The sequence below is a fragment of the Benincasa hispida genome, chromosome 9 (genome assembly GCF_009727055.1).
Source record: "Benincasa hispida cultivar B227 chromosome 9, ASM972705v1, whole genome shotgun sequence".
In the NCBI taxonomy this organism is placed as follows: Eukaryota; Viridiplantae; Streptophyta; class Magnoliopsida; order Cucurbitales; family Cucurbitaceae; genus Benincasa; species Benincasa hispida.
In genome coordinates this window covers 31,543,378-31,615,466 of record NC_052357.1, presented here as the reverse complement: position 1 = coordinate 31,615,466, position 72,089 = coordinate 31,543,378, and the positions used below count along the sequence as shown (strand labels likewise).

Below are 72,089 nucleotides of genomic sequence, written 5' to 3'. Positions count from 1 at the left end.
CGACAGTTGCACTCTTCACACTACAGATGTATTTCTGTGTCCATTGGATATAATCAATCAACAATACGATGACCCTTCACAAATTGCTCATAAGTACAGTTGGGCCAAAATTATCGTTTTGCCCCTGTAGTTATATCTAACTCCTTAAGTACCACTGATCCCTCTAATGAACAATAGATCATAGTCCAACTATGACTAAACCCCTCTCAAGCCAGGAGAAGGTATGGTGCCACATTATTCACGCCCCGGAATCAGCCCTTAAGGGAGCAATTTATCTATTTACCCCGACCTCGGGGAAGGAGTGAATTCCTTCTTGTATAGTTATGTTCCCAACTCCCCAATCAGACGAATCCCTAAAATGATAAGATTATTGAGTCGGCAATCTGGCCACTCTCACCCATACAAATCGAAGGGCCGCCCTCATAGGCAGAAGTTCACAACTCACTCAGGATTCAGGTTATGTTACCTATGGTCATCCTGGTGAAATGTAAGTCTCTGTTAGACTAAACATTTCGTGGTCCGGTCTTATACAAACTCCTTTGTATAGAATATCCCCGTTCACATGTCTATACATGAATGATCAAGATCAGATCATTTGTAACACTTTACAACAATTGTAACACCTACAAAGCAGGTCATACTCGTAGTGTCACTGGGATAAAGTACCCAGCCTTATCCATCTACTATAGACTATTTAGGTTATCACTTAAATATAATCCACCCGTATATCTCTACATACATGTTTAAGCTACAAGTTAACCTTAGATGTTAGTTTATTTGTTTGTGGTTAATGCAACTAAAAAAATGGAACAAATATCGTATATTTTATTAAATAAACAATAAGTTTATACAAAACATTTACAAACTATAGGACACTACGAGATTTAGGACATCAACCCCAACACTTTTATAGTAGCATTTCAACAAGTTTCACCGTCAATTATGCGACACCCAAGAGTTAACACTCGATCAGAAGTAGGAGCTTTGTTATGAATTGAGGATTGTAATACCCACATTTTATCTTCCTGAGTTAAGGACACTTACACTGATAATTCAAGTGGGGTCGTGTCGTTGTCTAAATCAGGCCATACATTTGCAAAGGGACCAACTAATGGCTCCTCCACAGGTAGGCCAAGTCCATTGGCTATAGGTTGATTCTTGCCTTCAAGGATTATAAGGCATTTCTTCCTAGACGAGACATGTTCTGTGAAGTGAACCATTGCTCTACAAAAAAAATGTGTCACCGAGGAGAAATAAGTTTCAGTTGTGCAGTTTTAAAAAAACTAGGAAGCGAAATATGGCAAGGTCTATGAAGCTTGGACATATGCTGAAACCACATGGACAAAGAGGATCGAAGGAGCCTTCTAATGTCACTATCCGTAAATGAGGCAAGCATGTTAAATGATCTGACCCTCTCCAGAAGAAGATGACCCCACCCTCTTTAGGGAAGGATGACCCAGATGATATGCAGAAATGCACGTCATCTTAGGCCTTTTATTTAGAATTATGAGGGTTGTTAAACAGAATATGCAGCGATTATGTTAGGAATTCATGAGAAAATGAGTTTGCGTCCCTCGGCATTAAAAATCTTGACTAACCCACTATTATGTGTTATTACGCGTTCAAATGTTTATTTTTATAGCAACCGTAGAAATCGATCACATACGCAGAAGCTAGGCTATCGCGGCGACGATCGCATGCGCGATCACATATGCTCGATGAATGAATATTTTGTCCATTAATCGCATGTGGTGATCACATACGACAGTCGTATGGGTGTTGCGGCTGTCAAACGAATGCGTCCATCGCATGGGAGTTGCGGTTATCAAGCGAATATGGTCATCACATAGAAGTTGCAGTCATAGGAGCTTGCGTCTACAGAATAATAACCATAATAGAGGGATGATCACAAGGTTGGTGAAATGGAACATGAACGCATATCTCGGGAGTATCAAAAGATGATGTTGACATTTCACCTACCACGCCGTTAGCAGCAGAGATTCAGAAAAGGACCATCGCGCCGCGAGTGTCAGATTCAGAGCAGGTCTATTAATGTTATCGGCGATTAAGCTCTATAAATTGAAGCCGCTGAGCAGAATTTTAGATAATCCAAGTTTCTACCTTCGGGTGGATCCTTGTGATCCAGACCAAAGCGTTAGAAGAAAGCTTGAGAGTTCTTCATCTCCTTCATCCATTCTGAGTGACGACTGGAGCCTTCGTTGGAGTTAGATCTCGGGAGAGTCAGCTCCATCGCCCTTCCATGGCACCATCGGCAGACTTGACACACATCTGCTAGAAGCAAGACATTACTTCCAGCTAGTCCTTTCATTTTCTCTTCTTTCCTTATATTGTATTGTATTACATTATGCCTTAAGAAATTAATACATTTTGTGATCAATGCATTTTTATAATTTCCTTCGACTCCATCTCCATCTTCATTACTTAGCATCTTTAACCTTCATTACATCACTTAGTGAGATTGCTAGAGTATCACATACTTAATCATGCAGCATAGGAATATGAAGCATGTAGCAAACCATCGGGAGGTGTGCGTTGTGTGAGTGTTGTGAGAAAACCTTATTTGCTTAGTGTGAAGCTGTAGCAACGCCTGTCTATAGGTGGACACAATGCTTGTCTATGAGTAAAGTCAGCAACAACTAACTGCCCGAGAGGGTAAGTGGTTGGTCGCATTAAGCAATGTAAGCAAGTATTTACTAGAGATAGGAATAATCTTAAGTCGGCCAAGTTTGTGCGGTTATCTTGTCTTATGAGCGCATCATTCATCATTTAGGCATACTTGGGAGAGTAGTCTAAAAACCAAATCTAAAACTCGAGAGAGCAGATTGGAACGCATAAGCAAGAATGGGGAACTTAGAGATAAGCTCCGTTTGCTATTACACAGTGTATGCACCCTACGAAGAGAATATTGCATGCGTTCAAGAAGTAGGATCGGTGGTATGCGGTCATCTTGTTTATGTGTGGAAGCACATGAGTAGGAATAGAGACTTAGAAATAAGGCCTCTCGACACATCACATATACATCGCATGCATCCTAGAATTAGGCTCAAGTGTGTGTAGCATGATCGCATAGCTTGCGTTGGCTGAGGTTGCCCTTGCAGTCAAGCCTAGGGTTGCGATGAAGACATCCTCACATTTTATCTATTTTTCATGCATTTTACTACGCGTCAACAGTTGTCGTGTCTCTACCTCTCATTCATACTTCCAATGCTTTGTTTGTTAGTTAGGAGTAGGAGTAATTTGTAGCTTAAAACCCTTCCATCATTCTTTTATTCATCTATCACAAACACATCACTGCATACATTTAGTTACAAGTCCCTGAGTTCGACCTCGGATCACCCGAGAAACTTGCATTCACGTTATACTTGGCGTGAGCGTAAGAAAACTTGTGACAGGAACACATGGTCATCACATATAAGAGTAACGCATTTCATTCCAACGCATGATCACCGACGCATAAGTATCAATGCATACCTTAAGACATGCATCGCATATTGCGTCCCACATGATTTTAGCCATCAAGTTTTTGGCGACTAATTTCACGTCACTAGCCCTCACTAAGGGCAAGATGATTCGACCCTCTCCAAGAATGAAATTTGTGACAGGAACACATGGTCATCGCATATAAGAGTAACGCATTTCATTCCAACACATGACCACCGACGCATGAGTATCAACGCATACCTTAAGACATGCATCGCATATTGCGTCCCACATGATTTTAGTCATCAAGTTTTTGGCGGCTAATTTCACGTCACTAGCCCTCACTAAGGGCAAGATGATTCGACCCTCTCCAAGAATGAGAAGACTCGGTAGGGTCAGATCACAAGATGATCCAACCCTCTCAAGAAGAAGATGACTCGACCCTCTTCAAGAGAGGATGACCTGGTCCTCTTCAGGAGAAGATGACCCAACCCTCTCTAAGGGTGAGACGACTCAGCAAGGTCAAATAATTCAACCCTCACTAAAGGCAAGATGATTTGACCCTCTTCAAAAGAAGACGACTCGGCCCCTACTAAGGGTAAGATGGCCTGGCTCTCTCTAAGGGTCGGATGATCCACCCTCACTAAGGACAAGATGATCCGACCCTTTCTAGAAGAAGATGACCCGACCTTCTTCAGGAGAGGATGACATAGCCCTCACTTAGGGCAAGATGATCTGGTCCTCTCTAAGGTTGAGACAATTCAGCAGGGTCAGATGATCCAGCCTCCACTAAGGGCAAAATGATCTGACCCTCTCTAGAAGAAGACATCTCGGACCCCTCTAAGGTTAAGATGGTCTGGCCCATATGAACCAGTCTTCCCTAAGATCAATAAAAGGTAGTGGTTGCATATTAAAGACGCTGCAAAAAAAAAAAAAAAAAAAAAAAAAAAAAAAAACCCACCCTTTGCAGAGATATACGAAAGTTGGCAAAGCAAAAAAAAGAAGAATACCTCTGAGTACAAGTCACAATAGCTTAAATTTTGTAGATAAGAGTGGAGGTGAGTAAAAAAAATAAAAAAGAAATCAAATTGAAAAAAAATAATAAATTAGTTTTTAAGAAATTAGTTCTAAAAAAAAGAAAAGAAGAAAATTTGAAATCAAAGTAGTTTTAAAATAGAAGGAAAAAAAGATTGGAATTAATTTAGTTAAATTAAAGAAAGAGAGAGAGAGAATTTGAAATCAAATTAGTTTTAGAAAAAAAAAACAAAGAAAGAAAGGAAAGGAAAGAAACAGAAAAGAAAAATTTTTGGAAAATTAAATTGGTTTAAAAAATATATTTGGAAAATCAAATTAGTTTTTAAAAAGGGAAAAAAAAACATGTGAAAAAAGAGGAAAAAAACAAAAAAGAAAAAAAGAAAAACGGAAAAAAGTAGAAGAAGAAGAAGAATGGATGAAATTGAATTAGTTAAAAGAAAAGAAAAAGAAAAAAACAAATCCGGGAAAAAATCAAAGAGATATAGAAAAGAAATTTTTTTGGAAAATTAAATTAGTTTTAAAAAATATATTGGAAAACTAAATTAGTGTTTTAAAAAAGAAAAAAAAGCATGTGAAAAAAAGAGGAAAAGAAAAAAAACAAAGAAAAGAAAAAAGAAAAGAAAAAAGAGGGAAAAAAACCAAAGAAGAAAAAGAATGGATGAAATTGAATTAGTTAAAAAAAAAAAAAAGAAAAAAAAACAAATACGGAAAAAATGAAGAAAAGAAGAAAAGAAACAGAAAAGAAAAAAAATTTGGAAAATTAAAGTTTAAAAAGAAAAAGAAAAAAACATGTGAAGAAAAGAAAAAAAACATAAAAGAAAAAAATCAAATTAAATTAGTTAAAAAAAAAAAGAGAAAAGGGGGAAAAAAGTTTAAACTAACTTAAATTAAAGAAAATAAATGAAGGAAAAAAGAAAAAAAAAATTGGAAATTAAGTTAAAAAAAAAAAAAGGAGAGAGAAGAGGAAAAAAAAGAAGAAGAAAGTGGTGGAGAGAAAGGAAAAGAAAAAGAAGGAAAGAAAGAAAAAAAGAAATTAAAAAAATCTAAAAAAAACCCTCTAAGGTGTTTATTTCAAGGATTGGGATTGAATGGGTTAGGCGTCATAAGCCCAACCCTTATTCAGAGGGTAGACTTAAAGTTTTGACTTCCTAAGTACTTTTCCCATGAGTTTGAATAGTATGGATTACCCCTCTTTTTTATTATTTTTTTTTAATTTAATCTATGAAGTAAGTCGGCCAACCTCCGGACACCACCTTCGGTGACCACCATGGCCACCTCCCTCCGACGATCGCCGCCGGCCAACTCCGACTACCTCCCTCAGGTAATCGTCGCGTGCCAACTCCGGTGAACACCGCCGGCCAACTTCGGCACCAACTCCGACGACCGTCGCTGACCAACTACTGTCGCCACCTCCAGCGATCGCTATCGGACTTCAATCGCCACCTCCTGCAACCGTCATTGGCCAACCACCTCGGCAACTGCCACCGACCAACTCTAAGTGCCACCTTGGTGATTGTCCGTTAGCCAACTTCCAGTCGCCACTGGCCAACTCCAACCACCGTTGATCACCCTCTTGGCAACTAGAGAATATCCACGGGGCGGGGCGGGGATGGGGAAGGCTTCCCTGTCCTCATCCCTGCCCCCTATTTCATTCCCCGTCCCTACGAAATTCCCGCAAGAAATTCGTGGGGATCGAGTTCCTCGTAGAAAAAAATTTTCTCATTTTTTTAATATATTCATTTCTAGCAATTTTGTTTATTCCCAACCAAATAAAATTATATATATTAAATGAGTAATTTCCAATAAATTTTTCATTTAAAGAAAATAGTATAAAAATTCATTAAAAATAATATTATTATATATGTAAAAATATAATTTAATCATGTAATTTCGAAAAGTTAAAATTTAAATATTACAATATCATAGTCAAATTTTCCATTTAAATACTACAATATTTATGGTAGAAAGTCTTAAATGTTAAAACAATTTAAAAATATATTAAAGTACGAAAAAGTTGAAATGAAAATTAAAAAATAACTAACTTTGCCTATCACAATTTTTTTAAAAAATATATAGATAAAATAATAATTATTATTATAACTATTATAAAAATTATTATAAACTCATATTCTGTTTGTGTAAATAGAATAGGGACGAGTGTAAGGGACAGGGATTAATCCTTGTCCCCATCTCCGTCCCCGTTTAGCCAATGGGAAAAAACTTGTCCCCTCCCCGTTTAGCCAATGGAAAAAAATTATCCCCACTCCCTCCCCCATTCCCCGACGAGGCGGGGGCCCCGCGAGGTAAATGGACATCCCTACTGGCAAACCATTCCCCGTTCGAGGCAGGGCCCACGGGTAAATGGACATCCCTACTAGTAAACCCTTCCCGTAAAATTTCGACCACCAACTCCGTTGGCTACCTCCGGCGGCCACCGCCAACCAACCTTGAAAAACATTAAAAAAAAATACTCTTAGAATATAACAACTAGACAAATTTGTATATAAAAAAATTTTTAAAAAAGAATTGCAATACATGTATATTTTTTTTATTTTATTTTAATGAGTTTTTATGAAAAGTGTTTAATTAAAAATGAATTTTTGAAAGATATTTTTTTCTAAGTCATTCCAAACAACAATTGTATAGTTATATTTATTTAGGTTATATGTGTAGATATGTATGTTTGAAAGCTCTAATTTAATTTAATAACATTTTAATTTTGTTTGTTGGTCAATTTAACTAGCTCAAACACTTAGAATCGTTTTCTAAACATAGATTCAAAATGTTTAAAACAAACCAAAGAAAAACTAAAATTTAAAGTTTATGATTTTTTATTTCACGAATGTAATTTAATAAGAAAAAAAGTTTAGTTCTTCCATCATTGAATTTAATATTAAAATATTAGTTTATTTCAATTTTAAGTCAGCGTGTTATAATAAAAAATTGAACATTTTCAAATTAGTTAAGAGTGATAAAAGTCTATGAAATTTTATTTCAAAATCTAATAAGATTAAAATATCAAATTATTAAAATAATAGATTAAATAAAATTATAATTTTAGTAAAAATCTCTCTTTCAAATTTTTTTCAAAAAAAATATAGTTATAAATTTTTTAGTTTATTTTAAAATTAACTAAAATAATTAAAAAATAAATTTAAACTAATCTAAAATATAATTGGTGATTAAATACAAAATATTTCACAAACTAAATATTTATAAATGTGCATTGGCATGCACTCCAAGTTTTTTTAAACTGACTTCTAAAACCTATGCTACCGAAACATCCCAAAACCAGTTTACATGGCAAAAACCACCTATTTTTTTCATTTCCTCCTTCTTGGAGCCGCCACCCCTCATTCTCTCTCCCATCCGGCGAAATTCCTCAGCGGCGACGACGACTACGAATGCTGGGTTGGTACCTCTGACGGTGACTAGATCTGCACGATGCGACCAAATCCGTATCCCCAGACATGGGTAGGGTGGCTGCCACCGTGCGTGATGGCTACCGGCGCAAACGTATTCGTTTCTCTAGGCATGTGCGTGGTGGCTGTCTTCGTGCGACTAGATCTATTCGAGCGCTCAAGCGGAGATTTCGGTGGCAGGGCAGAGGGGGGAGATTTCGGTGGCAAGGCAAAGGGGGGTGACAGCAGTATAAAAAACAAAAACTTTCTTTATGATGACTTGTTTCAACCGTGATTAGTCACAAATTCATTTGGAGTTTTCTTCAGACTGGTTCTTCAAATTTAAAAATAAAAAATCAATTGAAACGAAAAAAAAAAAATTGTGGGACATTTGTTGTTTACCTCAAATTGAGGTACCAAATTAATTAGGTTGAGCCAATTTATAGAATCTTTGAATTTTTGAATCCTAATTGGTTTAGATCTTCAACGAAAATCTTTTCGATTTGGGAAATTGATTTATATTTGTCAAATGCAATTGTTTCAAATTAGGAAATATGATTACATTTAATTTTTTTTTTAATTATTATTATTATATTTAAATTTCATTTTAAATTCAAAGTTTTAAGTTTTTATCTCCAAATCAAATTAAATTGGAGATAAAATCTTGAAAATTTTCCTTCAATTAAAATTTTGGTCATATTCCAAATTTCATACTAAATTCCAAATTTCTAAGTTTTTATTTCCAAATCAAATAAAATTGGGGTAAAATATGAAATCTTTATTTAAATTAAAAATTTTGGTCATATTCCAAATTTCATACTAAATTCAAATTTTTATGCTTGTTATCTCCAAATCAAATTAAATTGGGGATAAAATTAAAGCTTTTCTTAAATTAAAGTTTGGCCATGTCTCAAACTTTATCACAAATTTTAAGTACTATATTCATGGTTTGATTAATTCGACATATTGAAGTCAAGAATAAATTACTTATATCTCGATTCTAACTTCATTTTTCTCTGAGATTTATCCACCCATATTTGTGCATAAATCTCGAGAAGGGGCCTTTGTTGAAGAAGAAATTTTGGATTAATAACAGATTGTCACATCATTTACTAAATTAATGACGAATTTCCAAATCGACCAATTAGGAGTTGACATGTATCCAAAATGAGGTTGAAGACAAATTTCCAGTTAAGCCCAAAAATGGACTTAATTTGGCTCAAATGCACAAGTCTAGTTAATTGGGCCCAAGGGTCAAGCCCATGGACCAACCAAGCCCAAGCCTACAAGGTCCACCAGAGGAACTCTTTTTATTTAAAGGGTTAGCAAGCTAGAGAGAATTCTTTACAATCAGAAGACTCCTTGACTCCTGAAGCTGCACATCCTTTGAAGACACAAGTCTCGCCTGAAGATTCAAAGTTTCTTCCAAAACTTCGAATTCAAGAACATCACGCTCCGTTTCCATAATTCAAGTGTCCACATTCCACTAAGAGAGAATCAAAGGATCAAGTATTAGAGATTAAACCATATCGCATCAAATCAACATCGACATCAACACAAACACAAGTTCAACTCCACGAAATAAGTTTCTCCGAAAACCTCGAGCAAACAGTGACTTACCTATGATTTCAATGAGTAATGTATGATGTTTATAAATAAACTGTGGTTTTGGAGTAAAAGGGTTTCCAACCACTGATTAAGGTACCCTAGATTGCTAGCATACGACAGAGACGTTTGATGAGAATTGTCAATGTACACTGATGAGAAATGTCAACGAACTCTAGTATGTCTAGCTGGGAATTGTCAACCTATACACATGGGGATGAGATAAGATGGGTACAGGTCAAGTATGTTTTCTAGTTTTTATACGAAAGTATAATAAGTTTAGTTTTCATCAGTCAAGGAAAGGAATTTGATGATAGACAGATTATTGCAAGATCAAAGTAAGTTTGTTGGTTTCAAAGGATCTAAATAAGTTTAATCTCTAGTTTGACTGAAATATTACATTATGTTATTTTCATGATCCAATTTGAATGTTTTATGAGTTAGTCTTCATTAGTCAAGAAGAGGAAGCTGATGATTGACAGTTTTTCATACAAATTAAACATGTGTTCCCGGATTTATTGGAAACTATGAAAAGTATGCCAAGTTTTAAATGCGAAAGGTTTATGAATGAAATCTCTGATATTATATGAGATTTTTTACAATGATGTATTTCTTGGTAGTATTGAAATCCATTGTTTAAAAATATTATATGGTTTAACTGAGAAAGTTTATAAGCATGTAAATGTATTTATGTTTCAAGATTTAATAGATTAATTCCTGGTTCAACTGGAATTTCTATGTAAAACTAATATGCGGCTTCAATGAAATGAGTTATGATTATACAGTTTTATGACGAATGTAAGTCTTCAAGGTTTCTTAAGAATGAATTACTAAGTATGATGACAGACTTATGTTAAAGTTCTTGTTCCAAATGATCTTAATTTACTTAAATAATTTCAAAAAGAAATTTCTAAAGTAAAGCTATGTTCATATAAAATATGTCACTCACTAGACTTCCCAGCTCATGCTTTTCAATGTTTTGTCCCCTCTTACACCCCAGTAGGAGAGTTCTAGAGTTCTAGGTTGCTGGTTGCTAGTCTACTAAAGGTTCAGTCTGGAGTTAGGGCTTGGGTTGTAAATAGATTATTTACAACGTTGTATTATTATAATAAAGGTTATGGTTGTGTATTAAATTATGATAGGAGACTGTGTTGGTTATGTATTACATAGGTTCCAGATATTAAAATTTAAAGCTAAATAGGTCCAAGTTCTAAGGTTAATTAGGTTTAGTTGACATCTGCTATCTTCACATCTTCTTTTGTGTGAAAGAGGTAAGCTCAGGAGGGGGTGTGACAAATACTCATTCCACAAGAATTAGGAATCCAAACGACAGTAAGTATCTTCAGTTGAGAGAAATGATCAAGAGCGAATACGTGCACCTTGGCTTGAATTTGTCTAAAAAAGAAGGGGAAGACGAGAGCGATGTGCCAAATCAACTAAAGAGTGAAGTAATGGAAATATATTTAAGTCTATAATTAATAATTCAAAAAGTAAGGTTGATAAAGAGCACCAAGTATCGAGAGACGAACATCGAGCATGAAGAGTAAGCATCGATCGTGTAGCCATACAGGTGGTACAACGAGCATTAATTACCAAGAAGAAGGAAACGTGGTGCAAACAAGGATTGAGAGTGTCGAGTAGCGAGAATTTGTAGCACAAATGAAGTATAATATAAAAAGTCAAGATGATAGCAAGCATCAAGTATTAAGAGCGTGAATTGAGAGTCAAGCATCAAGCATTGAGAGTGAGCATCAATCACCAGGCGTGTGGGTCTCTCATAGGGTCGAAGTAGTAATTTTACGATATGCTGACACAAGCATAAGTTCATTCTAACTCCATAGGTTTAAATTCTAATTTAAATATTAAAACCTTTATTTCCTATAATTACTTTGAGGGATCCTTCATTTAGTTCTTTAAAGAAAAAATGCAAAACAAGAGAGAAGAAGAAAGTTATATTGTCAAAGGTTGCATTAGATGGTGGTGGTTCCTCCGTATGAAAGAAGGAAGAAAATGAAGGGATGAGAGAAAGAAAGGATATAATTTTTTTTAATGCTTTTTTAAGTTTAATAATAAAATATTTTTGTAATAAAAAGTAGGTTGTTGATTTTAACATTAGTCATTAACAAATATATATATATATATATATTGACCATAGACGAAGAATGTTATTAGATACAGACCTTAGGAGTAAAATCGTTGTGTAGGAAATCTCAACATCAAACGCAACCTAAACCAAATTTGTGACATCAAACATGTAAAGATTTGTTTGTTGATAATTCAATTTTGTTTTATGTTTTCAAATTTACTAACTGAACAAATATGTATTTGACAAATAATCTAGTTTTTATTTTTGAAAAATGTTATCGAATTTTATTATTCAAACAGTAAAATTCTGAAAAAAAAATAATATTATATTTTAAATGTAATCGAGTTTTAAATTTTAAAATGTAGAATTATATTAAATAAATACAAACGTTTAAAAATACATTATATTAGGTTATAAACCCAATTCATTTTTTAAAATTAAAATATGTATTATGTAATGTATTATAAATTATATAATATTACAAAATAGTAATTATAAAAATTTATTTTAACATAAAACACATTCATAAATTAATCCACCAACATATTATAGTCAACCTAATATTTGAGTTGATTGCTATAACTAATTTGATGATTTATAAATATAATAACAAACACATTTAAAATAATTATTTAAATTAAAATCAAATTTTTGAATATACTACCAAATACATAATTTTAGAGAAGTAGAAAGCAGAAAATAATTGAAAGCTTTGATAATAGGGAGATTCAAATACATACCTCGTGACTACTCATACTTAAATACGAATTGAACCATATTCGGTTTGCCAACATGATGATTATTAATGGTTAGTTTTGTGCATCAATTAAGCTTTGATTTTATGGGGAAACAAAACTTGATTGACATTGGAAATTCTAAGTTTGAAAATAGATACACATTGCAAGACTCGAGTAAAAATTGAAACTTTACAAAAATGAGCATACAATGGAAGTACAACATAATAGTAATGAGGTGAGTGAGAAAAGACAGATGCGATACTCTCTTGTAAGGGGAAATTGGGAAGAAAAATGGAAGCGTGGAGGATTGGAGGGAAGACAAAGCATCAGATTATCCAATCCAACGCTTACAATGGCGCAAAGGAGCGCGTGAAGAATCGTAAGGTCTATTTTCGAATCTCGCAATCGCACATGCTCTGCCCTCTTTTCTCCTACATTCATCCATCAAAACCAAGAAAATTTTCACATTTCACTTTCCCATTACGAAGAAACAACCAACTGTAAAAGGAAAAAAGGGAAAATACCGAGTGTGTTTATAATTTCCCACTCTCTTCCTTGCTATTTCTAGCGCAGCTTCCATTTCTGCTGCAATTTCTTCCATTTTCTTATCTGGGTTTTGCTTAGCTAGATGAAATACTGATTCCCATTGATCGAAAAAGAGAATTAGAGATCTGGGTGGTGTGATTTTGTTTATTTTTTTTTCTTGATTTCTGGGTTTCTGTATGTCTCGAACACCGAATTATGAGTTCCAAGAATGGTGGAACAAGCAGAGAGAGAGGAACCATGATGAACACTTACTGGAAAAGTCCGACAACTTATCGACCTCACCTGCATTTCTCTCTGTTGAGATCCGGAGTTCTGGGAGTCCTGAAGATCGGATGGTCGATAAGGACCGAGCGAGGACCAGGAGTGCTCGCCAGATTTCTTGGGTTTGGCTGTTGAAATTCCAGCAGATTGCTGGTTCATTGGCTTCAATCACCAATGGCGTCGTTTATCTAATTCGTACTGCTAATCGTCGGATCTCATCGCCGGATTCTCCAGCTGATTCGGCCTCGTCTCGGCTGTACAGGATTATCAAAGTGTTCTTGATTGTAGTGCTTCTATTACTCGTTTTTGAGCTTGTGGCGTACTTCAATGGCTGGCATTTCAGCCCTCCTTCTGTGAGTTCCGCTTCTGCGGAAGTGCTTGGAATGATAGGGTTTCTATATGCTAATTGGCTTCAGATTCGGGCAAATTACCTGGCTCCACCGCTGCAGTACTTGACCAACCTCTGCATTGTGTTGTTCCTGATCCAGTCAGTGGATCGTTTGCTTTTAATGTTTGGGTGTTTTTGGATCAAGTTCAGGCGATTGAAGCCTGTTGCGGCATTTGAGTACTCTTCCACAGACGAAAATGCTGCTACTCCTGAGGATTATCCAATGGTATTGGTGCAGATTCCCATGTGCAATGAAAGGGAGGTAAGAAGATGTAGGTGTTCCTTGACCCCTCTTTAACTCCTTTTTCTATTTTTTTTTTTTTGTTGCATTGCATGTGTTGTTAATATTTGACAATGTTGATTGTGTTTTGTGATAATTCACGGTTATAGTTATATGAATCCATTATTTAGTGCCAAGCAGTGTTTAAATGATTCATGCATTACTTCCACTCGAATGAATAGTTCCGTCTGTCCACGAGGTTATTTCTTGAATGTACTATTTCATAATGATCGTTACTGCTATGTTGCTTTCCAGTGAAGAGTAATGCTGGAGAAAAAGGCAAGAATCAAATGGATCTGTGATTGGGGATTGTACTTCTAATTTCTGTGGAATGGAAAACACCTATTGGATAGGATTCTTTTTTTTCTTGTAATTTCATTCTATCAATGGAATGATTCAATTTCTATCCAAGAAAAGAATACTTGGAGGAGGATAATTTTGGTTTTATAATTTTTTTGGAGGAAAAATTCTTAATGATGAGGATGTAAAAAAGTGGTATTCATTACTCATTGTCCTCCACTTTCCTCCAGGATAGGTAGCACCGTAGTGGTTGAGGGATATTTCGAATTGCAGGTAGTTATAGGGGTAATTTTTGTTTGCTGGGTTCGACCCCCTGGTCTTTCCTAGTTTCCCTCCAATTTTCTTTCTAAGATACTAATTTGTCAAGGACGACGAAGGTGCTTCAAAAGTTTCATGGCAGAGGGATTATTAACTCTAGGATCAAGTCTTTTCGAGTATATGTTCTCTTTTTCAAGGAACTTTTGTTTGGATGGGTTGGGTAGATCTTCAATGGTATTTTTTTGCCCAATGTGAAAATCATGGGGTATCAAAAAAGGAGAGTATTGATTTTCATTTTTTTTATATATAAAACCTAGAATAATGTAGATAGGGCATTACTTAACAGGGTATCTGGAAGAAAGGTTTTTGGAGTAGATGGACAGTTGGGTGAGTAACTAACTGTCTTAAAGTTTGCTGAATTCTGAGTGTTCTTATGAGAAGCTGTAGACTATTTTACCGAAAAATTTAACATTTCTTTCCCCCATTTTCTTTATTTTTTTGGTGGTGGATATCTTAGCAGTGTCTACCACATAGGGGCAATAAGGCTTTTGGTAATATAGGAAAAGGGTCCATCTTACTTGTTTATAGTTTGGGGGTGCCACTTATCTTTTTCTCAGGTAGTGAAGAGTCTTTCTAGTAATTTGAATAGGTTCCTTTTGTCATTTGGAGAGGTGTCAGGTCTCTAAAAGGATAAGCCAAGTGTTCTACCTGGGATAAAATGTGGTTTTGAAGTTGGTTTGGTTGGCTGAGTAACTCGTTGAATTGTTTAGTCTCCCGACATTTTACTCACAACTCCACAATCGATCAGATTCAAAACGACTTCAACTTAATCCATTTTAACGACTATCATCAAAAAAATAATTTCTGAACTTGTCATAAATAAAATCCAGTAAGAAAGCTCATCTTTAGATTCTTTTGCTGGATTGAATAGAAGGGGTTTCTAGAATGTTTATAAAAAGGCCAATGAGATATCAGATTCTATTGTTTTTGCTATTTTCATTGCCGTTCTACATCTAGTCTGAAAGTCTTATTATTGCTTATTTCATTTTTTTTCTATGAAATATCTGTCACTATGATAAATATATAAGATATAACTAAATGCCACTTTGGTTTGTCTGCTAGTAGACTTATCGCTTGTACATTTTACTTACTGTATATTCCATTATGACGTTTTTAGGTTTACTTTCCTTTAAGTTTCTTATGTTCTTTCATGTGACCTCTTTACAAGTTTAATACTTACGCTCACTGGTGGGTGGACAGGTTTATCAACAATCTATTGCAGCTGTTTGTATCCAGGATTGGCCAAAGGATAAAATGCTTGTACAGGTTTTAGATGATTCTGATGAGCTAGATGTTCAACAACTTATCAAGGCTGAAGTACAAAAATGGCAACAGAGAGGTGTCCGCATATTGTATAGACACCGCCTCATACGTACAGGCTACAAGGCAGGGAATCTCAAATCTGCAATGGGGTGCGATTATGTAAAAGATTATGAGTTTGTGGCAATCTTTGATGCAGATTTTCAGCCAGGACCAGACTTTTTGAAGAAAACAATTCCACATTTTAAGGTAATTGAATTGAATATCATGTATAAGCTGCAAGATGGATATCTTTGTCGCATTTACTCTCTTTGATGTAGAGAGAAGTCTCGGAATCATTTATAAATCTTTACAGCTCATATGTGTTAAGCTATTGTGTTTGATATAGTCCCTTGGAATCATTGCATGTCTCAGCATTTTTTTTTTTTTTTTTTTTGTGGCTGAAGACTGACTGGCTCATATTTTTTCCACTCTGCTTAATGAACACTGTCATTTGATTCTGAAGAAGAAATCCTACTTTTTTTCATGCTCAAGGAAGATGTGGCATTTTTTGTTTTCCAATCACTCAAGTCAAAATCATTGCAATTCAACTTCTGTAATGATCTCTGTAAAATCACTCAATCACTCAACTAGAGAAGAAATCTCTTGCCGATAACTCAACTCTGGGCTTTCTCTAATAAAATAAATAAATAAAAATGATAAAAATCCGTAATTCTTTGGTTTTCTTTACTTCTGACTACCACAGTACAACAGGTGAATGTCAAACTTCTGTTTGTTAAATAAAATGCCCTCACAGGCAGTTTCCTGTCTGTCTTACCACAACCACACCATCAAAATAACAGGGTATGTATATAGAATCCATGTCCTAGTGATCCAAAACCTTGCATGTAATGTATTGTCCTTTGAGCATTCAAGTATGTGTACTCCAGGCAGCTAGTACATCGTGTCCTGAAATTATTTGTCCCTGAGTTTATCCTGTTTTTCAGTTTTATTGCACCTCCTCGAGCCTTTCATAGAAGTTCAAGCTAGAGATTGTTTTTAGGTCTTCTAGATAAAGTTGATTTAGTTCCTACTTAATCAGGATTCTGAAACCTACTGGGGGCTAGGCATTAGTCCTAGACAAATTAGGTCTGGATACCAAGTTATTCAATTTTGGGTGGAAGTCCCTGTTATTCCTCTACCCTTCCCTCCGTCCCTATTATTTAAATTCCCTTTGTTTAATTTTATTCTGCCAAATGGTGACTTCAGATCTTATACACTTAATTTGTTTTTTCCTTTTCTAACCACATGATTTCCATCAAGGAATCTATGGCATTAAACTTTTTTTTTTTTAATTTTGATTTTATTCGATATTTTTCACAAGTCTGGGAGAAGCCTCAGATACAGTAATAAAATGTGTACATTTTTCTCCATTAGGGGAATGATGAACTTGCATTGGTCCAAACAAGGTGGTCATTTGTGAACAAGGACGAAAACTTGCTCACAAGATTGCAGAACATAAATTTGTCCTTCCATTTTGAAGTTGAGCAGCAAGTAAATGGCATGTTTATCAACTTTTTTGGTTTCAATGGTACTGCTGGAGTTTGGAGAATTAAAGCTTTGGAAGAATGTGGGGGCTGGTTAGAAAGAACAACTGTTGAGGACATGGATGTTGCAGTTCGTGCCCATCTTTGTGGCTGGAAGTTCATATATCTAAATGATGTGAAGGTTTGTCATCGCTCTTATGCATTGGAATTTTGCTGCAAAGTTGTCTGTGACGATATTTTCTAACTGTTAAAATTTTCAGTGCCTATGTGAACTTCCAGAATCATATGAAGCATACAAGAAACAACAGCACCGCTGGCATTCAGGCCCTATGCAGTTATTTCGTTTGTGCTTCTCTGACATACTCAAATCAAAGGTATGAACTTCCTTCTTGCTAATTTTGCGTGCAAAGTATCTTTTTCCCTTAAAGGTTTTATGTGAGCCGACATACTAAATAGAACTTGAAATTGGAATATTGATCTTGAAATTTTTAAACGTTAAATCAGTTTTTAAAGGAAAACTTTTGTTTATTATTTGGTTATTTATTATTATTATATTTGGAATAAGAAACAACTCATATAATGAAAAGGAAAAAAAAAAGTTCAGGGATACAATCTTCTAAAGGGAGTGAAAAAGAAAAAATGCATCTAAATAAATGACTGATTCAATCCTTTCATCCTTAAGAGTTGAGACTTCTTCAGGAAACTAATCTTTGTAGATCTATTTCAAACATTTAAGAAGAGCAGGTTTTTAAAAAGCATACAAATGCCTAGTTATGCTTGAATGTAAAATCTATATCAATTCAAATTTGTTGTATTGCTAATGAGAGGTGGACAACATGATGAGCTTTTCTGGCACCCAAACCATGCAAAATATCCGTCCATGATATTTTGTGAGACTATGACAGCAGTACCAAATAGAGCTTAAGGATATATTTGAGCAGTCATGCTCAAAAAAATTTCCTCTCTCCAGTGTTATATGTTGAACAATAAGAAGAGAAAGACAAGGATGAAGTTTCAAATCTTGTGTTCTAAAACAATATTTTTTTTCTTTTTTTTTTTTTTTTTTATAAGAAACAAACAAATATATATTCCATCAGAACACAAAAGAACAGCCTAAGGGCAAGGGCTTTCTTTATCCTACAATATATTCCGTTAAAAAAACAATATTCTTCATTAACAACGTTATGGGCCCAGTCACACATCGACCAATCTCACGGGTTTTCTTTCTGGCGTGACATTTAAAACACACTGGATACTTCTATATTGAGTACTGAGTATCTTGAACTCATAACCTCGTATCTGGATGTATAGCTGGATTTATAGTTTATCTTTAGGCAAATGAGCCAACCCACGGTGCTTTTGCCCTTCTAAAATATTATTAAAAAGCATTTAAACAGATGTTACTACTTCGTCCTAGAAGATTAGTTTCCTGTTTTGCAGGAGTTCAATATCTGTGGACTGTTGGAAGTATGCCAAATATATTGGACAACTTTCTCCTTTTTTCTTCTTTTCCTTCTATGGTGGTGGGGGTGGGGCAAGGGGAATGGTGAGCAGTGTTTCTTTTCTTTCAATGATGTTATAGGGAGGTCATTTAATTTTTTGCTTTCGCAGTGATGACCATAAATATATAACATTTTTTCACATGCCTCTTTTCTGCTGCATTAGATGATACCTCTATGGGGATTGCTCCTTTCATTAAAATATCAATGATCCTGAGGAAAAATGAAAGTGGTCATCTTCTTGCCACTTTCATTTCGCAATGTTTTTTAGGACTAAACTTTCTTGTCCAGTGTCAAAATAAGACCAATTAAATAATGCCAAAATCTTGCCTTTTTGTCTTCATTTGGAGGGGGGTTTGACAGATCTTTGAATGAGGTGTGGTCCCTTGTCAGACGTCAACCCCCTCTTTAGGTCTCCATCGGATAGGTCTTATTTTGCTTAACTGAAAGCTCCTTAGGTTAATTGCTCAATTCTAAGTGTGTTTTTTTCTTTTTTTCTTTTTTTTATTCTCCTCGTATTATTTCTCCATTCTGCCTATTTATATTATAGGAAGGTATGCCGTTAGGCATCTTTGGATAGCTGGTCATTCTTGATGCCCACATCTAGGAGCATCTAATGAGTTCTTTCTTCTCTCAACCTAAGTTTCTGAGATTATTTTACCCAAAAAAAGGTTTCTAAGATTTTATGTAACATTGTCCTATTAGTCATCATTCTTCTTTATTTACTTTCATTCAACAGTTCTCTCTCTCATTTTGAATTTTATGTATTAAAAGGTCCTATCAAATTCAATGCATTTGCTAGTACATTTGTTCATTAACATTTTGTTTGTAAGTTTCAAATACTTAGTTTGATGCTTGCTACTTGCTAAAACTTGATTTCATTTTCCAGGTGAGTTGGAAGAAGAAAGCTAATTTGATTTTTCTTTTCTTCCTCTTGCGAAAGCTCGTCCTTCCCTTCTATTCCTTTACCTTGTTCTGCATAATTCTCCCCCTTACCATGTTCCTTCCTGAAGCTCATCTACCAGCTTGGGTCGTTTGCTATGTTCCCGGGATCATGTCCATCTTAAATATTCTTCCCGCACCGCGATCATTTCCGTTTTTAGTCCCCTATCTTCTATTTGAAAACACGATGTCTGTTACCAAATTCAATGCCATGATATCAGGGTTATTCCGCTTTGGTAGTTCATATGAATGGATAGTAACGAAAAAACTAGGAAGATCATCTGAAAACAATCTTGTTGCTTTTGAGAAAGAACTAGAACCTCTAGTTGAGGGTACAAGTCTTCATCGATCTTCCTCAGAATCAGGTCTTCAGGAACTGACCAAGCTCGAGATATCGAAAAAAGCAGGGAAACACAAAAGAAATCGTCTGTATAGGAAGGAATTGGCTCTTGCATTCATTTTGTTAACCGCCTCGGCTAGAAGTCTGTTATCTGCTCAAGGAATTCACTTCTACTTCCTATTATTTCAGGGTATCACTTTTCTAGTAGTCGGTCTCGATTTAATCGGAGAGCAGGTCAGTTAAATTATGTTGTTACGATTTTGGAGTTAGTTCTAAACGAAATAACCCGAGAAGCAGATGGGTTACTTACTGGTCATCTGTGACCTACCTACAAATCAAAATCTTTTGCAATGTGATGATATTAGAGCTGAACCATAATAGTTCAGTTAGTGTTCATAATCTCGTTCGCTCTCAATTGAAGCTGCAGATCACTTCTTGCTCGTGTATTTGAGATGAATTACTTCTGATTGTGGAACTGTTATGTTGTAGTTTTGATCAATTCAAGTAGAGCAAAGGATGTGAGATGTTAAAATTATAGAAAGATAAAAAAAAAAGACCATGAAATTGTTGGGGAAAGATTGTGATAAATTAGAGCATTGTATACTTGCAGGTGCCAAGAGCAGGAAATTCTGAGATTATTGGAACCTTGATTCTTTATTTTTGTCAAACTGATAATTTCTGTACCATGAACATATATTTCATTGTATGTGTTGAAATTCATTGATGTTCTGAAACTTGAATTATTTAAAGACAAATAGCAAGGTTGTCATTTCTCCCAACTTCTTATTGGTTATGCATCTATTTGCTTCTTATGGACTTCTCCAAGGATATTTGAGTGGATTATCCTATCATTTAGGCTTATCGTTTTTAGTTGCTGATTTTGAAATCTATGCTTATTTTCTTCTATTTTCTTTACCATGGTTTTACTGGTTAAGAAACATTTGAATTCTTAGTCAAAATCTAAAAACAAAAATAACTTTTTAAATTTTGGTTTAATTTATAAAAGCATTGGTAGAAAGTAAACAACACAATATAGAAATTCAATGATAAAACCAAAAGCAAAAAAAGGCGCTTCCGTTTGATAGTCATTTTATTTGTGGGCATTTTCGCGCATGTGAATAGAAATCATATTATTTTACTTCATCCACTATTAAATGATTTCTTGTATGTTCATTTTATTTTAGATTTATTATAGATTGATAAAGGAAACTACCTCAATTTTGTTTGAGAACTCTTAGTTTAGGTAAATTCTCACAATGACAATAATAGTAATCCTTATTAATAAAATTAAAAAAACCTTGAGAGAGCTAAACAAATTTGCTTGAAAATGTGTTTCCTATCTTCAAGATTTGAAATTCTATATTCTAATTGATCAAATTAGATTGAAAGTTCTAAACGTGCAATCTAAACACAAGAATACAAATGAGACACAAAGCTTGAGAGATATTAAATTCTACAAGAAATTTTCAATCAACGTGTTCAAATGTGAAAAATACCGTCATATTTATACTAAATGAAAATACACAATGATACATTATCTTTCATCCATGTAGTCTAAATTCAGCCAACTTTATACATGAATTTTTATAAATGCAAATTCATTAAACAAATAGGTAAATGGTAAATTAAATGGGAAGGAATCTGGATTTTCAATGTGTCTTCTTGGATGGAAAGGTGTCTTGAAACTTGAAGGGATACAATTCTTCACAATGGATTGGAACCAAACATTCAATGCTTCTCGTAATCTTTTAGTTCTAGTTCTTGTCCTTACCAATTATTTCCTTATTCTCACTCCCTTCAAGAAGATTCATCCTCAAATCTAAGTGATTGTTTAATAAAGAAACTTTGTAGTCATTATCTCGAGTTTGTTCAAACACTTGGATGGTAACATCTTCTCTTGTATTAAATATGAACTTCATGTGTAGACCGATCGCCTCCTTTTCCTATGTGTTTGTAATGAACCATAAAAAACACAAGAAAAATAATAGGAAAGAATATTAGATGGGGAACAAACCCCACTCTTGTGATTTTCCTAACCTAAATACTTTTGTTACTCTATTTCACTTTTTTCTTCCCTCCTTCAACATCATCTCCTAAAAAAAGTAGTTTTCAAAAAGTTGTTTTTGTTTTTAGAATTTGGCTAAGAATTCAACCATTGTACTTAAGAAAAAATGCAAATCATTATAAGAAATGTGGATGAAATAGGCTTAATTTTCAAAAACAAAAATAAAAATAAAATAATTACCAAATAATAACTAAATTATCTCGAAAAGCCTCTTCCAAAAGTTAACATCACTAAGGACTCATGATGATTTCTTTCTTGGTGAAACATAATGTATCTCGAACTTCTGCAAATCTTATAGTATTCTTATGAGAATCATGAAGAAACATTCCAATATTGCCTATGAATATTCACATAGTCTCGAAGTTCAAAAAGAAGTGTCGAAAAATGCAAAAGACAATTTTTTATTTATCAGCAAGTACACTGAAATATGATGGAAATAAAAGAATATGAAAAGCCACAAGAAAAATGGACAGATTGAAATGTATAAGAAAGAAAATTAAGATAGAACAAAATTAAGAAAGGATATAATTTGTTTAGAATCAGAGCTTTGATACCAAATGTTAAAGGAAACTACCTCAATTATGTTTGAAAACTTCCCTTAGTATAGGTGATCCCCACAACGATAATAAGAACAACCTCCCTTAACAATCTTTGACTTAGTTCCCAAAAGTAATCCATCAACAACCTCAAGAAATTTAAATAGATTTGCTTGGAAATGTGATAGATGATCAATCTTCAAGATTTTGAATCCTGCATAATTTAATTATTCAAACTAGATCAAAGGTTCAAAACATGCATTTTAAATAAAAATAAAAAAATACAAAAAAAAAAACAAACAAACAAACAAAAACAAAAATAACATAAAGTTCGAATGAGATTTAAAGTATATGAGAAATTTTCATTCAATTCATGTTCAAATTTGAAAAATACGATTATATTTATACTAAATGAAAAGACTACAGAAAAAGATAGAACCTTTTTAACTTGTAGTCTAAATTTAGCCCCAATCCTTTAAGTTCATACATAAACCTTTATAAATCTAGATTTTCAAATTCAATGTCTCTAGAATGAAAATGTGCATTTTGAATTTTGAAACGATGCAACTCTTCACAATGGATTGAAACCTTAGCATGGGAAGTAAGCAATTCAATCCTTTCTTTATAAAAAAAAATATTTAACATTTGTTTTTTTATATCTTTGATTATCTACATATTTATTAGTTATTAAATCTAACAATAGAATTAAGAATGATATAATAATAATATTGTGAATTGCTTTCTATTTATGATTGTTTGATGTTCTTGTATTATGAGATCTATCATTGATTTGTCAAATCTTTTAACTCCAATAATTATAGGGTGGAGAATTGAACCTCTGACTTTTAAGAATAGAGGCTATGTCAATGTTACTGGGCTAAGCTCACTTTGGGCTAAGCTCACTTTAGGATAATTGATTTGTCAAATCAATAAATTAAAAGTGATATTTAACTTATTTTTCTAATAGTAATTGTTTAGGTTTATTATTGTTGATCTATCATACGGATAAATACAATAGATGTATATTAATAATATTTATATTTGATATTTATAAAAAATTATTTACATGATCCTTTACGGTTAGTAAATCATTATTAACTACCAATGAATAAAAATTTATATAAGTAATATATCAGTTTTCTACCAATTATTTTTGTATGCTTATTTACTATTAGATATATTGCTTACATTCCTCATCAATAGGAGAAAAGAAATGTTGGCGACATCTAAGTTTCGTTTTCTATATGTAATAAGGGTATATATAAAATATATATATATATATATACTGATATATTATGTTTTTTATAAGGAAAAAACTAAAAGAGGACATTAGTGTGGAGCCAGAAATTTTGTATAAGGGGACACTATATGCAAAATATCTATAAATGAATGTAAAAAAGTATTCATAACTTCATAAATTAACTAATTTAGTACATTACAATTGCCCTCTACAAGTTTTCTTATTTTGAAATTGATCCATGATAACTTCAATATCTAACTTATCAAATAAATCCTTTTCAATATTGGCTATAAGACAATCATTCATCCATTGATCTCCCATTTGATTATGTAATCGAGTCTTCACAATATGCATAGCAGAAAATGTTCTATCTACAGTAATTGTGGCGATAGGTAAAATCAACGGTAAGGTGAGTAATCTTAAACTAATGGATAGATCTTGTCTTTATTCGTCAGGACCATTTTTACTGCAAGATTACATATGTTGTTTAGCTCAACAAACTCAATATTTGAATGCATATCAATGATGTAATTTTGAAGTTGATCCTCAAGTATAGAGAGTTCAATAGTTGAAAAGTCTCTTGGATAAAATTGAGCAAGTTGCTCAATGACAACATAGAAAACTTCAACATGATAATGATGTATATTTGTAACTTGTTGAAATTTTTGCCTTTGTCGTCCTCGAATTAGAAATAGGTTATCCATTTTAAGTACTCAATATCATGACTACGACAGAAATAAAAAATCATACCCAACAACGAATCCCAACCAGGCTCTCTTGTTTTCTGTAGTCTTTCTTTACAAATGTTGAATAAATTCATTGCATTCACAATATCTTGATCTTTTCTTTGTAATGCTTGACATAAGTCATTTGTGATTCCCAAGATAATTTTTATAAAATGTATATGAAAAACAAAGTCAAAAGATACAATTGAACTTATTAGAGTCTTTGCTTAATATTTTTGTTCTAAATTTGATCCACCTTGCACAATTGTCTCAGGTACATCAACTACTAAAGAGAACATTTAATAAAACTCTTTAAAGTGTAGTAATGTGATCTTCATCGAGTATCTCCTGGTCAAGTACACCTACTTAATGGTCCATCTTTAGTGTATATATTAATTTCAACAACCAACCAGGTGTTATCTTTTGCGGTTGATAACTTGTAGAAATATAAGTTATTTTTGCTCTTAAATTGGAACAACTAAGGTTTTTAATGATAAATTCTCCTCATTTTTAGAAGAAATATATGGATTTATTCAAACATTAGCAAACTCATACAAAATAAGTTTTATTACTAAATATCGCGGAACTAACGCATTGTATTGCAGGATTTCAACGCGAGAATTAATGCTAACGCATTAGACAAGTGCCGCAGGAAAAGCCCTAACGCATGGGCCATGCGTTGGAGGGAGTTCAACGTAGAGAAGATACATTGATCCAAACTGATTGTGTCACATCACCACTTGCAAGTATGAGCACCTGCAGCAGGCGGTGTCTGAAAAGCTTCCGAGAGTCAGGCGGCTAATCAGGGCATGGACTTTAATACTGACCAGGACATAAACTTTAATGCTGCCCATTCACCAAGTGGATGTGACCAACACTTATAAATAGATGAAGTCCCTCCAGAGTTAAAAAGTTCAGAAATTATCAAGATCCTTACTCTCTGTATATTGTAGTCATAGTTTTAGTTCTTAGAAGCTGTGCTGTGGTGCCAGACGATCAGAAGGGTTGAGAACCACCACCACCGTCGATCAGGGAGCGGAGGAATCCACTCTTGAGAAAGACACTTCTTCCAATTCCTATACAATTGATTGTACACAACGAGATTGAGCCAAAGAAATACAAGAGATTGTATTCTTTGGCTTGACTCAGTTTCCTTCATCTCATTTATCGCTTTCACTTCATTTGATTAAATATTGCTTTTGTAAAGACTCTATGTTTCTTTATAAAATTCATATATTTGATCCATCATACTTTCCATTGTTTATTTCTTGTTTATGTTGAACGCATTAATACTTTCTGCCAAACTCCATTCCAATGCTCAAACCAACTTGACAAATTGGTAAAGGGCATATTTAACTTAGATTGTTCGAAAGAATAACCAAGCTGCATCAAGTAGGATGCCTAATATAGCTAGAGATAGACTTACTGGTGTCTATTGCATTCTGTGTTAGACGCATGCATCGTAGAGATAGGTTTTGTATGTTATTCGCATTAAGAATTGTTGAATGAAGTCTAACGCATTGAATAAAATATAAGCAAATCACTCCATCTCATCCATATCACATCCTAGTTTATATACATTCATCTTAGACCGATGCGTCCATTTACATTAAACTCCATTCTCACATGATCCATCACTAACTACTCAACTCTTTTGCATCTCTTGCACAGGCACATCAATTTAGTGTAAATAACACATTTCTCACATTTATTTAGGAAAACCCCTACAGTAGATACAACGCGAGGTCTGCGTTTGGTTAACTGAATCCCTGAGTTCGACCCTGAACTTACCAGGAACCTAAATTAGATTTATACTTGGGTCTGGTCTAGGAAAACTTGAACGTCATTAGAAAGAGTTGTGTGCGTTCTGTGCATACTGCTATCTTGATTTTCTCTAAGAGTGTATTGTGTAAAATAAATTGGAGAAATAAGTTCTAAGTATAAATGATGCGTTTATGCTTCGATGCGTTTAAAAATTGTAACGCGTTGGGCGTTAGATATATGCACAGAACGCACACAACTCCTTCTAATGACGTTCAAGTTTTCCTAGACCAGACCCAAGTATAAATCTAATTTAGGTTCCTGGTAAGTTCAGGGTCAAACTCAGGGATTCAGTTAACCAAACGCAGACCTCGCGTTGTATCTACTGTAGGGGTTTTCCTAAATAAATGTGAGAAATATGTTATTTACACTAAATTGTTGTGCTTGTGCAAGAGATGCAAAAGAGTTGAGTAGTTAGTGATGATCATGTGAGAATGGAGTTTAATGTAAGTGGACGCGTCGGTCTAAGATGAATATACACAAACTAGGATGTGATATGGATGAGATGGAGTGATTTGCTTATCTTTTGTTCAATGCGTTAGACTTCATTCAATAATTCTTAATGTGAATAACATACAAAACTTATCTCTAGGATGCATGCGTCTAACACAGAATGCAATAGACACCAGTAAGTCTATCTCTAGCTGTACTAGGCGTCCTACTTGATGCAGCTTAGTTATTTTTTCAAACAATCTAAGTTAAAGATGCTTTTTACCAATTTGTCAAGTTGGTTTGAGCATTGGAATGAAGTTTGGTAGCGGTATATTCTCACTTCAATTCTGTCTTTTATTTGGATGCTAATCATTTATACTAGGGGTAGTGGCATATTAAGTTATTGGGGTTGATGCCCTAAATCTCGTGGGTCCTGTAATTTGTAATTGTAAAGTATAAAAAATTTATTTATTTAATAAAATATGGGATATTTTATTCTCCATTTTGTAGCATTAACCCATAAAACCAATAAACTAACATCCAAGGTTATCTTATGTAGCTTAAACATGTATGTGGAGACATACAAATGGATCATGTTTAAGTGATAACCTAAATGATATATAGTAGATTGATAAGGTTAGATACCTTATCCTGGTGACACTACGAATACGGCCTGCTTTGTAGATGTTACAATTGTTGTAAAGTGCTATAGATGATCCGATCTTGATCATTCATGTAGAGACATGTGAGTAAAGGTGTTCTATATAAAAGATATGTGACCTGAATCCTAAGTGAGTTATGAACTCCTGCCTATGAAGGCGGTCTTTTGATTTGTATGGGTAAGAGTGTCCAAATCGCCAACTTAATAAACTTATCATTTTAGGGATTCGTCTGATTGGGAAGCTGAAAACACAGCTACACAAGACGAAATTCACTCCTTCCCTAATGTTGGGGTAAGTAGATAAATTACTTTTTTAAGGACTGATTCCGGGGCTTGAACAATGTGGCACTCGAAAGGGGTTTGGTCATAGTTGGACTATGACTTATTGATCATTAGAAGGATCAATGGTACTTAAAGGAATTAGATGTAACTATAGGAGCAAAACGGTAATTTTGGCCCAAATGTACTTACGAGCAATTTGTGAAGGGTCATCGCCCTGTTAACTGACCATATCCAATGGGTATAGAAATATATATGTAGTGCAAAAAGTGTAATTGTCAGTCTTCAGTGGAGTGACCGACAGTTAATGGATGTTGAGTAATTTAATTAAAAAATTTTAATTAATTATTCATGTACCGTTGAAGTTTTAATCTACAGATCCATAAGATCCCCTCTGTAGCTCAACTAAGATTATTGAAAATTAATTTTGGATTAATTTGAATTATTCAAATTAATTTAGGGAATTAATTATATATGATATAATTAATTTAAATTAAATATATGTAATATAATTCATATAATATATTTGATACATTATAATATAAAGTTTATTTTGAGATACATTAAATATTTGAATATGATTCAAATATTAATTATATGGATTGGATTCATATAATTAAATTTAGTATAAATGTGATTTATATTAAATATCACAAATGATGGAGAGAATTCAAACTATAGGTTATATTGTATTTGATACAATATAAAAACTATAGTTTATATATTATATTTGATTAGGTAGTTATTATATATATATATATATATAATTTGTTAAATTATTTATTAAAATATTTTTTGAATTTTAATTAAGGAGGGAGTTGTAACTCTCTCCCCTCAATTCACTCCTCAATCAATCGTGTGGGTTTTTTTTTCTTCAATTTTTTATTATCTTCATTCATCTTCTTCACAGAAGATTAGAGAGTCTTCACCCAACTTTGTTGTATTTTCAGATGAATTTTTTCCTCTAAAAAATCCTCTCTCCCTCTTCCCAATAGTAGAGCCCACACATTTTCTGCTAATTCTCAACCGCTACAAAGAATACAGAAGGTTCTATTGTGGTGGTGGTCATTTGTTTTTTTTTTTTTTTAATTCTGTTTGGGATTCCAGTACGAGGAGAGTTCGTGATCTGTTCGAGGGATTTCTTGAAGATCTTGTTCTTCAAGGGTAAGTTGTTTCTCTTCCCTAATTCCTCTTTAAAGCATGTTGTTACTTTTATTAAAATGCACAATTTATGTTCTTTAAATTTTAATTCTATGAAACATTGATAATTGGGAACGATCCCACTTCCACAATGGAACTCATAAGTAACTTCACAACATTACTTAATGAAAACCCCAGCATATGTCATTCTCTTGCAATATGTCTTTATGTATCCTTTTGTTGATACATTCCACCCTTCGAAAAAAAACCTCTCATGGCAGGAGTTAGTATAAACCTAATTGCACTCATAAACATAAAGGAGTAGTTCCACTGTATATAATCGCATATCATATCATGTTCCTAGGTAAATTACCTAAAATCTCATATTTTAGTCCCAAGAGAAAACTTTACTGCAAAAAAGCTTCGACGAAGAAGAAACAACATCAATTCTTAAAAGAGAAGGTGTATCAAACAATGCATCGTTGTCTACTAGTTATAGAAGTCCAAGTCCAATTACTAGTATTGTACATAATACAGCGGCATATTTGTTTCAACAACCAATTTGTGAGAAACCCAAGACTCTTCACATGGTGATTGAACATTCATACCATAAGTATATAAAAGGCCTAGAATTTCATTATCGATTACCAGATCTGGGTCATTATTTGACTCATAGTTTTGATTTATCTCTTTTAGATTTGGCTAGGTTAGATTCTTTAAGTAACAAACTGCTTACCGTCATGGATTATCAATCAATTATGTTCTTTGGAACTTCTGTGTTTGATGTTGTTAATCACCTTGATCAAAGTCGAGTTATTGATGTAATAAACCATTATAATGGATATTTTTTTTTGTATCTTTATTGCGTCAATTTTAGGTCTTGCCTATGCTGTCTGGTATAGCTTTATATCGGGCTTAATGAATCAACTACCAATTGATTGCTCAATGTTCACCATGAAACCTTATGATCTTATACATATCTTGTACTTTCGGGTTTTTCATTAAGTACACCTAAAGATGTTTCGGTATTGGTACTCTCTACCTTTGAACATCAGTTTTCTTTTACTAAGATAACTATGAATGCTAGGGGAATCAAGCATAATGTTCTGAGTTTAGGTCTAATGGTATCATTGTTTATCACAACTGATAATCTACCATGTCTCCTGATTTAATCCTCGACCACTTAATATCCATCATTATTTAAAGCCTCAGAAATTTCCATTCTATGTTTCTCTCATAAAATATCTCGACGTTTTGCTAACGCCCCAATTACATTCACCACATTTGTAATAATAAAAAATAGATCAGCAATTTCCACATGATTTTTAGTAGTAGCTAAAAGAGCTAATTGAAGCTGATGAGAAAATTTTCTTTTAAAATAAGTGCTTTTGATCTATTGAACTGATCTTGCATATTACTTGTTCCATCATATCCTTGTCCTTGTAAAACTAGTGATGCTTAACTCATGTTGAGGAAAAATATCATCTATGACTTTCTTAAGTGATAGAGAACTTGTATCATTGTCATGTATGATTCCAATAAATCGTTCAATCACATGACCTTTATCCACATATTGCAATACAGTCCTCTTTTGAAGATACATCTTTTGACTCGTCTATCAAGATAGAAAACTGTTTGTCACTCATATCTTTTATAACCATATTAACAACTTCTACTACAATGGAATGCACTATATCTTTTAATATGGGGTGAAGTCAATTTCAAATTATCTGAGGCATTTTTCAAAGTCACAACTTCAATATCCTTATTATTGTTGCACAACTATTGTAAGAGTTCAAGAAAATTATCTTGATTCTTCGAATCATCTACCGTATCATGTCCATGGAATGCAAGTCCTTGTTGTAATAAAAATCAAATACAATCAATCGATGCACCTAATTGAGTTGGATACTCAACTCGTGCTTGGTAAGACATCCTAATTAAAAAAATCTCAATATATTGTTTTTATTTCAAAAGAGCCTCACATTTACCCAAAGTCGTACTGTATGTACTATTAGGACCACCATGAATATGTAATTTCTCTTTTTTCTTCCAATTAGAAAATCCTTCCTTAACAAAACAGTCACCTCCTAACTCTTCACTTACTTCTGGTTTGAACAGATAGTAACATAAACAAAATGTGGCATCTTTTGAAGTGTTATATTCTAGCCAATTAGAATATTCACTAAACCAAGTTGGGTTAAATCGTCTTGACTTTGTACCAAATTTCTTAAGTGAAAAAAATATGATTTTGAGGCTGACAAAGACCTTTTAGCAAATATGCTCTACGAACTTGATCTCGAATATTATAATTATAATAATAAATTTTGGTTCTTAGACCTGAATATGTGGGTAGTTCTTCTAGATCGAATTCTGTATAAGATCGATCAGAACCAAAAATATTTTTCTTCTTTGAAGATGATGCCTCTATTATCTCTATTGTTGTTTTTCTTTTATAATATATCTTCATATTAATTTTGAATTAACTCTACAAAAGTATTCATAATAAGAATATTATATTTTCTTATGTAGATTTAACAGCATAAAAACTAAAAGTCTAAGAAGATTTTAAAACTTACTTGTCAAGTTCGTATATCCAAACAAGTGACCACAAATAATCTTCTAACTTGAACTTTGAAATTAATTTTAAGAACCTATACGAGTTATGTGAATGTAAAAATAACATGGAAACAAACAAAAATATATAGGGAGTAATGCGAATATAAAAATTATGTACGAAAAATTAATGGCATAATAAAAATATCTATTCGTATTAAATTAGAGCTAATTCTACAAAAACATTCACAATAAAAATATTAAAAACTATTATGTAGATTTAAAAATATAAGAACTAAAAAGTCAAAAAAAAATCAAACTTACATATCAATGATATGATACGCATAGCCTAATGAGTAACAAAGAAATTATCTCGTACAACTCTAAAATTGATATATATAACGAAAATTACATAGGAAAAAAAAAGTAAACGTTATCTATTCAAGAGAACCTTGTTGAGAAATGAGATTAAACATTATCTATTCAAGAGAACCTTGTTGAGAAATGAGATTAAAAATTTTCCTAAATTTTGAAAGAAAAAAATTTCCACGGAAGATAAAGGAATTACACTGATTTTCTAATTTTTTTAGAGACTGATTTGCAATGCAACCTAAAAAGCTAAAACCTATTTTATATTTTAATTTCATATTTATAATATTTTTTTAAAAAAAATCCCACTTTTAAATAAAAAATTTCCTTTTTTTCTTTCTTTTTTTTTTTTTCAAAAAGAGATAAAACAGTTTTTTTAGCATGAATTTAAAATCAAAGTTAAAAAAGAACCAAGCGGGAATCAAACTCAAGTCCCACGTAGTTTCAATCAATCCCTTGCTAATAAACCACAGAGGAGATTTAATAATAAGAGTGCATTTATTAATAAGATTATTAACTATTACTTAAAATTTTATATTCAAAATATAAAAATCGATAATTTGAGGGGGACAACCTCCACGTGACTCTACCCTTAATGACATCACGAGAGACTAAAACTAGAAAACCACATAGGATAAGGGGAAAGGAGAATTGAAGAGATCCTCTCTTCCCAAGCCTTCCTCACCAGAGGGTGTGCTCATTATGAGAGCAAACGAACGTGAGAAAAAAGAAACATGTCTCCAAGCTCTACGCCAGAGTCTTCGCCTCATTTTGGTGAAAAAAGAAACTTCGGTCAAGTCAATAGCTTGCCCATTTAGCAGCTTCACCACCTTCAAACTATCATATCTGATCTTAATATGATAGAAGTTGATAGAGAATGCTTTTTCAAGATCATCACAAATCGTTTGAGCCTCAAGAACCTTGACCTCTCCTTACACCTATGAATGTACTGCATGCCGGCAGTTCGAACCTACTCCATATATCATTGATTAAAAATAGTGAATTAATCCTAACTTATTCAATATTAATTACAAAATAATTGATAATTAATAACAAACTAATAGCCATGCATCATCAAATACCATTAATATATATAAGTGACAAAGGGGTATAATTTTTTTGTAATATTATTTTTCTATCAATATTATATTCACATTATTATTTTCTATCATATATCAATGCTGATGATCTTTTTATATTTTCTATGAAACAAAAATTCAAGTGTGATATATAATGAAATTATTTCAAAATTAGAGTAAAGTTTCCTTTTGAGAGAAAAAAAATAGAGACCATAGTAATAACAAAAAAAATCCTTCATGAATCAAATATATTACTTTTTTATAAAAATTAATTAGTAATATACAACTATCGTGCTAAAAACTACTATCTAAAAGGGACTATAGAGGAGAAACTTTTGATTTCCCCTTTTGCCCATTTTAGTGAATGGTTATAGGATTATCTTAGTTAATTTCATATTTAAAGTCGTTAAGTTGCACATCATTAAAAAAAATCACATTTTTCCTTATTCTTGAGCTTTACATGTAAAAAAGAAAAAGAAAATAAAAAATCGAACTAAGAGAAGATTATCACGAAATTTTAAAAAAGAATAGAACAAACTATTTTGATATAAAATTAAAGTTTAAAATTGAAAGGATAAAAATCATCCAAATCAATATAAAACATATTTTTTATTAAAAAAAATAAGAGAGAGTTATCACGAAATTTTGAAATATATATTTTTTAAGATTTAAATTAAAAGAATCAAATTATTCAAATAAAAAAAAATCTGTTCAATTAAGAGACAATTATCACCAAGTTTTAAAAGACTTGATTTTGTCAAAACAAAAAATAAATTATCCAATAGATCTTCTCGATGTAGTAAACAATTACATATTTTTCTTAAATTATTAAGAACATTTATTTTATTTAACCTTTATATAGATATATATAGAAACGTTTATCTCAAATCTAACGCTATAAAACACGTGCAACACAGATAGCATTTAGCTAGTGGATAAAAACTATTAGAAAAATACTATATCATTTTCGATCATATTGAAATTAAAATACCAAATTTCCTTCCCACAAATATCATTCTAGTAAAATGAAGATGAAACATGCAATTAATTACCTCAAGTACCTTGTACACACAAACATTTAGAGAATACACATGAGGGAAACCACCCACCCTAATCATTTAAGACTCGTTTGGATTGACTTGAGAAAAAAATGTGCTTCAAAAAATTCATTTTTTATTTAAACACTTTTGATAAAAATTGATTAAAATACACTTGAAAAACTATTTTGAGTGGTCGTCAAATACTCTAATTTCTTCCAAAATGACTTATTTTTTAAATTAGATACTTGAAAATGTACTTCAAACACATTCTTACTATTTGATCTTACCACCTTAATTTGAAAATTGTTTACCAGTGCAAGTACATACACAGTGTTTTTCAGCTCTAATTTACTTGAGGAAAAAAACCTTCATGAAGGAATCTCTAAACGAAATTCATAAATTTAAGGTTATCATCTTGTAGATATATTGTATTTGTTGAATTCATGACATCGATATCATAATGGTAAACAAAAACACTAAAACCATTAGATGTGTCACCCGAGATAATGAATAACCATCCTAACAAGTCCATATCTTCACTTATCCTAATTATATCAAACTTACTAGACTCATTTTTGTACACAGTGCAAGTTAATAATCATGTGAGTATTGAAAATTAAAAGTTTCTTCTTAATGGAATCAGAAATGTGTTGTACTATGGAGAATATGAAACGATGTATTGAAAACGGAAAAAGTAAATATCAAAATAATCAAAATTAATTAAAGAATATAACAAAAAGATGAAAATAGTGAACATAGAAAGATATGATAAAAAAAACTCGAATTAAAACATTATAAAGTCAATGTATAAAAAAAAAAAAAAAATCTAAGCTTAAAATCTAAAGAAAAAAAAAGAGGTTCGATTTTGAAAAATCCCACAACTGAAATCCTACGAGTTAGAAATGGGCATGAATCTAGAGATAGTGATACTGCTACTGCAGGGATAAATCGACAAATGCGGTGTAATTGTATAAAAAAATGGGACAACCAGGGGCTAACAACTTTTTATGCCCTATATTGGGTTCTCTTTTCTCTATAATTAATTTACTTTTCATTTGGAATATGAATATAATTACTTAATTAAAACTAATTCGTATCAGTTTACCAAATCAACACAACTAATTGAGTTTTTCAAAAAATATATTTAACTAAAATAACTCATTAATATTTCCTTAAAATATTACATTTAATTCAATTTTACTAAATTTGTTGATTAATTAATATCAATAAACTTTAAAATATATTTGTTTAATTAACTAAAGTTAGTTAAATCAAATTATTACTTATTGATTAATTGCACCTGCAGATGAACGAGGAGCGAGGATTGTACATCGACTGATCAAGTGATCATGCATCAAAGTGATCGAGAATGATGGGACGAACATCATGAAAAAGTCATTGTACATCGATGACCATTTTTCATTGGCACTAATTCAATTGGACTGAAACTCAATTTATGATCATCATATTAAAAATAATTAAAAATAAATAACAATAGTAACAGTAACATCAATATTTTTACTTTGTTTCAGATTGAAAAAATAGAGAAATTCTTATAAATAGAAAATATTTAAAAAAATATTTACATTTTATATAAAAGTTTCAAAAACTAATTAGTAGTTAATTAGTTTTTGTAACAAATTTTTTGTTACGAAGTCTAAATATTTTTAGATATTTTTTTATATTCAAGAGGCGCCTTAAAAATCAGTTCTTTTTGGAAGATTAAAACATCATATCGGTCACTTCAGAACTTGTTCAAATCTGTAAAAAAACAAAAAAAAAAAAAAAAAAATTGTCAAATTAAAAGACAGTGAGTGAACGTGATACCAGAAGTATTTGAATACTTTTTCCCTTAATACTGGCTTCCTCAAATACCAATTTCGCAAATGCTCCAATGGAAATGCATTTGTCAAGTCTTAAAAGAGATCGATTTGGCCAACTTAATTATATAAATAACGGTGGTTATGATCTCAAAACCAGAAGGAACCATTCACCGATTTTTAGTTCAAAACTCTAAAACCTCAAGTTATAAACTACTGTGAGATACAAGGAAAACCACTCCAGTTCCCTCAAACCAAACTATTCTCGCAGGCCTATCGTCGTCGCCGTCGCCGTCACCTCGTGTATGAAATGCGGACGCTGCTTCTTCTGGTCACTCCTTGGATTAGGCAGATTCTATTTTCTTCATTTTGGCAAACATGTTGCCGTAAAACTTGGCATCCTTTTTATTGTATTCCTTCACCTTCTCCTTCAGAGTTTTGTATTCCAATTTTACATCCCTGATTGTATCAACAATATCAATTGACTTACAAGAATCTACAAGCAACTGCGTATCGAGCATTGAAGAAAAGGAGGAAAGGATACGTGCCTGTTATTTGGATCGATATCAAGAGCTTTCTTGATGTCAAATTCAGCCAAATCCAAGTCAGCTAGCTCGATATATGCTTGAGCCCTTCTATATAGAGCCTTAACATTTGAACTCTCAAGTTCTAGCACCTGCAGCAGTTTGAGTGAGGTTAGATTTGCAGTTATTAACAGTTCGTTCAATAGAAACGTCAAACGCGGCAGCCTCAGTCGGCTGTCTCAACCTCACCCACCTTGGTGCACAATTTCTCTGCCTCGTTGTACAGCTTGAGCTTCAATTTACAAGCTGCATTATTCAAATTGCATGCAACTTTCAATGCCTTCGCCTGCTTTTTCTCTTCTTCGCTAAACGAAGAATCGTATTCAATGAACTTCACAGCCTGCCCGAAAACATGACCAGGTATACACATGAGTTATTCCATCCAAAAACAACTCAGATCGTATTCTAGTTGCATAAATTTTGTATAACAAGAAAAGGAAAGATGAAGAAAGACTAAGAGTCTACTCAACCCATGTATGAAGACAATTGCTTTCTAGTTTCTATCTTGTGCAAGGGAAAAAAAACAGTTCTAGAAATACCAAAAATGAATGATTTACTAAATATAAGGTGCATAAAAGAAACTTTTGACAAATATAGATAAAGTAATTGAAATTGCAAGTAGAATAATCACCTTCTCATATCTCTTGGAAGCTCTAGCAAATTTTCCAGACTTGAACAACACATTTCCTTCTTCCTTTTTTTTACCAGCAGCTTCAACCTTTTCCTGGTTATTCATCTCCCATGATTCTTTCTCCTGATGAAATGATAATAAGGATGAGATAATTATAAGACATGAAAAATAAATGTGAAAGTAAAGTTCGTACACAACAAAGTACAAACCTTGTCAAAAGCCACCAGCTCAACCTCGTAATACACAGTTGAGTTTGGAGGAACGACAGCTAAATCCTGTTGTGACTCAGAGGAACCAAAAGCATATTCTGGTGCTATTGTCAGCAGGGCTATCTCACCTTTCTTCATTGTCACCACAGCTTTGTCAAGGCCATCAATCACTTGTTCTAAATTTCACAGAAGTAAAAATGTTCAGGGAGAGCATCAAATTAGTTGTATCACATACAATTAACATCAATTCCCTTGAGAGAGCATCAAATTAAAAAGAACACAATATCATAGCCCACACATACCTTCATCTGTTTTAAACTCAAGCGGCTCTTCACCATCATCATGTCCCTTCCTCAAAAATATCTTGCCATCTCCCAACTTCCCAATCAATTTCACTGCAATTCAGTTGTTGAGTTAGAATTCTGAAATGAAGCAAGCAATGTAGCTTACACAATTCATCTTTTTCTCTTGAAACCAACCTTTGACAATGGATCCGTCATTTGGCTTCTCATAACCTTCTCCTTCTTTCAGAATTTTCTTGATAACCTTTTTGTCAGGGGTAACTTCTGAAACAGTCTTCCAAGATACCAACTCTAAAGTAATATCGAGAGATGCATTTGGTGGAACTGCACCTTCATTACTAGAGGCTGGTTTACCTTTCTCCCCAAACCCATCTATAACAACAGAGAGAAGAATGTAAGAGACATTTTGAATCAACCTTGACTTGAGGAGCATCTATTGAAGACTTACATTGTGGCTTCACCGTGAGGAGTGCCTTTTCACCTATCTTCATGGTTTTTACAGCCTTTGCGAGTGCAGGGCAAAAGTAACCTGTTTCGAGGTGTGCTTTAATTGAGATTCACATAAAATCAAGGTCTAGCAAAAATATCTTTTTCCCAATCAAAATCAACGTCTTTTCTCGATGAAAGTCAAAAGAACAAAATTACCATCCCCAATGGTGAATTCCACTCCATCAGCTTTTGCAACAAGTGTTCCATCGTCTAGCTTAGCTTCAAAATTAACTGCAGTAACATGACATGAAAAGAAACCAATGTAAAACAAGAAAATTGGCATGATAAATAATACCCACAGAACAATTTAGCATATCTACTTGCCTAGCACTTCATCAAGGTCCTTTGGATTATCCCATTTGTCCCCTTGAGTTAAGATCTTCTTGAATATTCCTCCGTCCTTACATATGTCCTTAACGCTTGTCCAAGATAGTAACTCGACATCGAACTGCAATGTCGCACTAGGAGGAATGGTTGGTGGGGAGCCAGATTCACCATATGCTAGATCAGGAGGAATGGTAAAAAGAGCTTTTTCATTTTTCTTCATTGTTTTGATACCCAGATCCCATCCTTTGATCACTTGTCCTGCACCATAAAGGGAGTTAAAAAAAAAAAAGGGTATAATGACTGACATAAAATGAACATTCAAGAAGGACAGCATCTTAGCCAGAAACCAAGAGAGCTGCCTAAATCAGGCATGTCAGTAGTAAATGGCCTCAAAGAATGATCAAACAGAGAAAATAGATTCCCGTCATAATGGGAAACATCACCGAATACATTGCATCTGAAAGTTCAGATTTACAGGAAAGAACCACAAGAGCGGCAGAAGTTCCTCTATATAGCAATAAGTATCCCCAGAAGAAAGAAATTTTGAGAAAACAGAAGGAAATAGTAAGAGTAATAATATCTTTCAGGTGCTTGTTCCCAATCAGAATTCAGAACTAACTGAACCAGGCCAAAGTACCACTTACAAAAAAACATGAGGATTTTTTCTTTATTTTTCTTTTGTATGTGATGTATGTGAAGCTCATAATTGGTCATATGAACCAAACAAAAACCCAGGTAACCACTGTTCCTTTACAGAGCAAAATTTATTAAACATAACACAAGCATTCAAACAACTATCAGTTGAACTTCATATCCTGAATTAGAAAAGCATTAAAATAATACTGTTCTAAATAGACTACGGAGGGTTTACATCGTCTCTCACAAGTGATTGCAATAAAATAGTAGCTTTCAACCAATAAATCCAATCCAGTCCATATAAACGCCAAAAATTGTCCATAAGAGGGTGAGCGATAAATTAAAGGATGTTCCCGTTATAGACTTCATTATATTATATCACACAATAAAATACCCAACATATAATCAACCAGCAGCAATGTAGTTCAATTCCCATTAAATTGGCTTGATTACCAAATGCTAACGAATAAAAGAAGCATCACAATCACACATCCAACTCCAGAAAAAATGATAAAATTTCCCTCACCTTGACCAAGTGTGAACTTGAACGGGGTTCCACGATCGCGGCTAGAGTCAAACTGAGTCCCATCAAGCAAAGTCCCAGTATAGTGAACTACATTACAAACAAACAGAACAACCCAAAAACTCAGAATCAAAGAAATCCCCACGTCTAACCCAAATTCCAGGTGGCGGCTTGTAGTGAGTGACAATTACCTTCAACCTCATCGCCATTGTCAGGAAATTCCCATCCTTCACCTTCCTTAAGAAGCTTCTTCTTCAAGCCTTGATTTCCAATCTCTTTCTCCTCCCCAACCTTGATAGCAACAGTTGCATCAGAAAGATCCAAGTCGTCGGCCATGTCAGCGGCGGCAGGGATATCAAAATCTTCATCCATTGGAGAAAATCAAGAACAGGGAACTAACTGTAAGGAAGAGATGAAAGGAACAGGTATGAGGTTAGAGTGCAGGGAATGAACGAGGGAGAGTTGAAGAAATGGGAAGGATTATAGAGAAGAAGAAAAAGGGAGGGGTTGTTCTAGAGAGTTCTATAAAGAGAGGAACCGAGGGTTTTCAGGAGATTTAAGATTGAATATTTAAAGAATAAAGAAAATGAAAAGAGCGTGGGATTAAATTAGGGAATGGTGAGGATGGTTCGAGAGAGAGTGAAAAAGAAGAAAACAAAAAAAAGTTTAAATGCTACTTTATCCCATTATTTTTAATTTTGGTTCATTTCCCTACTTATATTTTCATTTTTATCATTTTAATTTTGGCGATTTTTAAAAAATAAATTAAAATATTTATAAATATCCTAAAATTTCATAGGATACAATAGATCACGTTAAACTATTATCTATATTTACCTGTGACACATAATAGTTACTCTAAAAAATATCTTTTTGATCCAATAAAAAATAAAAATGAATCAAGGTCTCATTTGGTAATTATTTGGTTTTTTTTAAATTAAGTCTATAGATACTACTTCTATCTCCAAATTTTTTTCTTTATTATCTACTTTTTATAAAAATCAAACCAAAATTTAAAATTAAAAAAATAGGTTTTAAAAACTTGTTTTTGTTTTTGAAATTTGGCAAATAATTCAACTATTATAGTTAAGAAAAATGTAAATCATGGTAAAAAAATGGGAGAAAATAAGCTTAACTTTCAAAAACCAAAATAAACATTTTGAGAGTATATAGACCAAAATAAATATATTAAATTATAGAGCCAAAATAAACCAAATTAAAATAATATTTAAGTTTAAAAAATTTTAAAAATAAAAATCAAAGTTGGAGTGAGCTTTGGGGATTACATTTCAATACTTGACAAAAGCTTTTTGTTGAGTGAATTACAATTTTTCTAGTTGCTCTTACACCTAATGGGTGACAGTGGAGCAAAGCCAACATTAGCTAGTAAGGGGACATTTTGAACCGGAACTATCTTAAAACTATAATAACACATTTTACTATAATAAATACTATTTTGTAGTTCTCAATTAGTTATAGTCAACAGTATTTCAAAACTTCTATTTTCTACAATTTTTACTATTTTTCATTCATTATTTTTTTTATTCTTTGATACAGTATTTATTATTTCATTGTCAAATTAAAATAGTTTACACCTCAAAAAATATATCATTATAACCTAAATTAAAATAATCTACACCCCAAACACAAACTAATACAACCTAACTATATAACTTAGGACTATAATAACCAACTATATAGTTGTTTGGTTTAAGGTTTTAAAAATGCTCGAGAATAAAGTGTAGAGAATAAAAAATCTGAGAATAAGATAGCTAAGAATCAAGAATGGTTGTGTTTTATTGTATATAGGAATGTTATCAAAATTTTATGGTAACAAATTAGCTTGGTATTTTATTTATAAAATTAATCATGGACACCTCTATAAAACTTTGGTAGATTAATTGATAAAAAATAAATTCAATTCAAAGTTTAAAATTAATTATTTAACTATCAAATAATAACATTAATTAAATTATTAATTATAAATATTTATAAAATGAGTAATTTATAATTAAAGTTACTTGATTACATAATTTGATGAATTTATATAAATATGATGTATTAATTAATAAAACAATCAATCAGTTTAAAAAATAAATATAACATTTTGTGATAAAAAGATAATAATTTATAATTATTAGTAATAAACTAATTATAATTATTTAAAATAATCTCATAAAATATTAATCATAATGACAATTAATTAACTATATATATAATTTATCAATAAATTAATAGTATTAATGCATTGGTTCTTTAATATAATTAATTAATTAATTAATTAGAATAGTTAAATTCAAATATTATAATTTAAAATTTAATATAATTTTCTAAATTATAAATTTAATACTCATATATTAATTAATTTGAATAATATAAAAAAAAAAATCATGTATTAAAAGGGGAGAGAGAGTGGACATCAAGAAAATCCACACTTTTGGATGAGTATTATCCATAGGTATAAGGAATGCATGAGAATAGTTTATTTTCATGTAGCAAATAAGGAGATGTGTATCTCTTGTCCATTCTCATCCATATTTTCATCCTAATTTCCTTAATTCAAACACCCCTTAAGAGTTAACTATCAAAAAGTCTATGGTTTAAATCTTTTCATTTCTATTGTCTAAAATAAGAGGAATAAAGAAAAACACATTGATTGATGTATGGAAAAGAGTTATTTGGAATAGTTGATTCTACTTTTTGTTTGGTTTAAAGAATTCTTATACCTATTGTGAACCCCCCAATATATTTACATCAATTTTATGACTAATAAACTCCTTGTATCATTATCTCAAAAAAAGAAAAAAAAAAAAAAGAAAAAGAAGAAACTCCTTGAATCGTCACTAAATGACTCTACTCATTGCCCTAAATGTCTCATTAATATTAAATTATAATTTTAGTCCTTAAATTTTAAGATTTATATCTATTTTGGTCTTAAAGGTCTTTGAACTTTCATTTACTTAATTTTTTTGTGTTTATTGAAATAACTTTTTTTTGTCGTGTATCATGAATTCTTAAAGTTTCAAAAAATTCAATGGCTAAATTTATAAATTTAAGTTCGTATCCTTGTAGTTTTTTTTTTTTTTTTTTTTTTTTTTTTGTGCTAGAGTGAGCATAGTTGATTAAGTGGCATATGATGTATTTTAGCAACTAAAAAGTCTATATTTTGAATCTCTATGCCCCTAACCCTATTTTACTAAAAGAGTCCTTGAAGATTCTTTTTATTTAGAGGAACAATGAGAAAGGAATATTGATTATCCTTTGCCAACAAGAGCGTAACTCAACTGGCATAATGTTCATACTATCAATCTCGATATGAAGTTCGATTCCCCCACCTCACACTTTAATTACAATACCTTTAAAAAAAAGGATTAGCACATGAGAGGAGGAGAGGTAGAAGTAAGCATGTCATTCTAGAAGTATACGAGTAAGAACATGATATGTTAAGAAAATCTACACATTGTTTGTAAGGATAGTCTTCACTCTCAAAAGTAACTCGATGAAGATTGATTTAAACCTTTAGCTACAAGAAAAATAGTAAAGATCTAAATCAATGATTATATCAAATTATTATTTTTTATTTAGTACATAATGTGACGTGAAAATTCAAACCTTTATCTACAAAAGATTAAATAATATATATATATTTTATTTAATATCATGAATGTTGAGATATAAACATGTTAGCAAATTATGTTACTATTTAATTTTTCTTTCGACATGCATGCCCAATCTAGTTGAGTTGCTAAGGTTGGCAATAAATTATTAAAGTTCAAATTTTAAAATTTAAGTAGCAATTTTTCTATAATCTTTTTACAATTGCAAACATTCCACCTGCCACATTTTCAAAATAAATTTTCATTTAACATCTTATGTTTGGTTTTAAAATTTATATTTTTTAATTTCGCCAATAAAAAAAAATAACATAGAATTTTAGAACTTTTTTTTTTCCATTCAAAGAATTTTGTTAATATTTTCGACAACATTTTTAATTTAAAATGATTATCCTAATTAAAGAACATAAATATCAGTTTAATAATTATAAAAGCATGGAAACAAATAGAAACACAATTTATCATCGGTAAGAAGTTTGGAGAGCAAATCATCCCTCCAAAAATTAAAATGGAAGATATAAACTTGGGAGAAAATTTTTTAAGTATCTCTATAATTCAATATAGATGAAACTTATGTCATAATCAGACCCTTTGACAATAAATGTCCAGAACTAAAAGCTAAGTGGCTTCATAGATAACGTAATCAGTACATCCTAAGAAACCAAAAGGGAAAGTGGTAGAATAGCAACAAGACTATAGCTCACTGTCATCATTTGAGTTTCCACCACTTGATGGTTTCCCATTAACAGCAACAAGCTCAGTGTCAAATATGAGTGTTGCACCACCTGTAAATTTACACAAACAAGAAAAAAAAATGAGTTCAAGAACCTCAACCTTAGAGTCGAACTTATCTGCTTAAACCAATTGAACATAAGCAATTGAACTATGTTCATGTTTGACTTCAGACAAATATGATTAGTTGGTAATCAGTGTCCTGTGGTGGCAAATGCCAGAGATCCAAAATCCAAACAGAGGTCCAACATGAACACCGACATATCTCAGCTTCATCTTTCAGTTCTATGATTTGAATAAATTCAAATGATGGCTCGAGCTTTGAGGTAGTTGAAGCCTCCCAAAAATATTAGAGGTAAGTCATGAACTTAATTGCAAGTATTCGCCCGAAGACCATTATCAAAAAAGTTAATCAACATTATGGATTCAAATTTAAACTCAAATTCATAACGAAAATCTAATGTAGTCTCTGACTATGCAACTTTTTCATTCATTACTATCTTTTTAGTTAAAAAATACGTGAGCTGCAACAATGTGAGATTTGAAACTTTGACCTTTTAGTAGATATACCATAGCCAATTGAGCTATACTAAGGTGAATCATTGTAGTTTCTTTTTAATTTTTACAGTTTATAAGTTAACTAGCATCTTTTAAAACATCATATCATCACCCTAACTGGTGCCATGTTGGGGTTCACATTATTATTTCTAGAGCCGAAGAGTGAAAATGACATCAAATAAATCAGATTTGAAAACTTAAGCAATATTTCTGTAAAAATAGAAGATGCTCATAACTACTATCTTCTTAAATAGGCTTATATTGAAATACCTGGAATGGTTGGTGGAGAGCCTTGGGGTCCATACCCCAACTTTGCAGGAATTTTCAGTTTACGTTTCTCACCAACGCACATTCCCAATAACCCTTGGTCCCATCCTGAAAATGAAAGAATTTCGGCTCTCAATAGTCAATAACTTCCAAGCACAATATCAGAATAGGTATTTACTGAGAAACTAGCAAATTTTTTCCGCACAGATCTTTAGGTAATGACTGTATTCATATTCACTATATTGAATCTTCTGAGCTTAATCATAACATTTGTAGATTTGAGTTCACAGATCACGGATCAGGACAAGTTGAACAAGTTAAGGAACAAATTCCGGTAAAACGAGGGAGCATACAGCAATCTGTACCCTATGTTCAAGCAATGTGAACAGGGGTAGATAAGCTGAGTTTAGACCAACATCAGTTCCAAGATATGTTCTCATTTTAGATCACGAGAATCGTCAAGAAACTAATTAATATGATGCAATGATATTCGTGCCCTTTCTTTTTCTTTTGGGAAGTCCGGAAATGTTAAGAAATAGGGTCATTTTTTTTATAACGTGAATGGGATTTTGAGGATGTTTAAGAGGGACAAAAATTCAACATCTTTACTGAGCCTCAAACAACAAAAAGTTGTGTGATCTTCCCTCTTTTTATTATAATTTCCGTAAGTTGTTTCTCAAAAAATATAAATAAATTGTCTGTGATATACGACTGAGAATTTTAAGAAGCCAAGATGCCAATGGCTGAACTTAAAAATGACATTTGTTGAGTTTCTAAATGGTTAAATGTCATGACAAATGTCAGAGGATGTAACGTTGGAGTACTGATAGGCCACCAATTAGGTAAGCTTAAGCAAGAATAGCTAGGAAGGGAAATTTGAGATAGTTTAGGTGGAAAAATATTTGGTAAGAAAGATGTATTAAGTGGAATTCCTGGTAACTACTTGGTGTAAGGCTTTAAGCATGGGGGTAAGGAGTGAACAGGCAGGCTGTTTCAGGTGAATTATGATGATGAGCTCTCGAGTTCTTCTGTCGTACTGATAACTTTTGAGTAATGCATAAACTACTTGAGATCTATAATAATAGACGAATTATTTCTTGACCGCAGCTGAACTCAAACCCATTTGGATCAACGAGGAGTCCAAGATAATGATGAGCAAAAATGGAAACATTCAAAATAGAAAGTAAAAACAGTAAAAACAACAAAGAAATTATCTTGGCAGCGAAAGTTGCTACCAGTGACTAGATGTATGTATTTTGTGCAAAAATACCTTTAATTACTTGACCAGCGCCTAGCTCAAACTCAATGGGGTCACCCCTTTCAAAACTAGAGTCAAAAACAGTCCCATCTGTGAGCTTCCCCTATTAAATCATATGACAACAAAGATCAGTCAAGAAGATGGTGGAACCTGAAAGAGGACGCCTCATTATAAAATGAATCAACTGTGTTAAGTCTTCGAATGGAAAAATGCACATAATTATATTAGTGAAATCATAAATTAATCATGTTTGTTTAGGCTGCAACTGGTTTCTTATTCATTTCAATTAAGTAATATATCATTCCTTCAAATAAAGTTCAAATTAAGAGCCCCCATTATCTTACTGGGGCAATGCCTTATCTTCCTTGCTCTGACATCTCCCAAACTCTTCCTTTATGCCATTGACAGGCATTAACAAATTGAATGCTATGTATTAATATATACAAACACAAACAAACATAAAAGCTAGAGCCAAACTAAGTTATTGATGCAACTTACACGGTAGTGAACTTTGATTCTATCACCTTTATGAGCTTGAATGTCACAGGAGGTTGGCCTACCCTGCAAAAAAAAAAAAAAAAAAAAAAGGAACTTCAAAACAAAGAACTAGCAAGAAACAACTTGGGACAGTGATCCAAGTGTTAGAGGTATTTGGACCCTCCCAATCTTGAGATCACTCTCAAGCTTAATTCATTCTCCAAAATATTGCCTCCCAAGTGTTTCCATTTTTGAGACGAATGCTCTTATCAAAAACATTGTTGTTTTCCCTCTAAGCCCCATTAAGATAAAAATAGAAACTAGTGTCTGAGAAATAAAGGAAATGAGCAACTGTCTCTTCATCAAGCAACTTCATTACATTTACATCATTACCAGCTAACACAAATTTTGCAATGCACCACTACCAATAAAGGTGTAACTAAAAGATCTATTCATTCAACACTTCCTCGTCAAGTTTTCAGAAATTACAAATTTATAAGGCCATTACAGTAGCTACTGCTTCTCAGGGCCAAAACTCCCACCAGGGATTATGACCAAAATGTTTACATATAGAAATCAATTGTGTTATACTACCATATGCTTCAAGGCTAATAATCAATTTAAGTTAACCTACTTCCTCAAATAATGTCAAGCTAGTGAATTTATGAGATCACTAGTGGCAATTGATTTTAGAGCCAGACTATAGATCATTTCAAAGAAAAGTTTTATATTTCATTTTCTACCCCACAGTCGCAATGACAGTCTAAGAGTGAATTTTTTGTGGAGAAGATATCACATTCAGATCAAATTAAATTCATATGAAGACATGGGGAAAACCCCATCTCATAAATTGATCAAAACACCATCCAGATCTAACCCAATGTACACTTTTCATTACATATATAGATCTCATTTTAACCACAATGATTTTTCAAAATCAAAGTCCCATTATACCATGTCAATGACCACAAAGCTTTTACGAGACTAGAACAACTTGTAAAACATAAAATCCTTTCATAGTATCAAAGATCTTTAACTTCCTATCAGATATGAAAATGGGGGAGACATCCAAATTCACAGCAAAAGGAGTTCCAGACAGAATGGAGGCTAAAATGTACGAAAAAACGAAAACCCATTTCTGAAACCGTAGCACAAATAAGCACATTACCGTAACACCAATCTGTAACTCAGTTACATCCTTGGCCGTCTTCGCGTAAACTGAAAATCAATTGAAACCCCAAAAAAATTGAATGAACGAAACCCCATTTATGATGAATTACGATGAGATCTAAATACCCAGAAAAAAAAATGGGAAATACAACAGAAGAACATACCTAAATTGGACGCAAGCAAGAAGAGAAAAACTAGAGAAGCCTTCATTTGTTCGTCTTGAAATTGTTCTAAGAATGGGATTGTGTTGATCGATTGGTAAAACCCAAGTAATAATCTTTTGCAAATTAAAATTAAAATTAATTAAATTTTTTTTTTTTTTTTTGGGTTTTTTCTGATCCAAGAGATTGGCTGATTTGTCATAAATCTAGAGAGACGCGTCAAAAGAAGGCGTGATTGGGCGATAAGTCAGACATTTTCGTTATATCAACCAATCATATTTGAAGATCTTTTAATAGATGGCAAATTGTATTATTTGGAGGGAATTTTTAAAATTGTGATTAAAAAAACAAAAAATGAGGATAATTTATTCAAATAAGCATGGTTGGTTTTAATGTATGACTATATATTCAAAAGATTTTTAATATTTTGATTTTCTTTTTTCAAGTGAGCCATTATTTTTTTTTCAAGTTAAGCATTTTCAATTTAACTTTGGTGAATGTTAAAATTTGTTGCTGACAAATTTATATGACATTATACTAGTTATTGTGCAATAAATTACATTTATGGTAATTTATTCGTGTTTCATAATCGTAATGAATTGTAGGGTCTGCCTTTAAATCTATAATCAAATCTAATTGTGGTTGAAAATTACATGAGATCTGCTATCTTTATTTTTACCATTATTGTTATCCTTACAAATATTGTTACCATAACAGTATGAAAATTATGAATATGACACATTCATTGTTATATTTACCTTTACCATTATGGTTACAAATACTGTTAGGGTCAAGCAGTAATGACAATGATAACGATAATAATAAAATGTAACAAATCGGTAGAGATGCGGCAACTATTAACGCGTAATAAGATGCATGGAGAAGTAGAATCGTGGAGGGAATAAATTCACTGCATCATTAAGCTTGGTCGCAATCATAATCCCAGCTGGCCACAGTAACGCATTGTACACCTCTCGGTGGTCAGCCACATGCTTATATCTCTATAACGCATGGTTGTGTTAAGCATAAGATTATTCCTATCTCTAGGAACACTGCTTACTTTGCTTAGTGAGTTCCACTACACTACTTACTTTGCTTAGTGAGTTCCACTACTTAACCTCTCAGACAGTTGGTTATAGCTACTCAACTCATAGACAAGTTTTGTGATAGCCTAGCTCCAAGCAAAGGGGATTGACTCACTATACTCGTGCAACACACACCTCTCGGTGGTTTGCTACATATATCATATCTCTAGGCAACATAATTGAGTATGCGATAACTCTTGCAATCTACATTTAACTCATTGCAATGAAAGTAAAAGATGATAAAGAATAAGATAATGATGAAGATAGTGTTGAAGGAACTAAAGAGATGCATTTATTACAAAATGTATTAATGTCTTAAGCCAAGATGTAATATAATACAGAGATAAGAAGAGAAGTGGAGGGCTAGAAGTGGGCAATCTCTTGCTTCCATCAGATATACGTTAAGGCTGTCGGTGATACCATGGATGGGTGGTGGAGTAGTCTCTCTCGAGCTCTATCTCCGGCGAAGCTCCAGTCGTCACTCGAAAAGGGTTGTGGAAGTGAAGAACTCTCAAAGAATGTCTTGTTCACGCTCTCATCTATGATCACAAAATCTGCCCAAGGTAGAGACTTGGATCCTTGAATTTATAGAGCTCAAACGCTGACAACATTAGTAGTCCCGCTCTAAATCACTGCCACTTCTGATGCGGTAGGTGAAATGTCAGCATCATCTTATCTCTTTGATACTCTTAAGGTATGCGTTCATGATTGTTTCTTCTAAAGTATCAACGCATTCTACCCACTTTGCGATCGACCTTCTATCACGGTTATCACTCTATAGTTGCAGCATTCCATGCGACGAACTGGTGAATAAAGATCAACACATGCAATCGATTCTTGCGATAGCTATAAAAATAGACATTTTGACGCAGAATAACGCATGATATAGGGTTAGTAGGGATTTTCACTACTGATCAATGCAAGCTCATTTTTTCACATGAATGCATATTCTGCTCATCAACCTGCATAATTCTAAGTAAAATGCTACAATAGCTTGTACAAGCTATCAATCTTCGTTGTTCTGATGCATGGAAATCTCATTGGATATTTATAGGCATCAAGGAGCAACTTTTTCTTCTCTTACTAATGATTATGCTGATAAGGTGTATTAAATTCCATATCCTGATGCGCTGCCTGCTTCACATCAGAAGTTCATTGGCTCTGCCGTGAAGCTTTCTTGTCAGCTACCAACTTGGTCTTTGATTGGACTTCCACCACCCATGCATCATGTCGTCCTTTATCGCATAAGGCTACCAACTTGTTCAACTATTTGATTCCAATATTGGCGCAATTCCTTGTGATCACATAAGTACATTTCCCACACCCAAAAAACACGATTTTTATAACTTTCGTAGATAGAGAGACTTTGTGCGTGTGTGATCGCATGATATAATTATTTTTATGAATTCCTTATCAAGTTGTTACATTTTCAGAGCTTTTTTTCCTAATTTTTTTTAGATAAAAGAGGTAAAATAACTTGTATTTCTACAAATTATCAGAGTGTAAGGTGGAATTCACTCCTATCTACTTTTAGGGATAGTAGAGAGGTTGTTCCCAAATGCTGACTCTGGGTCATGAATAAGGGGCCCCACTTCTCATTAGCTCGAAAGGGACTTGGTATGGTGATTGGATCACAAACTAGTTGTTCATTAGAGGATCACTGGGACTTAAGGAGCAAGATGAAATCTCGGGGGTAAAACAACTTTTAATACAACAATTATTACGAACAAACCTGTAAAGGTTTCACTTACTGATTATGGTTATATCAAGTGGATATGAATATATCTACAGTGAGAGGAGTGCAACTACTGGACTTTAGTGGAGTGACCTAGTAGTTAACGAATGTTGGTTAATTAGGTTAAAGTATTTAGCCAGTTAATCTCGGATCGTTGGAGCCCATGATCTGTAAGTTCATTAGGTCCCCCTACTAGCTCATATCAGACTAAACCTTAAAATAGTGTGACGAATTCGATTTTTTGGAGTAAAGTGTTGAATATATCTAATATGTTTAACCTAATATTTAATTATGAATTAAACATATATAGAGAAAAAAAGATATTTAAATAAGATTTGAATATCAGAATTTTCTAAATATGGTTTCAATAACGGTAAATTAGGATTGATCGGGATTAGTGCGATTTTAATTAATTATATTGTTTAATTAATTATTTAATTTTAAATTGATTCTAAATTAAAGAGGTCAAAATTGGATTGAAAGTCAAAATTGTTGACTAGGTCAAAATTGCAATAAATGTCAAAATTGTTGAATAGGTCAAAATTGAGATAAAATCAAAATGTTGACTTTAGACTTTGAGAGTCAAGTCAAATTGTTTACTATGGACTTTGAGAGTCAAAGTTTGACCTTTGACCAAGTTTGTGGAAAGATCCAAGTTTCATATTAATGGGAAAATCCAATATTTGTTATTCAAATTTAAAAATTATTGTTGGGTATTAATCTCACTTGAAGGCATTAATCCCACGTAAAAATTAATGAAATTTTGAGTCAATTTTTCGTTAACTCAAATTTGCATGATTTTGCCTATAAATAGAATAGTTTTATCAAGTTTAATCTTCTTGGCAAAAGTGGATTTCTTGAGAATTTTAGTAGAACTGTAACCCTAATTCTCTCTCAATCTCTTTTACATTTTCTCTCCATTTATATCACTTATCGAATGCCACAATTCCATTCTAAAGCTGAAGATTAGTTGGAAAGACTCTCGTGGTAGTCTACGAACTAATCGTGAGAAAGATTTGGTCATATTCAAGGAGGAATTTAGAGTACAAAGGTTGTATCTTTAACCCTTACTTGATTTCATGAACATGCACGCTTATTCTTTAATTAATTAACCTAATTAGAGTACTTAGGATCCTTAATTGCTTCCATTTTTAATTGTTAACTCCATCAGGCTGCATGTATAACTGAGGTCTAAGAACATTTATCAAGCAAATGGATCCTTAATTAGATCTTTCTAACTTCTCACAATAGTCCCAAAGCATGACATATTGCATCTTGCTACTTCGTTCAATAATTTGTAAAGTCATCTTCCTTGCTCTATAAGCTTGATGCCTTGAAATGTTAATATTGAATTCTTTCCTCACAATGTCAACAACGAAATTCGAGTTCCACTTTCGAATGTAATTTAAACATATTGATATAATGATTAGCAATCCATTTAGTAGTTACATGCTTGTTACTAGTTTTTCAAAAGCATGAGTGAGTATTTTGTAGTGTCTTTATTTGGTAAGCATTCTCATATGCCTTTTAGAGGCATGTAATCGTCAAACACAACCCTTTTGGCATCATACCATCACTTTTACTGACTCATTTTTAACATATATCAAATTATGGTCATTCTTTATCGAGTATTCTATAAAAACATCTCTCAACTCACCCAGTGCATTGAACGTCATCCCTAAAGATAAATTGATCTCTTACTTTACACCGAAGTATTAAATTCAAGATATTATTTTTTATTGTATACCATCTTCATCAGATTGAACTGATGAGCTTAAGTGACTAAAGGACCTATTACCATACTCACCCAAGGCTCCACTAATAAGGTTTAACTCATTAATGAACTCCTCCACATTTTGAGACTTACAATCCTCCTCATTAATGTTAGTATCCTCATTATTGTTATCACACTCTTCCTCACCTTCAACATAAATGATTCTTGCTTTAAACAAGGCATCATCCTACAACCCACCATAGTCATTGTCCACAAAATTCACTAAGATTACACTTCTATCACTAATATCACTCTCTTCAACCTCTTTACCTTGTATATTCTCATGCATCAAAACCTCCAAAATGGGTGTTACCTTATTTAATGTTGTTTCCAAGTGCTCTACGTAGACATGAATCAAATTCACATGTTTAAAAGCCCTTAACATCTCTTGGATATCTTTATCATTCCATAAAAGTCTTAACCCTCCTTCAAAATCCATCATTGGTACTTTAAAATAAATTTTTGTCCATTCTAATACAGCTACTATTGGGTTTTATACCCTAAACTCATATTTTGTAAATAAAAAAAAAAAGTTTACTGATTATTATTAATAAAATATTTTTTTTATGTTATTTAATATCTTAAATTTGTATAACTATATCCAATAAAGCAAAATCTAAGGTTATTTGCATGAGACTTGAACAATATGTAGTTAACATACAGTGGATTATGTTCAAGTAGCAACCTAAACGGTTTATAATAAATGGATAAGGTTAAGTGTCTTATCCTTGTGACACTATGGATACGATCCACTTTGTATGTCAGTTGATACCCTAAATCTCATGGGTTTCATAGTTTGTAAATTATTTGTAAACAAATTATTTATTTAATAAAATAAAGTGTTATTTTATTTGACATTTAGTTTGCATTAATCCAAAACCAATAAACTAAGATCCAACTGTAAGATTGTATTAACATGCAGCGGAAGTAACAAGGATTAATAAGCATTCAAATTTACTAATTTTGGCAGAAACTAAAGCATGTTCATCTAAAATAAAAGGGTTTGTAGTCATACCTTTGAAGAACTCTTCAAGATCTCGATCAACAGCAGCAGTCCTCTCCAAAGAACACCATGAACCACCTCAAGATCCTCCCCACTATCTTCATGGAGCTTTAGAATTAGTTGTAGGACTCAAGAACAACTTGAAGCAACAGAAAACCAGAGAGAAGCTCACTGCACCAGCACGCTCGAAGAACTCTTCTTCAGCCTGAAATTTTCTTTAAAATTTCTTATTGAATGCATGCCTCAAATTCACTCCAATCTTCTTTATTTGTTGCAGATGAACATGCAAAGAAGAATGTTGCATGAGTTGTAGCTTATGCTTGGAGTAAATGAAGATGAGGAAATTGGGTTTGTGTGAGCATATAGAAGATGGGTAATAGAAAATCTCATTTTTCCATTTGTGCATATTTTTCAAATTTTCAATTTTTCTCAAAATCAAAACTAATTTCAAAATCTATTTTGATTTTAAAACTGAAAATTTAATTCTATAAAATTAATTTTTAAATAATAATACTAATTAATTTAATATCAAATATTAAATTAATTTTTGCACAAATCCATCTTCATATATTTAAATCATATTTAAATATATATTCTCCTATTTCGTTTAATTTTAATTTGAACATTTCAAATTAACTTCTCAAGCTACTCTAAAGCTTATCTTACGAGCTAGTAGGGGGACCTCGCAGACCTACAGATCATGGGCTCTAACGATCCGATATTCTAAACTCACTAGACCGATCTAACTCCCATTCGTTAACTAATGGGTCATTCCACTATAGCCCATAGTTGAACTCTTCTCACTGTAGATATATTATGTCCACTTTATATAACCATAATCAGTAAGTCGATCCTTCACAGGTTGTTCATAATCACAGCTGGTTCAAGATAACCGTTTTACCCTTGTGAATACATCTTGTTCCTTAAGTTCCCGCTAACCCTTTAATGAACAATTCTGATTCATAACACCTATAAATCAAATCCTTTGTCTACATGAGAAGGCGGGGCCCCAATTGTTCAAAACCTGGAATCAGTACTTAAGAGAACAACCTATCTGCTAACTCTAAATCGGGTAGGAGTGAATTCCATCTTGCAGGACTATACCCCCAGCTATTTATCCCGTCTTATCCTCAAAATGGGAGGCTTATTGAGCAGTGCTGTTGGACTACTCTCACCGTTTGTAGATCAAAGGATAATCCCAAACAAATAGGAGTTCATAGCTAGCTCAGGATTAAGATCGAGTTAACCTAGGTTACTTAATAAATGAAATAGTCAGTTTTAATAGTAAATGGTCTTATAAAGAAAAGTGACTATTTTCATGGTCCAGTCTATATGCAAACTCATTGCATAGGATGCCCCCACTCACATGTCTCAACATGAACGATCTGCGGATCACATCGTTTGTAGCACTTTACAACTTCTTATAAAACCTACAAAGTGGGTCGCACCCAATAGTGTTACCAGGATGAGATACTCAATTTCATCCATATACTTATTAGACTATTTAGACTATATACTGTTAACTTGATCCTGTTTATGTCACTACATAAAGTTACAATATTCAGACTATAGTCATGGATATTTTTATTGGATTTTCATAATAGAATGCAAAATCAACAATTTATTATTATTGATAAATAGAATGCTTAACACGAACTGCGAGTTTTAAGTAATTCCCAACAATCTCCCACTTGGACTAAAACTCCAGTGAGAATAAATATATACAATATAATGTTGAGAATCATAAAAGGGAAAATAAAATAAACTAGGGCTTCTCTAATACCATATATATTCTCTCACTTACCCTAGATTACACTACTCGGAGTCCTAGTCCAACTAGATGGTCCTCGAACACTTTAGTCGAGAGGGTCTTTGTGAATGGATCAGCAAGTTTATCTTCAGAGGCAATCTTTATGACGATCACATCTCCTCTGTGTACTATCTTCCGGATGAGATGATACTTTCTTTCAATGTGTTTTTCACGTTTGTCACTTATGGGTTCTTTCGAGTTGGCAACAATACCACTATTGTCACAATACAATGTGATAGGCAGGTGCATATTTGGAACTACTTCCAAATCAGCCAAGAATTTGCATAGCCATACTGCTTCTTTAGCAGCTTCACATGTAGCCACGTATTCCGCTTACATTGTGGAGCCAGCTATACAACTTTGCTTAATGCTTCTCCAAACTATAACTCCTCCGTTAAGAGTGAAAACTGATCCTGAAGTAGATTTCCTAGAATCTACGTCAGTTTGAAAATTAGAATCAGTGTATCCTGTAATGATCAAATCCTTAAGTCCATACACAAGCATATAGTCCCTCGTTCTCTTTAGATACTTGAGGATGTTTTTGACAGCAGTCAAATGATTGTGTCTTGGATTGGATTGGAACCTGCTAATGATTCCTATTGCAAAGCATATGTTAGGGCATGTACACAACATGACATACATTAAATCCCAACTGCAGATGCGTATGGAATTCTTGTCATCTCCTCAACATCTTAATGTATCTTAGGACACTGTTCCTTCGACAAATGAATTCCATGCCTAAAAGGTATCATACCTTTCTTGGAATTTTTCATATTATATCTTGACAACATCTTGTCAATATAAGATGCCTGAGATAGTGCTAATGTTCTATTCTTTCGATTCCGAAAGATCTGTATTCCTAGAACATACTGAGCATCACCCAAATCTTTCATTTGGAATTGTGTTGCTAACCATCTCTTTACGTCAGCAAGAAAACTTGTCTCATTCCCAATGAGCAAGATATCATCAACACAAAAAACTAAGAATGCTACAGTCTTGTTGACTATCTTCTTGTACACACAAGGTTCATCAACATTCTGTCCAAAGCCATAAGATTTGATCGCAGTGTAAATCTTATATTCCAAGACCTAGACGTTTGTTTCAATCCATAAATGGATCAATTAAGCTTACAGACTTTCTGTTCATATCCTTTTTCGATAAACCCGTCTGGTTGAGACATAAAAATACTTTCATCAAGATAGTCATTCAAAAAAAGTTGTCTTGATATCGATTTTTCATATCTCATAGTCATAATATGTGGCAATGGAAAGAAGTATTCTTATTGACTTTATCATGGCAACAGGCGAAAAAGTTTCTTCATAATCAACTCGTTCTCTTTGGGTAAAACCTTTTGCCACGAGTCTGGCTTTATAGGTCTGCACCTTGCCATAATCAACTCGTTCTCTACGTCGAGGCATCCTCAACTCTTGGGATGGATGTGACGGAACAACAACCGTTGTTGATGGACCAGCTTAATCAACAACTCATGTTGATCTTTCTGTAGTATTTTTAGTCAGTTCTTGCAATATTAGTTTACTACGAGGTAGATGATTTTTTGATCCTCTTCCAAGAACATAGCATTTGTCGATACAAATACTTTATCCTTTTGAGATCATAAAACAATTCTCCTTTTTTTCGTTGGGATATCCTATAAATAGGCATAATTTCAAACGTGTTTCCAATTGTTTAGGATTTTGTACCAACACGTAGTTGGGCAACCCCAGATACGGAAATGACATAAACTGGTTTTGCGTCCTTTCCATAATTCATACAGTGTTTTTGAAACAATTTTTGAAGGAATAGCCTTCAGAATGTGTACTGTAGTCTGTACTGCATACCCCCAAAAGGATTGAGGTAACTAAGCATAACTCATCATAGACCAAACCATGTCTAACAAGGTTCGATTTCTCCTTTCTGCAACACCGTTTTGTTGTGGTGTTCCAGGTGCTATGAGTTGGGATTGAATTCCATGATCTACTTGTTGAGATTGGTCTCCTAATTCTCCCGGAGTCTCGTTGTTTTATAAAGATGCACATTGTTTAATGAATAAAATAAGTGTTATTTAATTCTGGCATTTACTCATATCCAATAAACAAAGCTCCTTGGTTATCTTATGTGAACTTAATCATGTATATGTGATATACAAGTGGATCATGCCTTAAGTGATAACCTAAATAGGTCTATAGTATAAGGATTAAGGTGGGATACCTGATCCTAGTGACACTACGGATACGGCCCGCTTTGTAGAGGTTTGCAAGCGTTGTAAACTACTACAGATGGTAGATCCTAACCAATCATGTGAAGACGTGTGAGCGGGGGTGTTCTATACAAAGAGTTTGTATAAAATCTAGACCACGAGATGACTAGACTCTGTATATAACGTCGTTGATACTAGAGACTTGCATCTTACCTAAACGACCATAGGTGACACGACCTAAATCCTGAGTGTTTTGGGAACTCCTGCCTTTGAGGGTTGTCCTTTGATTAGTATGGGTGAGAGTGGCTAGATTGTCAACTCAACATGCCTACCTTTTTGGGGACTTGTCTGATCTGGCAGCTGTGAATTCAATCCACAAGATGGAATTCACTTATTTCCCGAAGCAGGGATAAATAGAGAGATTGCTCCCTTAAGGGCTGATTCCGGGGCTTGAACATAGTGGCCACAACTTTTCTTTGGAAGAGAAGACTCAGTCATAGTTGAACTATGACTTATGTTCATTAGAGGAATCAGTGGTACTTAAGGAGACAGATGTAACTACAGCGACATAACGATTATTGGCCCAGCTATACTTACGAGCGATTTGTGAAAGGTTGTCGCACTGCTGATTGGTTAAGATGGACACATAATATAACTGTGATAAGGAGAGTTCAGTTGTCGGTCTTTAGTGGAGTGTCTTGCAGTTAACGGATGGTGGATATCGTGACTAAAGAGTTTAGTCAGTTATTCACGTGTCGTTGGAGCTTCGAGCTACAAGTCCATGAGGTCCCCTTAGTAGCTCAATGGATTCAGTTGAGGATCCGTTCTTGGTGTTGATTTGAAATGTTCAAATTGACAAAGGTATTTTGATTATATATGATATAATCGGTATGATATATGAGATACATCTAGTGGAGGATTGAATTAAAAGAGATTTACATTAAGTACACATTAAGTACCATGGAATAGAAAAAGAACTATGGTTTATATGTTTCATGAGATGAAATATTAAAACTATAGGTTATAAATATAGTATGATAAGTTGGTTATCATTTATATTTATAATAAAATTAATTATTGGATATTAATTCTTTTTCTTTAATAACCAATTGAGTGGGTGGTTATTGGATTTTCATGGTAACCATGAGATAAAAGGAAAATGGTTTTCCTAATTTTAGTAAGTTTTACAAACTGTTGAAAAGTTTTCTTAAAAAGTTTTTGAGATTTCTCTCGGCAAAAAAAGGATCTTATGGTAGTCGTCAAGTAAATATAGATTTACTAACGACGGCTAGGGCGAGCTAAACGATCATACAGTATTTACCAAACGATCGCATAGCTTTTGCTATGCGATCGCTTGCCTAAAGTAAATGATCGTGTAGTGTCTGTAGGTGACAGACCGAGCTAAACGATCGCATAGCTTTAGCTAAACGATTGGGCATCGACCTATACGATAGGTCTCCGCCATCTCCCATTTTCCCAGTCGTGTACACGATCGATGTTTCCTCCTTCGTCTGCCTCATTCCAAATTCGAACAGAGCCCACCCTCTGGATTCTCACACCGAGAATACAAAGGTAGCCTTGTTGGTGGTGTCATACTCAATTCGACACTATCGAGGTGCTGTTGAAGCCGTTCGTGCTATTGTTGAGGATTTCGTGGCCGAGGCGATTGTTGCGAACGAGCACGAAGTGTTTGTGCTGTGTTGTGGTCATTTAGATCGAGCATTCGAGGTTGCTGTTGTTCGAGTGGTCGTGCGCAAAGGAGCGTGGAGACGCATCTTCAAATGTTCGTAGAGTTTTCCCTTTGTGCATTTCTAGTTTTTCATGCTGTAATTTTCTGTAAGATTTGTATAACTGCATGTTCCTGTAGACGACTGTAAATGTATTATTCATTCATGATTGTAATTTGGAATTATCTTATTTCCCCTGCTCATGGAAATCTCGAATCCGATTTCTTTCAATTGGTATCAGAGATAGGTTCTCTGATATTCCAAATTACAACTCTGAATTGAACTCATTTTACAGTCGCGGTGGGTTTCTACATTTATAGTTAACCGTTTTCTGCTTCTGTGGTTACGTTGATGAATGTTTTGGATTTAATTGCCTGTTTTGTTAAAGATTTTGGTATTAACAAGTGTTAATTGTAAGGGCCCCTGTGATTTTGGGCGAAATTCACATCGCAATCGAGTCTGTAATTCAAAAGGTTTGAGTTCGTCGAGTCGTTCATGATGAAGCTTCGATGCATGGTGATGCAGTTCTCAACGAAGAAGAAGACCAAGCGTTGGTCGGATCATGTAGCCTCAGGTAAATGATCATTGGGATTTAACTAAGCGAGCGCTTAGATTTTTTAGACGATCGTGTAGTATTTTCTAAATGATCGTTTGGCTAATGCTAAGCGATGGGGTAAATCATTTACCATATCACGTAGCGTTGATTGCCCGATCGCGTAAGTGCTGGAGGTAGACGATCGTAGAGAGAGCATGCAATATGGAGGCACTAGCTAAGCGATTGTTTAGGCGATGGTGCTTCGCGGCATTGTAGTCGTTTAGACTATCGCGGAAGGCGAGCATTGTGTGGAGCGCGCTAAGCGATCATGTAGTTCAAGCTTCATCGCTTAGTAAAGGTACACGATCATGTAGTAACAGCTAAACGATCATTTAGATTTTTCTAGACGATTGTATAGTAAATGCTAAACAATCGTTTAGCTCTGGGAGCGCTGGTAAGCGATAGAGCAAAGCGTTTATTTTATCGTGCGAACGATCGAGGGGTGCTTAGTACATGATAGTTGGAGAAGCGATGCTTTTTCCGAGCGGTTCAAGACTCGATTCGCCTGTTTGAACCGGAGACTCCTTGTCTTTGTAATAGTTAGCTTTCCTTTTGTGTTTTTAAGGCAATTTCACCCGGTTCATCAACATTGGTTTTCTTATACATGCAATGTATGGTGTATATGCCAAATTGTTTGTCATATAGTCAAAACCCACCCTAGGTTGTGTAATTATTCATACATCATGTATTATAAATGTTATAATCAAGCATGAAGAAATTACTTGAAAGCATGCAAATGCATCATGAAATATAAGAGTTATATTATGCATGCAGTGAGCATTCTCATGCATCATCCTTTTATTATAAATGTTGTAGTCTAAGGGTGAATGGAAGCATGTTTTACTTGTTTCATTGCTATTTTGTATAAGTGTTATATAAAAGAAGTAGCAATGAATGGACAATGCATAGCGCATGATACTTAGGCTGTTTATAAGCGTTATGAATACCTTGCATGTGTTAGCTTAGCATTGTGGTGGTTTCCGTTTATAAGTGTTATAAAGAAAATTAGACCTAAAATCAATAAATCAGAGTTGCATGCAGACTTAGGGTGAACTCAAGTTTTTTTCTAAAAGGGTTTTAAAATTGGATTGAGATAGACCCAAGTTCAAGTGGTTCTAAAGAGTTTAGTAATCTAGATTAATCTTTTCAAATCGGTTTAATAGGATTAAATTGATTAAATAAAAGATTAAATTTGTTGTAAACCTATCTATAAGGGACCTTTTATCTAAGGCGGGGTCTGGCTAAGCTAGGGTTCTTAAGTTGACGAAAACGTAACACCCTTACCTGAGAACCTACCTAGAAAGGTGAATTAGATAGATTTTCAACAAGCATGCGACGATTTGATCAAAGATTCCATTAAAGAGTTTAATGGATGATGATTAAAAGTTGTTTTACTATCCATGGTAAAAGTTACTCTCGAGAAAACCCAAAAGCCACTTAGTTAAAATTGTTAGCTGTGTTTTTTCTAAGTAAGCTAAACCCTAGGTTATAAAATACTTAGTGGGAGGAAGAGGCGTATCGGATATGTCTATGATTTTACTCATGTTTCTCCCTGTATGTTCACACCGTGAGATTCATACTTGGCCTCGTGGTGCCCAGGATGCATCCCCCTTCAGATGGTGTTTGCATGAGTCTATATCAAGGTGAATGGAGAGAGTGTTTATAGTAAGTGGGTGAAGGGTGTGTGTTAACACGTCCTATGGTCTCTATCATTGGTTCACACCGTGAGATCATTTTGTACTCCCTCGTGTCACCTTTGGTGCATCCCCCTTCGGATGGATTTTGTGCAGTTGGTCAATATCAAGGTGAACTCCAGAAATGGATAGGGTTGCTTTAAGTTTTGCCCCAATCGGAATTTTTCCCTTCAGATTGACCTTTTGGGACAGACCTTTAGGGCTTAAAATGGCGGGTCACACTTACAAGAGATTGTTAGGTAAGTTAATGATCTCTTGGCCAAATCAATGATGGCTAGTCGTTATAGGAGCAAGAGTTATTTTGGTATTAATGACTGGTTGAGAACTTCTTAATTCAGAGGAGGGATAACTGACCTCCCTTCGGCGGCTTTTGTCCTAAACCTTTGAAGCATAATTGCGAAACTAGATGTCACACAGGGTTCATGTTAGTTTTGCTAAAACCTTATTGGATGTTGTTTTGTTTTACAACGGGTATTTGCTTAAAACCTAATGTAGGTCAATGTGTTTTTCTTTTCATCAACTAGTTAGTATTTCCGTCTAAAGTTTTTAAAATGACCGATTACTTATAGTGGAAAGAATCGTGTGAAACAAATTTCGTGGCAAACGACCTCAATCCCACTACTCTCCAAAAGAGGAGACAAGATAGTAAATATGATTTATTGGTTTTGAAGACGTGTTTGGTAGAGAATGATGATTCTGCCTGGATCTTTGATTCAGGTGCTACCAATCATGTCAGTTCCTCTTACCAAGGATTCAGTTCCTGGCAAACATTGCCACATGGAGAGATGGCTCTTCGATACGGTACTGGTGAGGTTGTTTCAGCTGTTGTTGTAGGCAGGCTGAAGTTATTTATTGACAAGAAATATTATCTGTTACTGGATAATGTTTTTGTAGTTCCTCATATTAAGAGGAACACAAGTTTTTATTTTCAAGAATGGAATGGAGATTGGTTATGGTTCAATGAAAAATAACTTATATGTTCTAAGGCCGTTAGTCATAAAGGCCTTATTTAACAATGAAATGTTCAGTACAGAAACAACAGCTAAAAGACCAAAGGTTTCTCCAAAGGAAAACGCCCTTCTTTGGCATCTAAGGTTAGGACACATCAACTTCAATAGGATTGAGAAGTTGGTGCAAAGTGGACTTCTAAAGAGTTTAGAAGAAAACTTCTTGCTGGTATGTGAATCATGCCTCGAAGGCAAGATGACCAAATGACCTTTTACTGGAAAAGATTACAAAGCCAAGGAAGCCTTGGAGCTTGTACATTCAGACCTATGTGGTCCAATAAATGTTAGAGCTCGAGGTGGGTATGAATATTTCATCTCTTTCATAGATGATTATTCAAGGTTTGGGTTTCTCTTCCTAGTGCAACGTAAGTCTGAAGCCTTTGACAAGTTCAAGGAGTATAAAGCTGAAGTTGAAAATTTGTTAGGTAAGAAGATAAAAACACTACGATCTGATCGTGGTGTAGAGTATATGGACCTCCAGTTCTAGAACTATATGATAAAACATGGGATTGCATCCCAACTCTCGGCCCCTGGTACACCTCAGCAGAATGGTGTATCAGAAAGGAGAAATAGGACCTTGTTGAACATGGTTCGATTTATGATGAGTTATGCTTATCTTTCAGACTCGTTTGGGGTTATGCAGTGCAGACTGCATGTTATATCTTGGATAAAATTCCCTCGAAAAGCATTTCTAAAACACCTTTTGAGTTATGGAGAGGCTGTAAAGGTAGTTTACGCCACTTCAGGATTTGGGGTTGTCCGACACATGTGCTAGCGACTAACCCAAAGAAGTTGAAACTGTGTTCGAAGGTTTGCCTCTTTGTAGGCTGACCCAAGAAAACGAGAGGTGGATACTTCTATGATCCAAGTGAGAACAAATTATTTATTTCCACAAATGCTATCTTCTTAGAAGAAGATCACATGAGGGATCATAAGCCACGAAGTAAGCTCGTTTTACATGAGATCTCTAGTGAGACTGAGACTGCTGAGGGTTTAACAAGAGTTGTTGAACAAACCGACAGATCAACAAGAGTTATTGAGGTCGGAACGTTTAGTCAACCAGCTCAAGAATTGAGACTGCCTCGACGTAGTGGGAGGGTTATGAACCCACCAGATCGCTACGTGGGTTTGACTGAAGCCCAAAACATCATTACAAATGATGGGGTCGAGGATCCATTGTCTTTTAAGAAAGCAATGGAGGATGTTGACAAAGATGAATGGGTAAAGGCCATGAACCAGGAAATGGAGTCTATGTACTTCGATAACGTTTGGGAGCTTGTTGATCCACCTGATGGGGTAAGACCTATTGGATGTAAGTTGATCTTTAAGCGAAAGAGAGGTGTAGATGGAAAGGTACAAACCTTTAAGGCTAGGCTCGTGGCAAAGGGTTATACCCAGGTTGAGGGAGTTAACTATGAGGAAACTTTCTCACTTGTTATCATATTGAAGTCTATCAGGATTCTCCTGTTCATAATCACATTTTATGATTATGAAATATGGCAAATGGACGTCAAGACTACCTTTCTTAATGGTAATCTTGAGGAGACCATCTATATGACTAAACCAGTAGGGTTCATAGTTTCAGATCAAGAGCAAAGAGTTTGCAAGCTTAATAGGTCCATTTATGGGCTGAAACAAGCATCTAGATCTTGGAACATCAGATTTGACACTATTGTCAAATCGTTTGGCTTTGACCAGAATGTTGATGAGCCTTGTATTTACAAAAAGATCATCAACAGCTCAGTAGCTTTCCTGGTACTGTATGTGGATGATATCCTACTCATTGGGAATGATGTAGGGTATCTGACTGACATTAAAGGTTGTCTAGATGCCTAGTTTCAAATGAAAGATTTGGGTGAGGCACAGTATGTTCTTGGGATCCAGATTATTCGGGATCACAAGAACAAATGGTTAGCCCTGTCTCAAGCATCATACATTGATCAAATGTTGATCATGTACATGATGTAGGATTCCAAGAGAGGTTTGTTACCCTTCAGGCATGGAATCATTCTGTCTAAGGATCAATGTCCTAAGACACCTCAAGAAGTTGAGAAGATGAGACAGATTCTTTATGTTTCTGCTGTAGGAAGCTTGATGTATGCAATGTTGTGTACTAGACCCGACATTTGCTATGCAGTAGGGATTGTCAGTCGGTATCAGTCCAATCCAGGATTTGATCACTGGATGGTGGTCAAGACGATCCTCAAATATCTTTAGAGACCGAGGGACTACATGCTTGTGTATGAAGATAAGGATATGATCCTTACAGGATACACGGACAATGAATTTCAGACCGATCGAGATCCTCGAAAATCGACATCGGGGTCAGTGTTTACTCTGAATAGAAGGGTTGTAGTATGGCGAAGCATCAAGCAAGGATGCATCGCAGACTTCACTATAGAAGCCGAATACGTAGCGGCTTGTGAAGAAGTTAAGAAGGCTGTTTAGCTGAGGAAGATCCTTTTATATTTGGAAGTTGTTCCAAATATGGATTTGATTATCACTCTTTATTGTGATAACAAAGGGGCTGTGGTAAATTCGAAGGAACCTCTCATCGTCGGGGTATGCACATAAAATGGAAATATCACCTGACTAGGGAGATTATGCATCACAGTGATGTGATAGTCACGACGATCGCATTGAAGCACAATGTTGTTGATCCCTTTACAAAGGTCCTCACAGTTAAAGTATTCCAGGGTCACTTGAAGAGTCTAGGTCTGCGAGACATACGACATCTTGTCTAGGGCAAGTGGGAGATGGTACTGTGGTATGCCCTAGTTTATTGTATATTGTACATTTTTATATAGTATTGTACATTAGTCTCCCGAGTCATTAGGACAAGTGGGAGATTGTTGGGATTAGTGTCCTAATTCTCCCTGAGTTTCGTTGTTTTGTAAAGATGCATATTGTTTAATGAATAAAATAAGTGTTATTTAATTATGGCATTTAATTATATCCAATAAACAAAGCTCCTTAGTTATCTTATGTGAACTTAAGCATGTATATGTGATATACAAATGGATCATGCTTGTGATAACCCAAATAGGTCTATAGTATAAGGATTAAGGTGGGATACCTGATCCTTGTGACACTATGGATACGACCCCCCTTGTAGAGGTTTGTAAGAGTTGTAAACTACTACAAATGGTAGATCCTGACCATTCATGTAGAGACGTGTGAGCGGGGGTGTCCTATACAAAGAGTTTGTATAAGACCTGGACCACGAGATGAACGACGACTCTGTATAAATGTTGTGAACGTTTAAGACGACTCGTCAATCTCACATAAATAGTCCATTAGGTGACACGACACTACAATATTCCTAGTGTTTTGGGAACTCTGGCTCTCCATACTTAGGCGTCCTTTGAGTAGTATGGGTGAGAGTGGCCATAATTTCCAACTCATAAATGCTTCTTTGGGGACTGTTAATCTGCAGCTGTGGGATAGCTCAATCACAAGATGGAATCACTTTTTCCCAAAGACAAAAGATAAGTTAGAGAGATTTTCTCCTTTAAGGCTTTGATTCGGCACGCTTGAACTAGTGGCTCAAAAGTCTTTGGGAGAGAAGACTCAGGTTACTGCAGTAGGACTATGACTTATGTTATCTAGAGGGATCAGTGACAGAATACAGAGTGTAACTTAAGTCAGGCGAATATAAATAGTTATTGGTCCAGCAGACTATTATACTGACTCGATTTTGTGAAGGTTACGTCTGGCGAGGCTGATTGGTAAGAGTGACGAGCATCATAATATTAGTTGTGGAAGGACGAGTTCATGTGACAGGTTTTAGTTTGAATGCCTGACAGTTAATGTATGGTGATCCCGTGAGACTAAAGAAGTTTAGTTAATTATTCGAGTATTGTGGATTTCGGAGGCTACAGGGTTCCATGAGGTCCCTTGTACGCTATAATGATTCAGTTGATGCTCTCGTTTCTTGGTGTTTGATTTTGAATAATTTCATAATTAACAAGGGTATGGTTTGGAATTTATATATGATTATAATCGTGATATGATAGTATGAGAAATATCTAGTGGAGAATTGATTGCAAAAGAGAATTCTAATTCAGTACCAGACAACATAGAAAAAGAACTGTGTTTATTATGTATGTCGATGAGATCGAAATATTTAAAAACTATAGGTTTATAATATAGTATTAGTTGGATTATCATTTATATTTATAATAATATTATTATTGGAATTTAATCTTTTTCTTTATAAACCAATTAAGTGGTTTATTGGATTTTCATGTGTAACGTGAGATAAAAGGAACATGGGTTTTTTCCTAATTTTAGTAAGTTTTGACAAATGTTGAAAAGTTTTCTCAAAAAGTTTTTGAGATTTCTCTCGTGAAAAAAAAATGAATATCTCACGGTAGTATCAAGATAAATATTTTAGATTTACTAAACCACGGCTTAGGGCAAGCTAAAACCAAATTGTGTAGGGCAAGCTAACGATCGTACAATATTTACCAACACGATTGCATAGCTTTTGCTAGACGATGCCTTGCCAAAGTAAACGACTATGTAATTTCTGGTAGAGGCGACAATGATGCGGAGCTAAACACTGAGTAAATCGAGTTACTGCCATAACTTTTGCTAGCGATCACTTAAGCTTATAGCAACGAGGTGGATCGACCTATATGATACGTTCTTTGCACAATCTCCCCACTTGCCCATATTACACATGGTGTTTCCTCCTTTCGTCTAGCCTCTATTCCAAGTGGCCCTAACAGAGTGCCAACGCCTGTCTGGATTCTCCACACGAGACATACAAGTTAGCCTTGTTTGGTGGTGTTCATACTCAACTCCGACACTGTCATGTGTTGTGGAGCATTCGTCTTGTTGCTGAGGAGTTCATGGGTGAGGGCGATGTTGAGGACAAGCGCGAAGTGTTTGTTGCTGTGTTCGCGGTTGTGTAGATCGAGCGTTTGATTTTGCTATTATTCGAGCGGTCGTGCGTAAAGGAGTGTGGAGACGCATCTTCAAATGTTCGTAGAGTTTTCCCTTTGTGTATTTGTAGTTTTTCATGCTGTAATTTTTTGTAAGATTTGTATAACCGCATGTTTCTGTAGACGACTGTAAATGTATTATTCATTCATGATTATGATTTGGAATTATCTTATTTTCGCTGCTCATGGAAATCTCGAATCCAATTTCCTTCACTACTAGATAGTTATGGAATCGCAAATCCATATACTCATCACCTCGATCAGATTGAAGTGTTTTGATTCTTATACTTAAAAAATTTTCAGTCTCAGCCTTAAATTCTTTGAACTTTTCAAGAGTTTCAAACTTATGACTGATTAAGTAAATGTAGCCATATCTAGAGTAATCATCAATAAAACTGATGAAGTACTGATAACCTCCTCGGGCTTTAACATTCATCAAACCATATAGGTCTGAATGTATAAGTTTGAGAGGCTCTTTGGCACGAAGACCTTTGTCAGAAAAAGGTTTTTTTTACTCATTTTCCCCTCAAGATATGATTCACATGAAGGTAAGGAACTATCTTCTAACTGATTTAAATGACCGTTTTTTTACCAATCTCTTAATCCTATTGAGATTAATGTGACCAAGTCTGAGGTGCCAAAGATAGGCGTTAGGAGAAATATTTCACTTCTTATTATGAGTCTCATCCGTTTTAAACATCTTTATATTTAAAATGGCTCTCGCTTCAGATGGTTTCAATATGTACAAGTTATTTTCAAGTCTTGCAGGACAAATATGAACACCTCTTGAATAAAAAAACACTTCATTACATTCAAAATAATTAATTGTTCATTAGAGGAATTAGTGGTACTTAAGGAGTTAGATATAACTATAGGAAAAAAAACGATAATTTGACCCAATTGTAGCTACAAGCAATTTTTGAAGGGTCAACTTACTGTTGATTGGTTATATCCATGAACATAGAAATATATCTACAGTGCGGAAAGTTCAATTGTCGGACTTTAACGGAGTGACCGACAGTTAATGAATATTGATTAATTTAATTAAAGAGTTTAATTAATTAATCTCATATCAAGAACTACTAATCAGAGGGTCTATAAGGTCCCTTTGCTAGCTCATTAAGGGTTAAATAAGAATCAATTAATTTTGGATTAATTTGAATTGTTCAAATTAATTAAGGGAATTAATTGCATGAGATGCAATTAATATAATGTATATGGCTACATTATAATATAAAGTTCGATGAGAGAGATAAATGTTTAAATATGATTCAAATATTAATTATATGAATAAAATTTATATTAAAACTATATGTTATGTGAGAGAATATTATTTGAATATGATTCAAATGTATAATATTAATTTGCTAATTAATTAATTTTATTTATTTAATCATATATTAAATATGAGATAATATATAGTTAAGTTAAAATTAATTTGATTACATTAAATTAGATTTAATGTATTTAATTAATTTAAAAGAGGAATAACTCCCAAGGGAGTTGGGAGTTATTCAATATGATGATGGAGGAGTTATTTTGAAAAACTTTATTCTTCTCTCTTATATAATAATTAGGGAGAATTTTACAGAATAATATAGTAAACATGATTTTTCTTTGCAAATTTCCTTCCTCCCAAGAATTCTCTCAAAAACTCTCTCATTCCCTCACTAAAACTTGAAGTGCCCACAACTTCTTCTAGTTCTTATCTCGAGAATAGTGATGAAGATCTCATGGTAGTGTTCAAAAGAGTTTCTTGCTGTGTTTGTAGAGGGCAGTGATCGTGACATTAGAGAGGAACAATGCGATGAAGGTTGCACTACAAGGGTAAGTGTAATTTCTTCTTCCCTTCCTCTCTGTATACAAGAGCATGCTTATAAGTAAATTTGATGTTTATTCGAACTCTGTATTATTTCTTTCTTTTTGGAGTTTTTCCAAAATGGAATTCATTGGCACAAGGCGATTACTCGCGTCAGCTGAGGATTTAGATTATTCATTATAATCATTACAAACGATGTAATCTAAATCGTTCATGTGGAGACATGTGAGTGGGGGTATTCTATACAAAGAGCTTGTGTAAGAACAAACCGCGAAATAATTAATCTCTCTTTATAACTCCATTAACTGAAGAGATTAATATTTCATAAGATGATCATGTTAGCATCAATAAGACTCAAATGCGGAACCGAATATCACCAATGGATTCTAATAGGATAATAAATCAACCAAGATACATATAATAAAAGGAACGACCACTTACTCGATGATATATTTGAAATTCTTTAAATCAATGTTCTCCAATCCCAATACCGTATGTTCTTCAATTCGCCCTTTGTAAGGACTTGTTTAATTCAATGAATTAAACCTTGATTAATAGATAGTGTGTTATTCTTTTTGGAATAAAAAAAACCACATAGAGATTGAGTGAGTCACTAGAGAAGAAATGTCTATTACGTACGTATATATAGGTAACTCCTCACTACATGGATAACTACCTACATTTTGGGTAACTACCAACTTCTCACTACATGGATATAACTACCCATGATAACTTAGGTAATTACCCACAATTCGGGTAATTACCAACTCCCCACTACATGAATAACTACCCATAATAAATTAGGCAACTACCAACATTCGAGTAATACCAACTCACACTATTTTCCAACTTTAAATAACACCACTTAAGCTTATAAATTTCACGGTACAAAATGGAGGGATTTACACTCAATAATTGTCTCTTCAATACTACACTAATCATCACTGTGTGTACAACAATAACAAATTACCAATTACTTAAATTTTATATGAGTTGATATTAAAATCAAAATGATTTCTAACATTCTCCCACTTGATTCATATATGACAAGTATACAACATACAAACAAAATTTGAGCTCAGTTAAATAATGTAATAAACAAGTCACAACTTCATAAGAATTAGACAGACCGAATCATGGCGGGCATGGATTAGACAAATGTGTCGATTCCTTCCATGTATCACAAGTCAACTCAATTCAAACAATCACAATTTGATAAGATAAACACCCAAAATATCTTATCCCACAATGTCTTAAAATGAGTCCCAACATCTATAATCATAACAAAACATGCATAGCTAAAATATGATTCATAGATAAGCAAAATCCAAACAAATATTGATATCTAGAGTTTCAAATAAACATAAACATATGAAACTAAATTCATACATGTATGACCAATCATCCGCTATACAGGGACTTCGCGACTACTCCCATTTCACTAACATGGCCAATAAATGTCTTGGGAGCTAGTCCTTTGATCAATGGATCTGTAATCATATCGTTGGTGCCAATATGCACTATTTGAACTCTTTGATTCTGCATCTCTTCTTTAATAGATAGATACTTTAAATCTATATGTTTGGCACTCTTGGAGTATCTATCGTTCTTAGAGAAGCATACTACTGTCACATTATCACAATATATCCTCATTGGTTTAGAAATGGTATCAACAATTCCTAACCACCAATAAAATTGCGTAGCCACGATGATTGAACTATGGCTTCAAAGAATGCCACAAATTCAGCCTCCATAGTAGAAGTATAGATGATAGATTGCTTACCACTCTTCCATGAGATAACTTCATCCGCTAGAAGGAATATATTGCCAAATGTAGACTTTCAGGTATTCGAACATCCGACATAGTCTGAGTCTGAGTAACCAAGGTTACTATTGTTTTATATGTGAGCATGTGATCTTTAGTGCCTTGCAAGTACCTTAAAACCTTTTTTGCAGCTCTCCAATGAAATAGTCTAAGATTTGATTGATAACGACTCAACACACTGACTGCAAGGGTTGGAAGAATCCGCGTGGGGTTGGGTCCCCACTGGTCCTCGCCCCGATCGGGATGGAGAATCTCTGGTTTGACCAGGGATGGGGGTCCAACCGGGGATTACAACGAGATCCCCAATTGGGGACAATGAGAGGACGAGGAAGGTATCCCTGCCTAGATCCAACCCCGATTAGAAATTATATATATATCATACATATATGTATGTATATATATGTTATATGTATGATATATATGTATGTATGTATGTATGTGTATATACACATGCATATATACATACATACATATATACACACACATATATGTATGTACCCATAAAAGCATTAATCTCTTCCATCCTACCCAACTCTCAACCAAGCCTAACTACCCAAGCCTAAACCCTAATCTAAACCCTAATTTCTTCCATCTTTTTTATCTCATTATTCTCATATTCTCTTTCTCATCTCTTCCACACCACGAACCATCAATGACCACCACCATTCACCAAATCACCTTACCTAACATTTCTTCCTTTATTCAACGATCACCACCATCTAATAGGAGCCGTCGACGTTGACACCGCTACCACCAAGCATATTTTTCGTTACTGTCGGTGATTTTGCCATTATTTGTTTTGTTTTCCTAATAATGTTTGTTTTAATGCATAGATCTGTGTTTTTTCCTCTTTCAAACATTTGAAATCGCATGGATTTTATTTGGATTTCAACTCCATCTTCTTTTCTCTTATTCCTCCCAATTTCAACTCATTTTTTCTATCTCTACTTAAAGAAGACAGAACCTATAAAAAAATAGAGGGATACTAGTGGAATTAGGGATGGGTCCCCGCAGAAACTTGTTTCCCTCGACGGAAAAGGCGAAAACGAGGGCGGGGATGGGGGTTACCCCCCCACAGGGACGGTATAGGGAATGCCTCTCGCCAAGACCTTGTTGTCAACTCTACTGACTGCAAAACTTATATCTTGCCTAGTATAGGTCTGAGCACATGTCAAACTCCCGACTAAAGGACCATGAGAGATA

General features: G+C 33.8%; 3 protein-coding genes across 3 annotated transcripts; 1 reads left to right on the top strand and 2 right to left on the bottom strand.

The window, feature by feature from the left end:
• The first annotated feature begins 12,606 nt into the window (after positions 1 to 12,606).
• Positions 12,607 to 20,744, top strand: LOC120085937 (probable xyloglucan glycosyltransferase 6). The gene is made up of 5 exons (XM_039042264.1): positions 12,607 to 13,762; positions 15,599 to 15,907; positions 17,075 to 17,365; positions 17,445 to 17,558; positions 19,573 to 20,744. The coding sequence occupies exons 1-5, from the start codon at positions 13,028 to 13,030 to the stop codon at positions 20,206 to 20,208; spliced, it is 2,085 nt and encodes a 694-aa protein (XP_038898192.1). The 5' UTR covers positions 12,607 to 13,027; the 3' UTR covers positions 20,209 to 20,744.
• Positions 20,745 to 35,741: 14,997 nt separating this feature from the next.
• Positions 35,742 to 39,999, bottom strand: LOC120086919 (peptidyl-prolyl cis-trans isomerase FKBP62-like). The gene is made up of 12 exons (XM_039043728.1): positions 39,621 to 39,999; positions 39,433 to 39,519; positions 38,268 to 38,528; positions 38,100 to 38,174; positions 37,903 to 37,983; positions 37,632 to 37,826; positions 37,455 to 37,547; positions 37,153 to 37,328; positions 36,944 to 37,066; positions 36,506 to 36,652; positions 36,277 to 36,404; positions 35,742 to 36,187 (listed from the first exon to the last, which is right to left on the bottom strand). Exons 1-12 carry the CDS (start codon positions 39,799 to 39,801, stop codon positions 36,073 to 36,075), a joined length of 1,662 nt encoding a protein of 553 aa, XP_038899656.1. The 5' UTR covers positions 39,802 to 39,999; the 3' UTR covers positions 35,742 to 36,072.
• A 3,505-nt stretch (positions 40,000 to 43,504) lies between these two features.
• Positions 43,505 to 47,782, bottom strand: LOC120085057 (peptidyl-prolyl cis-trans isomerase FKBP15-1-like). Its single transcript, XM_039040899.1, has 6 exons — positions 47,670 to 47,782; positions 47,504 to 47,553; positions 46,357 to 46,419; positions 45,871 to 45,961; positions 44,604 to 44,708; positions 43,505 to 43,828 (listed from the first exon to the last, which is right to left on the bottom strand). The coding sequence occupies exons 1-6, from the start codon at positions 47,713 to 47,715 to the stop codon at positions 43,737 to 43,739; spliced, it is 447 nt and encodes a 148-aa protein (XP_038896827.1). The 5' UTR covers positions 47,716 to 47,782; the 3' UTR covers positions 43,505 to 43,736.
• Between the last annotated feature and the right edge of the window lie 24,307 nt (positions 47,783 to 72,089).

Bases quoted from the DNA above. Each gene is read 5' to 3' on its own strand.
- LOC120085937 (XM_039042264.1), top strand. From the start codon at position 13,028: ATGTCTCGAACACCGAATTATGAGTTCCAAGAATGGTGGAACAAGCAG. The intron at 13,763-15,598 runs GTAAGAAGATGT...GTGGGTGGACAG, and splicing joins CCATGTGCAATGAAAGGGAG to GTTTATCAACAATCTATTGC. The intron at 15,908-17,074 runs GTAATTGAATTG...TTTCTCCATTAG, and splicing joins AAACAATTCCACATTTTAAG to GGGAATGATGAACTTGCATT.
- LOC120086919 (XM_039043728.1), bottom strand. From the start codon at position 39,801: ATGGATGAAGATTTTGATATCCCTGCCGCCGCTGACATGGCCGACGAC. The intron at 37,984-38,099 runs GTAATTTTGTTC...ACCTCGAAACAG, and splicing joins GGAATTCACCATTGGGGATG to GTTACTTTTGCCCTGCACTC. The intron at 37,067-37,152 runs GTTTGTACTTTG...TCATTTCATCAG, and splicing joins AGCTGGTGGCTTTTGACAAG to GAGAAAGAATCATGGGAGAT.
- LOC120085057 (XM_039040899.1), bottom strand. From the start codon at position 47,715: ATGAAGGCTTCTCTAGTTTTTCTCTTCTTGCTTGCGTCCAATTTAG. The intron at 46,420-47,503 runs GTAATGTGCTTA...TTTTTTTTGCAG, and splicing joins AGTTACAGATTGGTGTTACG to GGTAGGCCAACCTCCTGTGA. The intron at 45,962-46,356 runs GTAAGTTGCATC...ATGATTTAATAG, and splicing joins GAATCAAAGTTCACTACCGT to GGGAAGCTCACAGATGGGAC.